Source organism: Melozone crissalis, unplaced genomic scaffold (assembly GCF_028551555.1).
Source record: "Melozone crissalis strain CALT ecotype California unplaced genomic scaffold, PUWL_Pcris_2 ptg000106l_1, whole genome shotgun sequence".
NCBI classification, from domain to species: Eukaryota; Metazoa; Chordata; class Aves; order Passeriformes; family Passerellidae; genus Melozone; species Melozone crissalis.
Window position 1 is genome coordinate 1430693 of NW_026535883.1, and position 70792 is coordinate 1501484.

Below are 70792 nucleotides of genomic sequence, written 5' to 3' on the forward strand. Positions count from 1 at the left end.
AGCAGTTGGATTTTGCTTAGCAGAGCTCTGGGAAAGGTTTTCCCCTCCCAGGAAATTGCTTTAATGTTCATCTTTGTCCTGAATGAAAATGATGACCTAAATACATCTATTTTTTTACTATGACTTCCCCCCCCCACCCCCCCTTGATTTATTTAAGCTCCTCTGAGTGTTTCCTGTGCCTTTAACAGAAGCATTTCAATATTTCAGTGTTCCTTTTTGGGCTGCTGAGTTAAAGGTTCCAGCTCACTGAGCTGTGTGCTCACAGGGGCCTGGGATATTTTACATGTCACATTTTCATGCTCTGGGCTCCTTCTCAAGAGCTTCCAGGGGACACTGGGCTGAGCTGGCTCCATGCAGGGGTATAAGAAGGACCAGGCAAAGGCACCAACACCTGCATGCTTGGTCTCCAGCATCCATAATCCATGGATATTAAAGCAGAAAATGTCTGGAATGGGACCAGAGCAGCCTGGTCTGATGGGAGGTGTCCCTGCCCATGGCAAGGGGTGGAACGAGGTGAGATTTAAGGTCCTTCCCAAGCCAAACCATTCTAGGGATTTCCCAGACTCCAGCAATTTCTGATTTTGATGTAAGACACAATTATTTAAGCAAAACCCCCTTTTTGTCCCCAAGGAATTTTTTTTTCTTTGCTGAGCTTGCTCTTTTTGCAGAGGGAAAATTCCCAGCCCGTGTGAGTTGGAAAGCTCTGGTTTTCAGCTCAAGCAGATGCTGATGTATGTTTATATCCTGCTGCAACCAAAACTGTGAATAAACTGGGAGCTGAAGGCAGGAGGCATTTCCCTTCCCATTCCAACAGTGCTCATGTTGCCAATGGGGGGTTGGTGGGTGAAAAAATGTCAATTACAGTTCAGTCTGCAGAAATATGACAGCAAAATTTAATAAAATAGAATTCCAGCTCGCTCACCTGTCCTACAGGGCACTTCCCTGTAAAATCAGGAAGAATTTTTTCATGGAAAGAGTGGTCAGGCACTGGAAGGAGCTGCCATGGGACGTTTGGAGTCTCCATCTATGGAGGTACCCAAGGAATGACTGGAGGTGGCCCTCAGTGCTCTGGGCTGGTGACAAGGTGGGGATTGGTCACAGGTTGGACTCAGTGGTCTCAGAGGCCTTTTCCTAAACCTAAATAATTCCACAAAATGAAGAAAGATCCAGAAAAGCTGACCTGCAGCACCCACTGCCTGAGAAATGTCGTGTGAGAAGGAGAAACAACCTGCCTTTATTTCAAGCAGACAACTCTTAAACTTCAAAGTCTGTAGCCTCATCACACTAAATTACAGTGATTATCCAATAACACCAGGTGGAAAATGGAATTCTCCAAAGCCTTTTTCTCTCCCTGGCTCGTAACATGATGCCTTAGTCCCTCCAGCAAAGGCAAGGAATTCTTAAGCTGATTTTTCAGCCCTTCTGTGGCTGCTCTGCTCCTGCACAGCTGTGAGAGGCTGGGAGGCTGTGGGAAAGGTGCTGCTGCTCCTGGAGGCATCCAGAATGCTCCCAGCACTTGAAAAATGACTTCACAGCTGTGCTAGTGGCTCTGTTTTGCAGAGGTGGCCAGTTTAGATTTAATTTTAAATGCATCTTAACTTCTCTGCCCCAAGTCTTACCCTGAGGTCTTCTGCTTTATTTTAGAGTGGTTTTTTGAGGTTAATTGAAAAAAGTATTTCAGGGATGAGAGACCATGTAGACTTCATGAAAATGTTTTTAGCAAGCTTTTCTCAGGTTGTGTCATTACATTCTTCAAGCCCAATGAAATCCAGTGTTTCTCCGGATTTTTAGGAATTACAGACTTCCAGTACCTGAAGGGGGTTCCAAGAGGCTGGAGAGGGATTTTCACAAGGACATGGAGTGATAGGACAAGGGGCAATGGCCTTAAAATGAAAGAAGGGAAACTTAGATGAGATATTGAGAGAAAATATCTTGGCTGTGAGGCCCTGGTAGAGGTTTCTCAGAGAAGCTGTGGCTGCCCCTGGGTCCCTGGAAATATTCAAGGCCAGGTTCAATGAGGCTTGGAGCAACCTGGGATAGTGGAAGGTGTCCCTGCTCATGGCAGGGGGTGGAATTGGATGAGGTTTAAGGTCTCTCCAAACCCCAATAATTCTGTGATTTCCCACTGAGCAGTTGTGTCTCTATCCCCACATTTCACCGGGACTGAGTCCCTGACAGGGAAGCTTTATGCAACATTATCAGATGAAACCTGAGCCCTCTTCATAAACTATTTATTCTCCAAAGTCTCATTAACAAATGTGCTCAGTAAAGGGAATTGGGAAAGGGGTTTTTCACTGGTCACAGGGTTTTTCTTCTCCACCTTGCTCTGGGCAGAAACTGACCCTGATGATCATCACCTCCATTTCCCAGTGAACTCTTTTATGAGTATTCAGCGTTTCAAGGCTGATTCCTGGTGTTCTATGGGTTTCCATCTCTTGGGCAGTTGGAGGTGAATCACAGAATATCCCACAAGGATCCCTGAAGCCCAATTCCAAAGGAGGGCGGTGATCTTGCACTGCTCTTTGTGGTGTGAGATAAATTTGGTGTGAGGCTTTGTCTGGATTTTTAAACAGCTTGGTTTTCACAGAGTACATTCCTTAACCCTTATTTTGCAACATCTGCTCACCTCAGAGCCCTGGATGAGCTTGTTTCCACATGGGTTTGTGTTGTTCAGAAGCACACAGAGCTTTGGGAAAGCAGGACAGGATTTTCAGGGCAGGGAAGGCTCACAGTGAGCAAACTCTCTCCTCCTGGCCTGGGAGTGTTTGATGTGCTGCTCCTACTTAGTCTGGTAATTCATCCTCGTCATTAGCTGCACTAATTATGCATCTTCTTTCCACAGCCTGCTTGAAATGAATCCCTGTGTGGAAACTTGCGCTGTTGGGGCCAGTGAGGAAGGAGGAAAAATGGATTCTGTTTACAGTCCATACTCCATTAGTGAATCCAGCTCTGCAATAGCAGCTGCTGAGGGTTTATAACATTTCCTTCTGCCTTTGTTTCTGCCTGTGGTTACTCATGTTTGTTTCAGGGTGAATGGTTTTGGCTTTTTATGGCCAAGCTGTGAAGGGCAGAAAGATTCCTTGTGTTGTTCCTGCTCAGAGACTTCCATGTGGTATTGCCAATGTTCTATAGGAGCAATGCTGGAAAACTGGGAAATCATCACAGCCTGGTTTGGGTTGGAAAGATCTTAAAGCTCATCCAGTTCCAGCCCCTGCCATGGGCAGGGACACCTTCCAGGTTCCTCAGAGCCCCATCCAACCTGGCCTTGCCAGCAAAAGAGAACTGAAAGTCATTTTAAATTACAGAACTGCCCCTTGTGAGCTCCCTGTATCCACTCTGAGCTATGAAATTCCTGCTTAAGGGCAAATGACAACTGCTGTGTTTTCTTTAGCAGCATCAGGGCCTCTCTGCAGGTAGATTTCATGAGGAGTAAGACCCAGAGCCTGATTTTATTCCTCAAAAATCCCTCCTTTCTGTCACTGAGCTCGAATCACAGTTATATTTGTGATGCACCTTTCATCCTTTCTGTTTGCTGACACGGGAGGCTGAGAGGCAGTGGATGAACAAGTAATACAGGAAAGCCTTCAGGGAACAAAGGAGCTATTTCCTTCCCCAAAATAACAATGTCTCTGTCGAACTCCTCCTGGCTGGTGGCACTGCAGGCTGGGGCTTCTTGAGGATTGAGTAACCTCAGAATTTGTATCCCTGACCTTTTTATAAATTCCTAGGATACACCACTCATTATTTTATGTCTTTACTGGAGAGGCAGCAAGCAAAGACGAGAGATTTCTGAAGATGGGAGGTTTGTGAGCCTCTCTCTCTGCCCTCAGACAAGATCCACTGAACACACATCTCTGCTGATGGTTCCTGCCTAACCTGCTCTTAAATTTCTCAGCAACACAAACTTCTCCCTCCCCAAGGGATCTTTTCCAGGACTTCCTAAAGCTACAGGTTTTCCTAAGGACTAATCTGGCTGCTGTTGGAGCAGCTGCCTTCAAGATTGATTTATTTGGATGTTTTTCTTGTTGTGATGATGGTGCTTCATGCTGTAAGATTGGCCCCTTGTCCCTCTCAGCTGCTTCTGTCCTTCACAGGTCTGTTTTCTTCTCCTTTCCCCTTTTTTCTTTTTCTTTTTCTTTTCTTTTTTTTTTTTCTTTTTTTTTTTTTTGATAACTCTTGTTGCTGTGAGCTGCCCTGAATTGTGTCTCATCTGTCTTTAACACCTGGATGTGACATGGTCTCATTGACAAGGTGGGGATTGGTCACAGGATGGACTCAGTGATCTTGAAGGTCTTTTCCAACCTTAATCCTTCTGTGAGTGTAAAACCAATCACCATGAGGGTGGAAATTTAAATTGTGGACATAAAGGAAACCAGATCCTTTATCTGCCATCAGTGCATGAGAAGTATTGGGGTCTCTGAGAGGAGAACCTTGCAGGATTGCTGCCCCGTGGTCACAGGAAAAAAAGTTGATTTTAAGAAAGCAGCAGCACAGGAGTATCTGGGGGGCACTGAGGGTTTGATCCTGGTCCATTATGGTGCATGATCCATGAGGTCCCTTTGCACAGGGAAATGTGGCTGCAGCCACTGCTGTCCCCAAGCTGTGAGCACCCAGTAGGAGTTAACCCTGCTGAGAGGCTCCTTTCAGGCAGGGATCTCAAACGTGGAACAGCCAGGTGGAAGATGCCACAAGCAAAGATTTACCTCCTTCCCAGCCTACCTGGAGGGGGAACACCTGTGTTTTCCCTCTGCAGGAACTCACAGGGAGGGGAATGAGGCCAGGAGAATGTGTTGAAAAACAAGGCATCTGTGGCTCACACAGTTCTTTCACCCCTCATTTAAAAATAAAAAAAAAAAAAAGACAAGGTAAATCTAATTGAAATTAAGATCATCAAGTGTGTCCTTTTAATTAAAAAGAATAAGTTATAAATAATATCTTCCCTTTTTTCCTTCTCCAAGCAGGCAGCAATGCAGCGTGACACGTTTGGGTGCAAAAGTGACGCTTTCACTCACAGAGGGAAGATGAGCCCTGGCTGTGATCAGTGTGAGGCTGTCCTGGGCTGCCAACACAATGTGACACCTCCCTGTGCCCAGGCACAGCCCGTGTCACATCTGCTGGCCATGACAAGTGTCAGGGTCAAAGCAGTTCAGCACCACAGGGAGAAGATGTTTCTTCTTTTCACATCCTGTGTGGCTGAGCTGTCACCGAGGCCCAGCTCAGCGTCTGTCCCTCCTTGGTGTCTCTTTGTGGCTGCTGTGGCACATGTGGGACACAGCGGGGGATCCTTTCAGGAGCTGAAACTTTGCTTGGGTCTGAGCGATGAGAACAACAAAATCCAGCCAAAATTCCATTTCCTTACTAATCTATCTCTGGACAGCAGCAAAGGCTTGTGGAAAAACCATAGGAAAAGGAGCTGCTATAGATTTGTAGGCTCCCCTTGCAATGGGGAAGCTGGAGAGGAGGGTTCTTTTTCAGGAGCTATAGTGATAAGACAAGGAGTAATGGAGGAGAAATTTAGGTGAGATGTATGAACAGAATTGTTCCCTGTGAGGGTGGGCAGGCCCTGGCACAGGGTGCCCAGAGACGCTGTGGCTGCTCCTGGATCCCTGGAAGTGTCCAAGGCCAGGCTGGCAGGGCTTGGAGCAGCCTGGGATAGTGGAAGGTGTCCCAGCCCGTGGAAGAGGTGGAACAAGATGAGCTTTAATGTCCCTTCCCACCTAAACCACTCCGTGATTCTAAGAACTGTGGTGGATCCCTGCCCTTCCCAAGTGACCACAGCTCAGTGGGGCTCTCTAGGTTCACCCAAGTGGGGGAGCTGCTCCAGGAATGATCTGCTGCCGCCTTTCCAGTGTGTCCTTGAAGCAGCTCCTGCAGGAAACCTCCAGCTGTTCTCTCTGCTTGCCATGTCTTGCTCAGTCCATGTGTTTGAGGCTGTTGTGCAGCATCCACATTCCTGGTCAGGACTGCAGCTTATCCCAGAATCCCAAGCCGGGTCAGGTTGGAAAGGATCACTGGAGGTCATCTGGTGCCACCTCCTTGCTCCAGCAGGGCCATCCCAGAGCACAGAGCACAGGGCTGTGTCCAGATCATTCTGGGATATCCCCAGTGAGGAGATTCCACCCCCTCTCTGGACAATCTATTCAGAGCTTGGTCACTGCAGAGGGAAAAAGTTCTTCCTCATGTCCAGGTGGAACTTCCTGGGCATCAGTTCCTGTTCTCCTGTTGCTGGCCCCCCCCAGAGCAGAGCTTGGTCCTTGCTCTGAGCCCTCCCTGCAGACATTGACAGGGAAGATATTCCTTCAGGAATAAATAAAGTATTGGATATTTGCCTTTTTACACAGAGGAAGATGAAAAAGCAAAAGCTGGAAGGTGTTTTAGCTCCTGTCTTTCCCACTGTGAACAGTTTAAGACCTGTTTATGGGCAGAAATTAGGCAAGATGGAAATACCATTATCTGCAGAACACTCTGAAATTCAACAGACTTCAAAAAAGATAGGCAGTGTTTCAAAAAAATATGTTTAAATGCGAGCTCCACGTCAAAGGAGGAGGTTGGTTTAACTTCAGCAGCACCTTCAAATACAAAGTACTTCTCAGAGGGAGGGTAAACATGATTCAAGCACAAGCAGTCTTTAAAATGGAGGCTGATAAGCTGAACACCACAGAAAAATGACTCCATTGTGTGAATATCAAGTGGGTCCAGCAAACAGAAATGACCCGTGCTTCACAAATATAATTACTGCACTTGGCTCTCTCATGGCTCAATGCCCTGCTTATAATAAATGGCCTTGAAAAGCAGCATTTTTATAGAGTGGTTGGTTTGCTGAGCTCTCTGCTCCTTGCTGTGCTGAGGCAGGAATTGCTCATCACTCAGGGAACCCAACTCAGAACATAAAAGCAACCCCAGCAAATCACGGCAAGATCCTCCTAATCCTGCTCCTTTGTTTCCAGCAGCAGCTTTGTCCCCACAGTGCTCTCACAGACTCTGGGATCTACAGCTGAACGACTTTCTGAACCAGACACTCTCACTGTACATCCAAGGGATTTACAGTCACTCACCATTAATGTTTTTCTCCTCCACAAACTCACCCATGTTCTTTAGAAACTCAGGGAAGCTTGTGCCATCCAATGATATCTCTGCTCCATCTATAATTTTGTGCCCTCTAATTACATGTAGCTAAGCTGTTACATAACAATCCCAACCTGCCTGCCAAGGGGTGGAATTTGTAAGCAGGAGGGAATGAGGGGGGGGAAAAAAGGCTTATAAACACCTCTGTGGCAAGATAATCTTATCTCAAAGCCTTTGTTCTTCAAGATTGCTCAGGGAGTTAATGTTTGTGGTTATGAAATATAGATGTGTTTGGAATAAGGGGGGGTAAAAAGTAATAATGTTGTTTGCTGGAGGTACAGCTCAGCAGAAGGAATCCAGAGGAGAAGGATCTGGAAGCTCTTTGTACAAGCGTTGCTCGGAATGAGAAGACTTGTCAGGATCAGCTCAGGGAAAGGAGGATTTGATCAGCTTCTGTCTGCAGAGTTGCTGGATCAAATTGAGACATCAAATCACTGGTCCATCAAACATGGAATTCTGCTTGCCAGCAGTTTGTCACTTGGTCCTTCAGAGGACATCCCACTGCCCCACAGCCTCCTGAGAAGGGCAGCAATGCACAAGCCTCCCCTGTGCTGTCAGAAATCACCCACTCCCTCGGCCAGAAACAGCAGGAGAACCTGGATGGCCCTCAAGGTCCCTTCCAACTATAACAATCCCAAGATTCTGTGGTTCTATCCTTGATTTAGGAGTGGGATTCCCACACCAAGCTCTGCTTCTAAGGCTGCAAAACCCCATCAGACCAGGACTCCGCTTGGAGATTTAGAAAGTGTGACATGGGATCAGATTTAACTCCAAATACTTTGCACAAACTACTCCAGGCCCTCTAATCCCTCCTGGCTGCTCATTAAGAGCTCCCTTAATAACTTCCTGCTCCATGCAGCTTTACTGGATCTTTAAGAAATCAGGCAGTGCCTGGACTGCACCAAACCATGACATGTTTCTGGATTTCAGTTTGGGCCAAGTAAGGCCCCTCTTTAGAAGGATTCTTGGGTGGGAAATTTGCAATTTTGTCCTTCCTGCCTCCATACAGTCTTGGGATGGAAGGGACATGAAAGCCCATCCAGTTCCAACCCCCTGCCATGGGAAGGGACACCTTCCACTACCCCAGGTTGCTCCAAGGCCTGTCCAGCCCAGCCTTGGACACTTCCAGGCATAGGGAAGTCACAGCTTTCCTGTCAGGCTGCCAGTTGGAGCTGCAGGGACTTCAAATGAAGAATAATTCCCCAGAAAGGAAAAATGAAAAGATAGAATTTGCAAGCAAGAAGCACAGCTCCAAAACCTGAGCAGAAATAGCTCTGAAGGCCATGGTAAAATGTAGGACTGCATTTGTCACCTCACAGGGCACATTCCTGTGCTTGAGATCCAAAAATGTTGAATGTGGGTTCATAAACCAGCAGACATTCAGCTTCTCTTCATTCAAGAAGAATGTGCTCATTCTAGCACTCTTGTCCTGTAGAGAGTTGTCAAGTTCCCAAAGAGCATAAAAAAAAATGTATCCAATGGAGAGTGCCATCCTATTCCAGTTCAATATACCTGATATCATGAGAATTTTCCCTTTCTAAGGCTATTTAAGTTTTCCCCTGTGGAGTCTAGAAGAATCTGGGTGTCAGCCTCACCCCAGTGGGCTCCTTGCTGTGGATATGCAGCTCCACCAACTTTATTCTCTTCATGGCCTCCTGCTTTAAAAAAAAAATATTGATAGGATGAGTTTTCTTCTGAGAACAGCTACACCCATCTCCTGCACACAACCAGCCAGCAGCTCTGTCCCGTGATACGATAAATGCTGCCCAGCGGTTCGATGAGCAGCTGTGAGTGTGGGTGCTGATAGGAGGGTGGATCTCCAGTTTTGGGGCACGGTGCCACAACTCAGCTGTGCAGAGAGCACAAACACGATGATTCTCACTGTCCCTGTCCCAACAAAAAACCTCTTGGCTGAGCAATTGCTGGTTTCAGCCCTAAGATCAACCAGGTGGCTCATTCTGCTGGGCTGAAGGCATTTGGGACATGGCCATACACATGAGGCGCTGACCTTGATGGGAAAGGGGGAAATACCTCCTTTTATTGAACTTTTAGGAAACAATGTAAAACCTAACAGGTCCTGCCCAGCCACTGTGACCTCAGTAAGAGCAGGAACACTAAAAAGCAGAGTCTAAGCAAGGGAGAGTGAGTTTTAGCAGCTGTTCATGTAGAACAGCCAGCAGAAGGATGCAAAGGCAGCATCTTTGGATGGAAATTTGAAATGCAGAGGTGATTTTTAGCAACAAAAAGATCATTTGGGTACTACATCCCTCTCGGATGTGGTACAACCTAGGAGAGACAATTGCACTGGTGTGTGGTATTTGCTGGGGCCCTAGGACGAAGGAGGAATTGAGAATCTGACTCCATGTTCTTAGAAGGCTAATTTATTATTTTATGATATTATATTAATGAAATGCTATACTAAAACTATACTAAAGAATAGAGAAAGGATACTTACCAAAGGCTTAACAAGATACTAAAAACTCATGACTGACTCCTCAGAGTCGTGACACAGCTGGATGGTGATTGGTCATTAAATAAAAACAATTCACGTTAAACAAATCAAACCTGTTGGATAAACAATCTCCAGACCACATTCCAAAACAGCAAAATGCAGGGGAGAAAAATGAGATAATATTGTTTTTTCCTTTTTATCTGAAGCTTCTCATCTTCCCAGGAGAAGAAATCCTGGTGAAGGGATTTTTCAGAAAATATGACAGTGACACTGGTGTGATGGAAAGATGATGACAGGAGCATCTCCCTGATGAGGAAAGGCCGAGGGAGCTGGGGCTGTTCAGCCTGGAGAGGAGGCACAGCTGAGAGGGGCCCTCAGCCCTGGGTGTCCCTGTGTGCAGGGAGGGGCAGAGCAGGGCCCAGGCTCTGCTCCAGGGCCCAGCAATGGCACCAGAGCCACGGGCAGGGACTGAGCCCAGCAAGTTCCGCCTGGACAGGAGGCAGAACTTCTTTCCTGTGCAGTGATCAAGCCCTGAACAGAGACCAGAGAGGCTGTGGAGTCTCCTCACTGGGGATATTTCAGAACTGTCTGGACATTGTGAAAAATGCATGTATTTTATGATTGGCTTTTTGCAAATATTAAAATGAATATTAGATGTGTTGTGTTAGAAAGTAATGCTGGATTAATTCTCTTAAGTTGTGTGTTAAGTATAGTTTTCGGTTATAAAAAATGTTAAAATAGAAACTATACTATGTAAGATACTATTTTTAAAGAAAGGACTCGCAGCAAGATAACAGCCACAGGACACCTGAATCTTTCAGAGAAAGAGAATTTATTGCCCTCTTATCAGAAGAAACGAACTTCTTCCCACCTCGAAGATGCTGTTAGGATTCAGAGGAAGAAGCTGAGGATGACCAGACAGAATCCTGTGTTTGAATGGAATTTGTGCATCATGGATGAGGTGTATGAATGTGCAACAGGCTGTTGTTTTTAAGGGTTAATCCTTTGTTAATGTGTGTCCTTTTTCAGCCTCTGCTGCCCAGAAAAAGTTACCTAGACGTCTGTAACTCTTTGTCTCTATTGTCTCATCTTGTGTTAATTCAAATTGTCCAAATTATTATTATTCTAATTGTATTACTATTTTATAACCATTTTATTACTATTAAACTTTTAAAATTTTAAAAACAAGTGATTGGCGTTTTTCACAGACATAACCCTCTGCTGTGGCATGACCCTTCTTGAGCAGGGAGGTGGCACCAGATGGCCTCCAGTGGTCCCTTCTAACCTGACCCATCTGGGGCTCTGGGAATTAGCGATTCTGGGATTTGGGAATCTGTGAGCAGCGCTGTGTTGTACAGAGGCTTGGCTGGTGAGTGCTGGTGAGAGATGGAGAGGGACTTGGGACAAGAGCATTGAGTGGCAAGAAGAGGGGGAACGGCTTCCCACTGCCAGAGGGCAGGGTTAAATGGGATATTGGGAAGAAATTGTTCCCTGTGAGGGTGGGGAGGCCCTGTGGCTGCCCCATCCCTTGCAGTGTTCCAGGCCAGGCTGGACAGGGCTCGGAGCAATCAAGGATAGTGGAAGGTGCCCCTGCCCACGGCAGGGCATGGGATGAGCTGTAATGTCCCTTGTCCCCGTGGCCGGGCACCGCCCGCCCGCCCTCAGCTCCCGAGGGGCCGCCGCGCCCCGCCCGCCACCGCCGCCCCTCACGGCGCGTGACATCACGCCCGTGTGACGTCACCGCCCAATCCCCTGGGCGGTCGCCGCTGATGTCAGGCCCCGGCCCCGGCGCGAGCGGACTGGGCTGAGGGAACGGGGCGGCGGCGGGAGCGCGGCAGGAGCGGGGTGAGCGCGGGCATGGACAGGGATGGACCGGACCGGACCCGACCGGACCGGGGGCTGAGGGGCTTTGGGGGATTTGGGATGGCGGGACCGCCCCGCTCCCGGCGCGACCGAATGAATGGGATGGGGGAGGGGCGGCTCTCCCCGGCACCGCGCTGTCCCCTCCTCTGGGGACACTCTGGGGACACTTCGGGGCCGGGACCGGCGGTTCGGTGCTCGTGGCGCTTTGGTGCCTCACCGCAGACTCGCTGCGGGCGGGCGGGTTTTGTTCGCGCTCGTCACCCGCCCCGACTCCGTGGTTTCATCAGCCGGGGCTGTGCCGGGTGTAGCGTCAGGGAATCGGGGAATGATTTGGGTGGAAGGGGCTTTAAACTTCCTCCCGTTCCAACCCGTGCTGCGAGCAGAAACACCTTCCACTGTCCCAGGCTGCTCCAAGTCCCGTCCAGCCTGGGCTTGGACACTTCCAGGGGTTGAGGGACATCCACAGCTGCTCTGCTATCTGTGCCAGCTCCTCTCCATGCTCATAGCCAAGAATTCCTTCTCAATAGTCCATCTAAACCTACTTTTTTATGTTTAATGTTGCTACTCCTTGTCCTGTCCCTCCATCCCTTGTCCCCAGTCCCTCTCCAGGTTTCCTGGAGCCCCTTTAGGTGCTGGAAGGGGCTCTGAGGTCCCTTTGGAGTCTTCTCCTCTCCAGGTGAACCCTCCCGGCTCTCCCAGCCTGGCTCCAGAGCAGAGGGGCTCCAGCCCTTGGAGCATCTCTGTGGCCTCCTCTGGACTCTCTCCAGCAGCTCCACGTCCTTCTGCCGTTGGCCCCAGGGCTGGGGCAGCTCTGCAGGTGGGGTCTCACCTGAGAAGGGCAGAGGGGCAGGATCCCCCCCCTTCCCCTGCTGCCCACTCAGCCCAGGACACACTGGACGTTCTGGACTTTCCTTACCTCTTCCAGGAGTTTCACGCTGTTCAGCAGCTGCGTAATCTCCCTTTTTTTTTTTTTTTTTTTTTTTTTGTTTATTTTTGGCGGCTGAGGTCAGGCTCCCAGCAGGTCCCTCACGGCTCGGGCTGACGTCTCCTCTTGCAGAGGGGCTCGGCCTCATCCCCGGCCGTGCGTCACCCCTGGGACAGCAGCCGGGCGTGTGTGTCAAGGTTATTCCAGCTGAGCTTGGCCAGCAGCTCCCTGCCAGAGGGAACAGCTCCAGCCTGGACACCCTGGCACATCCCCCCTGCCAGAGGACACCGGCAGGGACGCAGCGTCCCAGTCTGGGGGGGTCTCAGAAGCAGAGGAATTGCCAGCAGGGAATGTGAGATGCATTTGGGTCCAGCTATCCAGGCAGCAGTCCCTGGGGTTGAGCTGAGATTATCCCTAAGTTGTTGCAGCTTGAGTGCTCCCAAATGCAGGGATCTGATGGAGTTTCCACTTGGGCACCCCAGAGGCTTTCCTGTGGCTTGTGCTTCGTCTTCTGGATGCCCAAAGAAGGTGCTGTCTCACTCCTCAAGCTCTTCATACAGTTGGGAAAATTAGAGGAGCTTCCCAAGCAGAAGCAAATCTGCAGGTCTGGAGCAGAAGCTGTGGGGTTTGGAGCCAACTGGGAGCTGAGAATTTGGAGCTCAGTGAGTTGGTGTGGACCATGTTCCCGAGGATGTGGCTGGGAATCTGCAAGATCCTGTGCCCTGCACAGTCCCTTAATTTTCTTCGAAAGAAGAAAGTTCTGGATTCTTTGGTTTAGCTCCCTGGAGACTTATCCTGTGGCATCCCAGCAGCTGTGCAGCCCCAGAGATCCTGTGGGAGCTCTGGGGTTTGGTTTGGCCTCTCTTTCCCCCCTCTCTCCCATTTTCTTTGAAGCTTGCAGCAGGACTTTCCAGACAAAGCCCATGACTCTCTTATCTTTCTTGTCACCGTGAGTGACATTCTATTAATAACCAATTTACAAGAGGTGCTGGTTTCCATAAACATTTCTGACTTTTATGCGAGCAACAGGTGCTGCTGCTTATGTAACACCTTGGAAACCTCGCAGAGGATCAGCAGCTGGCAGTTCAGTCACTAAATGTCATTTTATGAATGTGTCTCTCTTTTTTTTTTTTTTCTTTATTCCCTCTTTTCCCTCTCCCAGTGCTTTAATCTTCTTACAAACCCCAGAAATTTCCTGCTATCCCAGGCAGATTATTGTTCACTGGAGCACATGTTTGCTCTCTGCTAATCTTTTTGCACTGCCACTAATTAATTTAAACTCTGTCCTTTGGCCATGACCTGAGGCTGGCTGGTTCTGGGACTTGGAAGAGCTGCTTGTGCACCTTCAGAGCCCTTTCCCTGCCTGTCCCAAACTTCCAGGCATTTCAAAATCCAGCAGGAGAGAGCAGTGAAATCCCTGGCTGCTGCTGCTGCTCTCACACGCACTTTTTTTTGGATTTTTTTTTTTTTCCTTAAGGTGTGGGACAACTCCTACTCTCTGCCAGGTTTTGATTGGCTTTCCAAAGAGGCAGTGTCCTATAAATTGCCTTCTCTGCTCTGCTTCTGCCTTATCACCAGCTGAGGCCCAGGTGAGTACAGGACAGGGAAAATTCCAGCTGCAATTCCATTGCCTAATCCTTGAAATTACCTTTGGTTATTGGTTTAAATTACTGGGGTGCGGGAAATAACGTTGATGTTTCAAGATAAAACTTCCTCATTTTGCTAACACTTTCTAATATCAGTTTGAGTTGATAAATGAGATCAGGGACTGAGAAACTATTCAGAAGGGGATGTGGGAGGGGGTTTGAAAATATATTGTGGAATTATGGAATGGTTTGGGTTGGAAGGGATCTTAAAGCTCATCCTGTTTCATGGGCAAGGACACCTTCCACTATAGATTTTATCGATATATTATATAGGTAAATTTTTGTCTTCAGTTCCCAACAGAACTGAAGTATTCCTCTTTGGGATAGTAAAAGGGGAAGCCTTTTAATATATATTATTTTAATAATAACTTATAAAAATATATGTTATTTTCCATCAGTTAAATTAATTTTTTTATGTGTTCAGAGCTGTTAATAACTCCTGGAAGTTAATTAAGGTGAAAAATTTTGATCTAGGAGAATGGGCTTTCCTGTATGAGTTGCTTTTGCAAGTCAATCACTGTGTAGAGCTGATTTCAGCTATTTGGGAAAGTGTTTTTAAGGCATAATATTGATTTCTTTATATATCTGTGCATTAATGGCAACTTTAGTAGCCAGTCACACCTGTTTTTTCCCCCTCTTTGTATTTGAAATAAAAATACATGCAATCAGTGGAGGTTTTTGCAGCAGCTCTGCTGCCTGGCTGTTTCAGTTCCTGGTATAAAATGCATTTACTGTTCTGAGTCAGACCTGGGAGTAAATTCTCAGCTTAAGCCTTTGTGGTTTCACTCTAAGTATGTTTGCAAAAACCAGTTCAGTCACTGGGAAACCAATTTTAGTCACAGCCAACTTTTGTTTGTACTTTTCAAAGCTCAAAATGCCTTTTCAGGTACTTGGAGTGGAAATTTTTTTGTCACACAGACCAGTGAGTCTCTCTCAGTGCTGGAAGATTTTATTCTTCAATGCTGAAATAGGGAGGGATAATCATGAGAGCTGGTGCCTGAGTCTGTGTCTGGATGGAATTTGGATATTTCCAAGGATGGGCACTCCCATCACCTCTCTGGGTATCTCAGACCAAGTCTTTTTGATCAGTTTAAATATATTTTTTTAATAATGCCATTTTATGGGGCTGTCTTACTAGACAATATTTAGCAAATCTGTATTTAAATGGCAGAACTCCCTCAAGTACCAGAACATTCTCTGCCAGGTGACTGAGAAGTGAAAGGAACACCCACATTAATCACTTGTTTGCTTTTCTCTGCAACTAGAATTCATCTGCAGTTTCTTGTGGAGAGCTTCCCTCTACCTGACTCTCCTTTTTAGAATATATGCCCCAAGAAAGGATCTGACAGGGTAACCCCATCAGGCAAGTTTGAAATATGCTTTCATCTGGGAATTTGCATATTCTAGATATTGGGAAATAAAAATTCTTCAGAGGGGATAAGGAAAAAAATGACTGGTTGTGCCTTGAGGATTTTATTTGAGAGAATTAAATTTGCACCACAGAAATGACCAGCTGTGGCTGCAGGCGTTATTTATTTGGGGTACTTTGCATTTCCTTCTGCAGTATGAAAGATTTGGAGAGCAGGAACCCAAACTTGAATGCAGCACAGGGTCAATTATAATTATGTGAAATAATTAGGACATTTTCCTGAGGCCTGGCTAAGCCCTACCACTCCTCTGTTTGCTTTCTGGGTACTGTCCATCCTGCGTGTTAAATCAGAGTAAATCTCCCTTTTTTTTTCAAGATATTTCCTGCTGCCTCCTTGGCTCAGCTGCTCTTGCTGATGCAATCCTGAGGAGTTTTGCTTATTCACAGCAGCCTGCAAAACTTCCACTCCAAACGTGGCATCACAGCAGCTTTGTTTTATTCTGTATTTATCCTTCAAATCACACTTCCAAGTGAAATTTTAAAAAAAGTTTAAACTTGAGCTTTACAGCGTTCTCCCTGCCCATTTTTCTGGACTGTGGATATTTTCCTGAACTCTCTCCAGGGAATACATTACCTCTGCTCATGTTACACCCCAGGCTGCTTTCAGCCCTTGCTTGGCACAATCCCCCAGCCCTGGGATGGCATCAAATTCCTCTGGATCTCTGCAGAGTTTTCCCTTTTAGCAGAGTGGGTTTTCCCTTTTAGCAGAGTGAGTTTTCCCTTTTAGCAGAGTTTTCTCTTTTAGCAGAGTTTTCAAAGCTGTTTAATGGGGTTGAATCACTCCTGACTCATCTTTTGTCTCTCTCCTCACAGCACACCTGAAAGGGGAAGATGCCAGTCATCAGGAACCTGGGCAGAGCTGCCAGCCAGCTGCTGCAGAGCTCTGGCTGTGGCTGTGGGGTGTCCCTGGTGCCTGTCAGGGCCATTGGGGTGTCCCCACGCCAGGTGGCCTCCGACGCCAGCTTCCACTCGGTGACGTTCTCCGAGTCGGATCATCCCCGGGTGTTAATCACAGGTCAGCACTCCTGGCGCAGCTGGGTTCCTGCTGCTCAGCTGAGCTTTCCCACTGCTCTCCTCCCTCCCCAAAGGGCACAGTTCTGGGAGCAGAAATACCCCAAATATCCTGGAATTGGGATGATCTTTGCCATCAGAGTCCTGTGTGAACTTTCCTACTTTAATTCCAGAACTCTTCTAAAACCAGTTCCTTGAGGAAAAAATGTAAAACTTCCTGACTCGCTGAGAAAATCATACTGATTCTTGATGTGATACAGATAATAATGGAATTCTGCATTGTGACCCCCACTTTTCCTCTGATTTTTGTCTCTTAGGTGGTCTTGGCCAGCTCGGGGTGGGACTTGCAAAGCTGCTGAGGTGGGTCACCATTCCCTGGCTTGCTGTGAGTGAGGAATTCCAGCTTTAGCCATCACTTCTAGGAGCAGTAGTTGTCTGGAAAGTTATTTATAAAAGAAATCCGATTTTTCAAATGCTGTTTTTGTCTCCTTGGCTTTGTAAATAACATTAATAGCTGGACTTGATGATCTTAAAGGTCTTTTCCTTAATGATTCTTAATGATTCTATAATTAAATTTTCACCATCATTTTATTTGTCCCTCCTGTGCTCGCTGTGGGTTCCTGACGTATTTTCTGCGTGTCCTTTGGTCACGATTCCCAAAATAGCAGGATTTTGTCTGAGGGACTGTCTGCTGAGTTGTTTGCTTCCTAAATGGGAGTATTCAGAGTCTGAACCCTCAGAGTTTTCTTTCTTTTTCCTTCTCCTTTTCCCTACCTCAAGCACAGTTACCTCCTTTTTTTTATGACATCTTTTCAAGAAGTGAAATGATGAATGAAATGTTCCAAGAGCTCTCCCTGATCCATGTCCTTGTCCATATCCAGCTCAGCTCCAGTTTATCATTTGCTCACAGTCTTTGCTGGAGGGAGTTTAGACCAAGATTAAAAGTGAGCAGACTCACTGCACTCAACACTGTAGCAGTTTGAACATTTTCTACCATTTCTGATATATTTTTAAATTATGCAAATAATGGGAGGCCAGAATGTGCTCCAATGCCCCCAGATCTGCTCTCTCCAACAGCCTTGTGATGATTAGCACAAGGTCACAATTTCTTTATTCTATTTGCTTAGTTGATATAAAAGTAACTGCAGCTGCAACAATCCCAGTGGCTTTTTGTTGTCTGCAGGGGAGTAAATTATCCCTGGGTAAAATTTTCAGTAAGAAAAGTGTAGGAAAGTCTCTTTTCCCAACATATTCTCACTTTCTAAAAAATTTCTCTATCCTTTTGCAGACCTTGACTGCTACTAGAAGTATTTTATCATTTTTAAGATGCTGGGTTGATATTTAAAGGATTGTTGGGGTGTTTTTTTGTTTAGTGCAGTAACTGATTTTATAGTGGAAAATATTGTTCCTCTGCTATCACTCCTGCAAAACAAAATAGCAACTGATGGATTATCTCAAAAAGCTGTGGACTCACTGTTCCCTGTGGGTATTTTTACACAGGAAACGCTTTGGAAAGAACAATGTGATCTTGTCTGACATTAGAAAGCCTGCAGATAATGTTTTTTATAGTGGTAAGTGACTGGGGAAGCACATGGTAAAAAAAAACAAAAACATTGACTTTACCTCTGATGTTCATAAACTAATTATCAAAGTGATAAGTGGATTACACTGACAAGCTGCTCAAACCTTCTGCATAATGCCTCTCTGCTTTCAAATCTTGCCAAGATGTTGGTTTCTTCTCTTATTCCCTTTTCCTAAATGTTTCTCTTTGCATTTTTTCACTGCAAAGAGAAATATATAGGAAAACATTTCTCTTTGCAGTGAGAAAAATGTGCCACTTTTCCAACTCAAATAACTTTTTGAGGCACCTTGTGCTCCTGCAAAGAGCAAAAAGAGGTGCTTTTATTCTTTTGGAGGGAGGAGGTTGGAAATGAAACTTGTGCTTTGTTTTTACATGCTCAGGGAATTTTTATAATGAGGTGGATATAGAGTAGGATTTAAGACACTTTGTGCTTCTGCTGAAAAAGAGATGCTTTTATTCTTATAGAGGAAGGAAGTGGAAATGAAACTTGTGCTGTGTTTTTTCATGCTCAAGGAATTTTTACTATGAGGTGGATATAGAGTAGGATTTAAGACACCTCCTGCTGTAAAAAGAGGAGCTTTTATTCTTTTGGAGGGAGGAGGTTGGAAATGAAACTTGTGCTTTGTTTTTTCATGCTCAAGGAATTTTTATAATGAGGTGGATGTAGAGTAGGATTTAAGACTCTTTGATTTTCACTGGGAACTTACGAAAACTTTTCCTCAACCTCACTGTTTAGTGATGTATTTAGGTGGTAGAAACAGCTGCCTGAGCTTCATGCAGAACCTTCCTTCCATCCATTCCTGACATCCAATTTCCCACTGCTTCCACCTCCTGCAGGTCCTTTCATCTTCGCGGATATCTTGGACTACAAGAACCTGCGGGAGATCGTGGTGAACAATCGCATCACGTGGCTGTTCCACTACAGCGCCCTGCTCAGCGCCGTGGGAGAGGCCAACGTGCCCTTGGCCAGGGCTGTCAACATCACTGGTGTGTGCTGGGTTTGAGGGCTTAAAGCTGTGTCAGGGCAGGTTTGGAAAGGTTCTTCCCCAGAGGGTGTCTGGCATTGGAACAGCTCCCCTATAGGAATGTGCTCCCTGTTGGCGGAGTGACAAAAGTGTCTTGTCCTCTCAAAAAGGAAAGAAGGCCAGAATTTTCTTGTAGCCATGATATTTTCTGAAAAATCCCTTTGCCAGGATTTTTTCTCCTGAGAAGCTTAGAGGCCTCAGGAACAGAATGTAAACAATGGTTATCTGCTGCTGTGGAATGCAACAGGTGGATCTGTGATTGGTCTCGTGTGATTGTTTCTAATTAATGGCCAATCACAGTCAGCTGCCTCAGACTGTCTGCTCAGTCACAAGATTTTCCTTTCTTCCTTTTCCTTTCTTCCTTTTCCTTTCTTTCTTCCCTTCTGATGAAATCCTTTCTTCTATTCTTTTAGTATAGTTTTAATATATCATTTACTTTTAATATAATATATAAATTGTATAAAATAATAAATCAGCCTTCTGAAACATGGACTCAACATTCTCTGCTCTCATGCTGGGACTCCTGTGAACACCACCACAGTTTCTCTCTTCAATGAGGTGAAAAAAAAACTTCATAGGACCTTAGGGACTTCACCTCAAACTTAAGGAGAGCTAATTGGACAGAAGCCAAAATGTCCCACTTGAGCAATTTACTAGAAAAAGAAGAGAACAAACTAATCACTTTTGTAAGGTGTTTTACTAAAAACAAGAACCTCTTGCCCTTGGCTTGGTTTTTCTCTGTTTGTTATTTTGCTTTTTATTAAACCTTTTTGTTTCCAACACTGCAACAGAAGGCATCCTGCTGATTTTTATGCCTCTAAGGGTAGCTGAGTGATCTTAGGTGTGTTATGGACCTCCAAGAGCTTATGAGACCTAGATCAAGGAGGCTCCTCTAACACTCCCCAGTGAATGGTGACATTTCCAAGGCTGCCAGAGCTCCAGGAGTGTTTGGACAATGCTCACAGGGTGGGATTATTGGGATGTCTGTGCAGGGCCATGGATGATCTTGATGGGTGCCTTCCAGCTGAGAATATCTTATAATTCTCATAATGGCTTGAGAAAGAAGAAATATTCTGATAAATCCTGTTTTGTGATTTTTTCCCCAGGTTTACACAATGTTCTGGACATTGCAGCTGAGCATAATTTGAGGCTCTTTGTTCCAAGCACCATTGGAGCCTTTGGACCCACCTCTCCTCGAGATCCAACTCCTGATCTCTGCATTCAGAGGCCGAGGACAATCTATGGAGTCTCCAAGGTCCATGCTGAGCTCATGGGAGAAGTGAGATTTTTTTTTTTTATTCATTTCCTAAAAGTTCTGGTAGAACTTCACTGAAACAAGTTTCCCAGAGAAGCTGTGGCTGCTTCTGGATCCCTGGAAGTGTCCAAGGCCAGGCTGGACAGGGCTTGGAGCAAACTGGGATAGTGAAAGGTGTCCCTGTCCTTGCCAGGGGTTGGAATGTTCTTTAAGTTCTCTTCCAACCCAAGCCATTTCATGATTCTATGATTGGAACATCATTGCTTTTGTCAGATTCCTCACTCATTCTTTCCCCCATTTTTCCTTAATTCAGGCTTTACTACTCAGCAATAGTCTGAGGCAGCTCTGAAGGTCAAATATCTTTTGGGTTTTGTTGGGAAAAGCACAAAGCATGAGAAGCTGGCAAAGAGCTGACTTTCAGTGTCATTTCTTTCCCTGTTTTTTATGGCTTTGGCCTCTGTGCCAGTGTGAATGGCACTGCAGAAAGGACAGTGCACAAAGCCTTGTGACAGCAGGTACACAGTGATGACTTTTTGCTCCTCCTCTACAAAAAAAGACCTTAAAGCCAAAGTCTTGGTAGTCTGCACATGCACATCTTCCTTTTCGGCTTTGTAGTTATTTATAAACAACATTTTTAAAGCTGATATTTTTATACAGTTTCCAGGTCTGAGGACTGTATTATCCTGGAAAGTCTCACAAATTTGGGAATGTTCAGTTTCTGAACATTGTACACCCTACATGAGTAGCATGACAATCCATGTTTACCGATGTGGATGTGAGCTGGAAAAGGACAAGCAGGGAGATCAGCTGCCAGGCAGGGAATGGGCATTGTTCAGTAATTCCTTTCCTTTCATCCCTGTCCTGGGACAGCTGAAGGTTCATCCTGTGTCAGATTTTTCCTGTGACACCAGTGGGTGTGTGACCAACCCTTGGTGTGTAACTCTGTGTTTCTGCTCCCTCCCCAGTACTACCACTACCGCTATGGCCTGGACTTCCGCTGCCTCAGGTATCCAGGGATTATCTCTGCTGATTCCCAGCCTGGGGGGGGAACAACTGGTGAGTGACTGGGGCATGACAAAAGGGCTGGGGAGGACTTTTCACAGGGACATGGAATGACAGGGTAAGGGGGAATGGCTTCCCACTGCCAGAGGGCAGGGATGGATGGGATATTGGGAAGGAATTCTTCCTTATGTGGGTGGTGAGGTTGCCCAGAGAAGCTGTGGCTGCCTCATCCCTGTAAATATTCAAGGCCAGGTTGGAGAGCTTGAAGCAACCTGGGATAGTGAGTGGCATCCCATCCCATGGGAGGGGATTGGAACTCAATGATCTTTAAGCTCCGTTCCAACCCAAACCACTCTGTGATTTCGTGATGAATATCTCACAGTCCTGCTGCCATATTTCAGACAGGTGACTTTGGGGTTGGTCTGAGGTTTGTTGACTGTCATGAAGTGCACAGCATAGATCATACACATCCATTATTCTCTTCCCCAGATTATGCTGTCAAGATTTTCCATGATGCCATAAAGACTGGCAAATTCAAGTGTTACCTGAGGCCAGACACCCGGCTGCCCATGATGTACATCGACGACTGCCTGAAGGCCACGCTGGAGATCATGGAGGCCCCTGCAGAAGCCCTGACCATGAGGACCTACAACATCAGTGCCATGAGCTTCACTCCTGAGGAGCTGGCCCAGGAGGTGCAGAAGTATGTCCCTGAGCTCCAGATGACCTACAACGTGGATCAAGTCAGGCAGGCCATAGGTTAGTATCCTCCCTGGCAGCAGGTAAGAAAAAACATCATCAGGGCTGAAATAGTCTCTTTCTTTTTAGGAACTGACAAATTGCTCCTGTGCAGTTCAAGCCTTATGGTTCAAAATTCAGCTTAATAATGATGTAACATCTCAAAGTTCAGAGAGATTTTCCCTAAACCTCACCTTTCTTGGTTCTTTTTCTTTTTTCTCCCTGCAGCTGACAGCTGGCCCATGAACTTCGACGACAGCAACGCCCGCAGGGACTGGGGTTGGAAACACGACTATGACCTCCCTGAGCTGGTGACCACCATGTTTAGCTACCTTGGGTCTGACTCTAGGGTTGCCCAAGCTAACTGAAATGCTTTCAGATGTTTCCAGATTTCCACAGAGGACCAGGAAGAAATGGCTGCATTTTAGTTTCTAATTTTCTGAGTCTTAGAGCGTGTCAGTTGCTAATTTTTGTAAGTAGTGGCAGAGTTGGGCAGAAATGTCCTGTAGCTGGAATGTCCTTTAGATAAACAGCAGCACTGGGTGCTGTCCCCAAACACAGCACTGCTGACAAACACAGAGTTCTTGAACTTTCACACTTAGGGAGAAACACCAAAGTAGCACTTACTCCTGGCTGATGGCTCTCCAATCATTCCTGCCTCTTCCTTGGCAAACAACGTGGGATAGCATTGTCCAACTTTCAGGCATATCCCAAAAAGCTAACAATAGGTTTTGCTTTTTCCTGGTGGAGGATGTTAGGTTGTAGCAAGAACCTTTTTACTCTTTGCTTACAAAAGAGACATCAGAAGAGCTGTTTCATGTTTCCAAATTGCAGGGGGATGTTGCAATTCTAGTTTGAAATCAAACTTTGCTCGATACCTCCTATTTATATCTCTCTTTATTGCTGTCTAAGCATACACTTTTCTATACTTAGGGCATACAGAGTAGCATTCTTATGATGCTGCTTATAAATGTGAAGTGGAATAGGACTTGAATTCTCATCATGCTTTAAAAGAAAAACAGGGTTTACAAGCAGAGCTTTTTCCTGTTCTCTGCAAGTGCCGCTGCTTTCAGCGCAGCCTCGGAGGGAGAGCTAAAATCTGAAGAGCTGTTCCATGGATGTGAGTCTGGGTGGGATTTTAGGGAGGCTGGGATTTTTAGCAGTACTTTTGGAGTTCCTGCACATTGTCACATTGCCTGGAACAAGTTTTAAAGGTGAGCTGAGGATAGAGCCTTACGGTAGAGTCAGGTCAGCCTTGGAAATCTTTCCCGTTCACCCCATTTTCCACATGCACTGTGTTTGTAGATGCTGTTTATATGTAACTCTTATAATACCCTTTTATTCTTCAGAGAGGGATCCAGAAGCTGAAACCATCTTCTAGCTACAGCTAAGGGCTGTTCTGCTTGTTGAGTTTCATGCACAGGAGATTCTGGGATGAACAAGGGAGTTTTAGATGTGTGAGAGGAAGAGGTGTCAGTTCAAAAGCTACTTAGGAGACTTCAGGAAATGACAGACTGGAGAGACAGGAAAGCCATTGTAGGTAAAGTACCAGTTTCCATGGATGTGAGTCTGAGCTGTTAGCTACTCCAGCTGAGAAACAGCCTCTGGGAGCTTTGGACTTTTATTTTTTTCAGAGAAAAAATACCTTTCATTTTCAAAATGACTGGAAATTCCCTACAGGAAGCTCTTTTTTTTTTTTTTTTTGGTGTTGTATACTCCAGTAGTGTGTGTAGGTAAAAACATTCAAGTTTTTGTTTTTTTTTTTTTTGCCTACAACTTGTTTGCTCTGTTTTCTGTGACGGTGCTTTGGTGGTTGTGAGTCTGTTGTGTTCTCTGTAACCCTGCCATGATCAGACTTGTGTCTCTTTGTGCAGGAGTTCTCCTGCAGGGAATATGTTGCCTCACAAAAGTAACCTTCCAATGAAGATTCTTTGGTGAAACCCAATTATTTGAAACCTTTGTTACACTTGTATCTTTTGGTTTTGTATGTATTTTACCCTTTCTTCTGTGGGCAAAGTAGGAATTTCCCAGGTATTTAAGCTCAAGGGTTGTGGCTGTTACTGAAATATTTTTTATATTGTTTACATTGCTGAAAAGACAAATTTTTTAAACTTTGGCCACTTTGTAACTCTCACATAGCTCAAGTGTAATTTTTGGCTCAATGGGAGGTGAAGTCAGCCCTCCCTTCCCATCCTCTGAGGAGAGACTGGCTGGGCTTTGTCCTCTGCCCAAAAGGATGGGATCCAGACTGGATTATCTCCCAGGGACCTGGAGCCAGCAGATGAAGGGCTGGAAAGGAGCTGAAGTATCTTGTCCACTCCTCAGTGCCTCTGTTCCACTTTTGGGAAGTGTAAAATAAAGAGTTTTTGATGATGGGTCTCACTCCATGTCCTTACATCACTCTGAGTCCTGGGGTCTGATCCCCTCACCCTCATTCCCAGCTCCAGTTTCATTGGAGTCAGCAAGAGTGAGGAGCAGGAATGTTCGTTCTTCTGAAACACTGTCCTTGGTGGTGGAATTACACAAAAGCCTTGGAACAGGTGTCATGGCAAAGCTGGAATTCAAACCTATGGCATTTTGCACAGTTTTGTTTTTCCTGCCAAGATGTTACCGGCCTCATTTAGGAGCAGCCATTTAAGCAACTTAATTTTTTTTATAATCTGAAATAAACCATGTTCCTATAGAGAGTGGTCTGGAGGAAACTGTTGTGACAATCAGGGAATATTATTAAATGTGCCTGCAATGTCTGCATCCTGTTTGAAATTCTCATTTTCAATCTCACCAATGATCTGTATTTTTTTCCTCCCATGTTTTCCACATTAACTTGTTATGATGTCACTTTTTTTTTTTTTCTGTATTAAACCAACTTGATGTGGTGCAAATATCTACCTTTTTCTACCAATTGGAAGTTTGACTTCTGGGCAGAGACTTCCCTCATGACACTTGAGCACTGTGGCTGTTAAGTTACTTATTCAGGACAAAAAAAATTTAAAAAAAAAGGTTGTTTAAAATATTTTTTCAACTATTGTTAGTTGTGGATGATGCCTACTTTAATAAAATCCTTTGCAATTGGATCCTGGGTTTGTCATTGGTTGGAGCAGGTGGGAAAAGTGACACAGGCAGGAGGGAAGAGCCCTGCAGGCTGAGTCAGCAGCTGGGGTGTTAAACGTGGCATCGATGCTTGGAGTAAATGAAGTCACAGAGAGGATTTGTAAAGTGAAAATCCATGTGGAACTGCTGGAATGAGTCTAGAAGAGGCCATGGAGATGCTCCAAGGGCTGGAGCCAGGCTGGGAGAGCTGGGAATGTTCACCTGGAGAAGAGAAGGATCCAGGGAGAGCTCAGAGCCCCTTCCAGGGCCTAAAGGGGCTCCAGGAGAGCTGGAGAGGGACTGGGGACAAGGGATGGAGGGACAGGACACAGAGAATGGCTTCCCACTGCCAGAGGGCAGGGATGGATGGGATATTGGGAAGGGATTCCTGGCTGTGAGGGTGGTGAGGCCCTGCTGGGTCCCTGTTTCTGTGTCTGAGCAGGTCCTGCCTCCAGACATTGCACAACCTGTGATGGGCCAGCAAGAGAAGCTTGGCTGAGGAGATGACACCCATAACTTCCCACAGCCCCACCCTGCCTCCCTAATCCATGGATAAACCCTCCCTGCAGGTGAAAGGAGGCCTTGCCCTCCTCCCACACCTCGGCTTTCCAACGATGGGAACACTTGATGGAGAAAGCATTCCTCCTGACAATGGGAACCTCTGGTGAAGGGAACATTTCTCCTGAAGATGGGAATCTCTGGTGGAGAGAACATTCCTCCTGACCACAGTACAATGACTAACGTGGCCGCGATGCTTCTGAGGGTGTTGCTCTTCCCAGCTGCTCCTCTTTGATCTTTGGCCTGGATCTTGTTGAGTTCTGTTTGAGACAAGCCCAGCCTTGCTTTTAGAGGTGCCAGAGGTGATGGTGCTGCCTCCAGAGCTGCTGCAGCTGGAGCCAGGCTGGGAGAGCTGGGGGTGCTCACCTGGAGAAGGGAAGGATCCAGGGAGAGCTCAGAGCCCCTTCCAGGGCCTAAAGGGGCTCCAGGAGAGCTGGAGAGGGACTGGGGACAAGGCATGGAGGGACAGGACAAAGAGGAATGGCCTTAAACTGAAGGATGGTGGGTTTAGATGGGATATTAGGAGGAAATTCTTGGCTGTGAGGGTGGTGAGGCCCAGACACAGGTTGCCCAGAGAATCTGTGGCTGCCCTTGGATTTCTGAAAGTGTCCAGGGCCAGGTTGGATGAAACTTGGAGCTGCTTTCTTCTTTTGGCTGTTTAAGATATCAGACAGGTGCAGGAAGAGGAGGAAGCTCCTTCCCTCAGTGGAAAGGCGTGAAGGATGTGAGGGATTAACCCCTGTGCTTTTGGAAAACCCCTCCTGCTGCTCCTCAGGTTGGAATCAAACTCCCATCTCTTTGTCAGGAGCTCTGCATTCCTGCAGGGAAGAGAAGTTGAGCCCAGGGAGGTGAAGAGAGGAGAGCATCTGGGTTATCCAGAGGGAAACCCAGGGGCTGGGGTCCCCACCTTGCAGCCCCCTCCCCACACTCAGTGTTTCAGGCAGGCCTGGTGGCTTTCCTGCCCTGCTGCAGGCAGGTTGTGTCTATTTTAGAGAACATCAGCTGACATTTGCCCTTCTCCTGGAGCCTCAGGCCAGACAAATGCTCTCCAGGCTATTTCTGGCTTCATACCATAACTGTATGTGATCCTAAATTCCCCGTGGGACTGAGCGCCTGTGGCATGCTGGGGCTGAGGGGCAGGGAGGGGGCAGCTCCTGGAACAAACCCAGGGATTTCAGGATGGCTGGGATGACACAGAGCAGCTTGGAGCTGGCACACACAGCTGTGGGGATGCAATTCAAAAGACATTTATGCCTCAGCAGCACCATTATGGAAGCTAAATCTGGACTGGGCATCGCTCAGTCAGGGGAAAAAGTTGTTTCCTGCCCTTGCTTCTGCAACTATGAGCAGTTCAGGAGGTTTTCCTGCCCCTAAAGTCATTGTGCAGCCTCCTGGAGCTCCTGAGAAGGTGCAGCACACAGGTTAATGTTCACTTTTGAGAGGATTTAAACTTTTTAACCAAAACTATAAACAGTCTTTTGCCCTCTCCCCCCATTTCATAAGGACTCCCAGAGCAAAAAAGACCTAGAGTACCAGATAATACTTCTGACCTCAAGCAGAGTTTTGATATCCCAGTTTGGAAAAGAGAAGGCTCCATAGAGACCTGAGAGCATCTTCCTGTGCCTAAAGGGACTCCAGGAGATCTGTAGAGGGACTTGGGACAAAGGATGGAAGGACAGGACACAGGGAATGGCTTCCCACTGCCAGAGGGCAGGGATGGATGGGATATTGGGAAGGAATTGTTCCCCAAGAAGGTGGGGAGGCCCTATTCAGGTTGCCCAGAGAAGCTGTGGCTGCCCCTGGATCCCTGGAAGTGTCCAAGGCCAGGCTGGACAGGGCTTGGAGCAACTTGGGATAGTGGAAGGTGGCCCTGCCCATGTCAGGGGATGGAACTGGATGCTCTCAAATTTCCCTTTCAACGCAAACCACTCCATGATTCCACAATTCTGTGAACCCTTCCACAGGTGAATGTGAAGCTGAATGGAAAATTGGGCTTGGAATGCATCCTCAGGAACTTCCCTGATGAGCTTTGGACCAATCCTAAAATAGAGGAGGTTCTTGGCAGGGCTCCAAGGACACCGATGGTTTTTGGGCACGGCGGGGGCGTTGTTGCCAGGGTGATGTCGCCTCACCTGTGTGGTGCAACAGGTCACACACCTCTCCAGCCTTTCCACTATTCCAGGTTAAAGATCTGTCACCAGCAGAGCTGTTGCAAAAAGGATGAGTCAGAGGACAGAAAGTAAAGTCCAGAGTTCATCCCCTTTGACCCAACCCAAAAGTTCCCAGATTTGGTGCATTTTTAAAGCTCTTCTTCCTGGACCCTTGTGATACTAAGAGACTCATGGGAGGTTTACCTTTACCTTTCTAGTCCTTGTAATTTTAAGGAAAAAAATTATCTTCTATGTGAGCTCCAAAATCCGTAATTAATTTTTCAGACAGTTGAGTTTTAATATTTTATCACTATTTTATTTATAATAATTATTTATCTTATCATGCTTACTTTAGTGGGATCAGTTTTTCACTATATCCACAGCAATATTCCTTTGGTAAATACAGGAATTACACCATGTCCTAATGTCCTAATTTATGATAAACTGCTAAAAAGACATTTTTTATAGGGAACCTATCACAGAGTGTCTGAGTGTGTTTGGCTGCATACAAACACCACCTTAAGGATGCTGTTTAATGGGATAAGTGATTTATTGAGCTCCAGCTCTAGGGCAACTTGGTTTGGTGTGGATTTATGATTGGTGTGGGTGTCTAATATTGAAATAAAATATGTTCCTTTGACCTGAGTCCAGCCCCCTCCTGGAGGGCACACATGTGCTTCCACACTTTTCCCAGCTGCACTTGCCTTTGGGGAAGGTAAAAGGAGGAAAGGTCAATAATTGGTCATTTGTTTTTTCATGTGTTTTTCCATGATTACGTGGGGTTTAAGCAGGTCTGCAGTTGAGGCAGGGATGAAGAGATGTCACACTTGGTCTTGTTGGAGGAAAAAAAGCTTTGGAAACCAGGGATAACTCAAATTCCTCCTGCAATCTTTCCCCCACCTCAAGGTAGCGTGGAAGCTGACACAAAAAACAAATAAAAGTAATTCCAAGTTGAGTCAGAGCAGAATTTGCCAGAACAGAAAGTGGCAGGAGGAGGAGGAGAAGGGGTCAGTGAGGTGCAGATCCTGCTCATCCAAGTTCAGGTCTGATCACAGAAACAGAGAATGGAATATCAGCATTAAGGTGGGAACAAACCTCTCCATCATCAAGTCCAGCCTTTGACTGGATCCCATAATTCCCACTGAACCACATTGGGAAGAATCTTCTGGTTCCCCTCACCACCTCTCCTCTCACTTCTCCAGGAATTTTACCACCTCCATGGAAAGCAGAGGACTTGCAAAACTCTAACTGGCACAGGGCCCACCTGGAAGTTTGTTGAGCTGCTTTTAATATGCTGTCTGGCTGAGGAGCTGTCAAGAAAACAGCAACACTTCTATCCATCCATCCATCCATCCATCCATCCATCCATCCATCCATCCATCCATCCATTTATATCCACTCACATTCATCCATCCATCCATCATCCATCCATCCATCCATCATCCATTCATCCATCCATCCATCCATCCATCCATCCATCCATCCATTGCCCTGTCCCTTGACCGGGAGCAGCAGGGTCCCTCTGGGCACCCATGGGTGACAGAGCAGATGTTTGGGTGCCGATGACCCCGTGGGTGTTTGCTCTGTTGGCAGTGTGTCCCAGGATCAGCGCCAGGAGCAGATTTCCCACCTCCAGCCTTCCTGCCTGGCAACAGTAGCCAGGGCCATTGACCTGAGATCATCCTGAGCCTCTGGGGGACATTTCCCACCCATCCCTGAGCACGTAGGCCTGGCATTGTCCCCAGGGCCTCAGCTGGCAGGAGACTGAGGCCATCAGGGTCAGCATTCCATGGGAATGGTGGCACCTCAGCCCCTGGGGATACCCCAGAGCCCTCTCCGGACAATGTCTCTGTGCAAGGGCCTGGGGAGCTTTGGGGAGGTTTTGTTTCTCCAGAGGTGACAGCCATGGTGTAATGGTTGTGATGGAGGAGGGCTTTGAAGAGGAGGAAAAAGGCATTGCTGGGCTGGGATCCGTGGAGGGACTGCAGTGCACAGCCCCCAAGCTGTTGGCTGGGGGCAAATAAAGTAAATTGTAATTTAATTATTAAAAATTAATAATTTTTAATTAAAATAGTAGAACTATTGAATGGTTTGTGTTGGAAGAGATCTTAAAGACCATCTCACTCCACCCTCTGACATGGGCAGGGACACTTTCCACTATTCTAGGTCACTCCAAGCTCCAAAGTCCAACTTGACCTTGGACACTTCCAGGGATCCAGGTGCAGCCACAGCTTCTGTGTGCCAGGGCCTCCCCACCCTCATAGCCAAGAATTCCTTCCCAATATCCCATCTATCTCTGCCCTCTGTCAGTTTGAAAGGCCTTATTTCAGTTTTCAGCCCTGATTCAGACTCTGAATGCAATGATGATGATGATGATGATGATGCAGTGACAACAGAGCCGCTCACACTGAGCTCAAAGCCTGGATGCTCTTCCAACACTTTTCCATTACTGCCAAGAAGATTCCACTCACAGCTCTGGCTGATGTTTTTTAGTGATGGCTTGTTTTCCATGGCTGGGGATCAGATACTGGCTGGGCTTGGAGCTTGTGCCTCTCTCCTGCCAGTTCCCAAATCCCTCCCCATGGCAGCCACCTGCCACTCCACCAGGAGCTGCCCCTCCATCTCTTCCAAGACACTTGGAGCCAGACACAGCTTTACTTGTCTGGCCAGGGCAGGGGTCTCCATCCTGCTGAGGTGCCTGTTGAACTGGAAAGTTTAATTTGAAGCTTAACTTGTCCTCTCCCGAGAAGCCATTAAATAACTGGTGCTGGTTTGGCCAGGAGGCTGGAGGGGAGGTGGAGGAACTTGCTGTGCTCTGGGAATTGAAGATGCAGCAGCTGAAGAAATTTGGGGTGTGCTTGGGGCAAGCAGCACTGCTGGGGCAGGAGAAGTCTTTGGAAAGAAGATGTTCCAAGGGCTGGAGCCCCTCTGCTCTGGAGCCAGGCTGGGAGAGCTGGGGGTGCTCACCTGGAGAGAAGGATCCAGGGAGAGCTCAGGGACCCTTCCAGTGCCTAAAGGTGCTCCAGGATAGTTGGAGAGGGATGGGGGACAAGGGATGGAGGGACAGGACAAGGAGGAATGGCTTCCCACTGCCAGAGGGTAGGAATGGATTGGATATTGGGAAGGAATTGCTCCCTGTGAAGGTGGTGAGGGGCTGGTACAGGTTTCCCAGAGAAGCTGTGGCTGCCCCTGGATCCCTGGAGGTGTCCAAGGCAAGGCTGGATGGGGTTTGGAGTAGCCTGGGATAGTGGAAGGTGTCCCTGCCCATGGCAGGGGGTGGAACGGTGTCATTTTTAAGTTCTCTTCCAACCCACCCTGTTATGGGATTCTATGAGAAGTTTTATCCACGTCCAAGCTTGGTGTCAGCAAAACATCTGACCCAGGATTCTTCTTCAAACTCAAAGAAGCTGCTCAAGGAATGATTTTGAAGAAGGGGGAAGGTGGAAGATTCTCCATCCTCACACATTGAGCCCAGGCCAAAAAGCTGCTTTGCCTTATCACATCCTCTCTCCCCTGCTTCCTAGATTTTGAGGGCCTTGTGCATTATGATATCAACAGGGGTTGAAGATTCAAAACTCTCCCAATACAGGATTTTGTTTGGATATTTGATTATTTTGTATTTTCAAAGGAAAATGATTGTTATGCACAATTGGGATACAATCATTTATGTGGAAACAGCTCTCCCTCCCCAAATGTGTTATTATTTTAATGGAATCACAGAATCATGGAATCATAGAATAAGCAGGAGGAATGGAAGACAGGAAAAGAGAGAGAGAGGAAAGAGTTTCTGGAAATAAATCTCAATTAATTCCCAATAATGGGAATGGGAAGTGGCGGGATGGAAACCAAATCTCTGCCAAGAAGGTCAAATTCAGGCAGGGACCACAGCCAGGTGTTCTGCTGGGACAGGATTCATGGGACCAGCATTGCTTTTTGATTTTTTTCCTACAGGTCTTGAAACCTGGCCATTCCCTTTTTTCTCCCCCAATCTCCCATGCTACAGGTATTTTACAGCCTTCTTCCATGGAAATGAATAAGTGCTATTCCATTTGCCCATCAGCCCCTCCCAGCAATATTGGCACCCCAGGATTTACTTCACTGAGAGTCAGAGAAACAAAAAAATGTCAAATATATGGAAAATTTGAGGCAGGAGCAGCTGGAAGGAAGGAGAGAGATGCCCTGGGGTGAGCTGAACCCCACATCAGACACAAGAGAAGCCCCACCCTGGCACAGGTGGCTCACAGGTCTCTCTCCCACTCGTGGTTACTCTCATCCCAAAATGTGGGCTCGTTTTGCCATCTGCTGGTGCAATCCTGAGCCTGGCAGAAGAGCAGGACTGGGGCACAGAGGACATCCAGGACAAGGACAAGGAGAGCACTGAGCCCTGTATTATTGTTTTCACCCCCAGAGAGGACAAGCCTGGTCAGGAAGAGACCAAGCACTGCCTTGCAAGGTCATTTTTTATTTTCCAGAAGGATTTCCTTGCTTCTGGAGCTACTAATTCCTCTTTAAATGTGTGTTTATCCCCATGATGCATGTTGCCCCTCCTAAATATCCTTCAGGGTGCCTTCTCTGCACACCCTCTGTTCCCTCCTCTGCCTCATCACTGCTGCTGCTCTCCTGGTTCCACCTTCCCAAGGATGAGCTGCAGGTGGCCTGGCATGGATTTTGGTGGAATTAGGAAGCCATGGAACCTGTCCCAGGATAATATGGGATGGACACCAGGGCTTGGAGAAGCAAAAAGGATCTGTCCCCATGTGAAAGCACAGATGCACTGGGAGGAGATGGACATGGGAGGTTCTCACTGTAGGTCTGGGGAATGTGTCCCAAAAATGCAAGGCCATGCTTGGCAATGTGCTGGTGGTGTTTTGATGTGGTCCAACAGGTTTAACAGGTTTTTTTGGAGGAGCTTTGGAAGCACACTGCACCCTGTTATTCCTTCAGAAGCTTCAGTGGGTGAACCATCTCCACAACTGGATTTTGGGGACACCTGAGCCACTCAGAGGTTTCGTTCATGCCCCTGGCCTGGATCTGATGGGTGAAGAGCAATCCCAGTGCCTTCCCCACCAGCTTTTAGAGGATGGCTGGACCAGTGAAAGGAGTCAGGAGAGGGAGCCAGAGCCTCAGCTGAGAGCTGGGAGAGCTGCAGGGAACGACTCTCACTGCAGCAGGGACACCCCAAATTACACAACCACCCCTTTGGAGCTGGTCCCAGCCACACTTGAGGGTGTTCAGAGCATGTCAGGGCCCTAATTTTTGGAGACTGTCCTTGTTTCATACAATCACAGCTTGGAAAAGCCCTAAGATCCTTGATTCCAGCTGTTTTGGCTGGGATGGAGTTAATTTTCTTCCTAGCAGCTGGCAGAGTGGCTAAATCAGGATGGAGACATGTCTCAGTGTAGTCAGGACAATAATTTTGAGCCCTGTGTGAGTTTTGACTGGAATTTTAACTGCACGGAGAGCTCTGTGCTGTGGCTGGAGTGTCCCCTTGTCCCTTTTCCGTGGCATGAGGAACCTACATCCCATTTTTACCTTTCTCAACAAATGCAATCCCTCTGTTTTGCTGCATCCACCCAGAAGCTCAGCCGATGGGAAATGCATCCAACGATGGGTTGAACTCCCAATTTAGCAAAATACACCCCATGTGGTGTTTTAACTTCAGCTTCAGATTTCTTCCTTCCAGTTTTCCTTCCCTCTGAATTTAAGGGACGCTCAGGAGAATGTGGCAGCCCCAGCCCAATGTCTCAAGGATGGGAAGACAGAAGCATTTCTGGCCATATGGATACTCCAACTCCAACCTCATGAGTAAAACACCATTCTAACAAATTCAAAATCTCACCCAGGGCAGAGGAAAGTGCAGGGCTGAGTGTAGGAAGAAGTGGTGGACGGGACTTGGGTTTTGTTTTTTGGAGGAAACCTGGAGTTTGGTGGCTTGAAACCCAGAGAGAGACAGGATCCTGACACCTTTACCTTCAGGAGGAAGGATGGGGAGCCTGAATTTGGTGTCTGGCCCTGGAAATGCAGAGGGGACAGAGCTGCATCCCAGTAATTCCCAGTGATTTGGCCACCCTGACCCCGGGTGCTTCAGGCACTGAACGGGCCCTGTCCTGCCATTCCTCTCCAGCTCCATTTCAGCTCCCTGAATTATTGATGGCTCTGATGCAGGAGTTTATAATTAGCTCCCCAGACCTTCTCCCTGTGGGCTGGAGCTGGGAACACGCTTTCCTTTTCAATGGTTTTGCTCAGAGTTGAGAAGATTGAGGAGGGAGGAGGGGAGAAAGGGATGGATGGGGACCTTGGGGGACATTGAGGGTGGCTTTGAGTGCATGGGGTGGTTTGAGAGTGGCCACCTTCAGGGAAAGGGCTCTAGGAAGAGCCTGGGCTGTCTGAGGGGTCTTAAACCCAACTTGAACAGTGTGGAAGCTGTGCCAGGGGCTGGGAGAAGGCAAAGGGTTCTTGTGTCACCTTGAGGGAACTTCCTCAGCCACAGTGCTCATGGATTTACAGGTCAGAGGGAGAAAAACACTGAGCCCCAGCTGCTCAGGGAAAGCCAGGCTTCATCTGGAGGGGACAAAGAGCTGTGTTTGTGTGTGTCTGGATATAGAAAATGATGGGTTAGAGGCACAGCTGGGCAGCAAAGGGGCAGGTCAGTATCTCAAAGCTCTTCTTTAAGAGCCATTCATAGCCTAAAAACGGCTCCAGCAATTTCTATGAGGTCTGGGTGCAGCAGCACTCATTTTCTGAAACCCCAATCCCAATCAAAAGAGGAGCACAAATTCCCTGGGGTTCTGAGGTCAGAGGCACCAGCCCTCAAATTTAAGTCTATGAATGGCTTTGTGAAAACCAGGCAGTTTGAGCTGAGTTTAACCCAGTCTGAGCTGCAGCAGAGAGTGGCACCTGCAGAGTGTCTTGGCTCCCAGAACTCTAATTCTGAATTAGTTATGCTGGGAATATTCTGTTTACACATTTATAACACTTCCCCGGAAGTGTCCAAGGCCAGGTTGGAGCAACCTGGAATGGTGGAAGGTGTCCCTCAGTATTAATATATATAATATAATATAATATAATATAATATAATATAATATAATATAATATAATATAATATAATATAATATAATATAATATAATATAATATAATATAATATAATATAATATAATATAATATGATATAATATAATACAACATAATACTATATTATATTATATTATATTATATTATATTATATTATATTATATTATACTATATTATATTATATTATATTATATTATATTATATTATATTATGCTATACCAAATCTATACTAAAGAATAGAGAAAGAATACTTACAGAAGGCTTAACAAGATACTAATGAAAAATCTGACTCTCTCCAGAGCCCTGACACAGCTGGACTGTGATTGCTTATTAAGTCAAAACAATTCACATGAAACCAATCAAACAACCACCTGTTAGATAAACAATCTCCAAACCACATTCCAAAGCAGCAAAACACAGGAGAAGCAAATGAGATAATATTGTTTTCCTTTTTCTCTGAGGTTTCCTAGCTTCCCAGGAGAAGATTCCTGAGCAAGGGGATTTTTCAGAAAATGTGATGGTGACATCCTTGCTCCAAGGTGGAATCACAAAATCACGGAACAGTTTGGGTTGGAAGAGATAAAAATTCATTCCAACCATGTGCCATGGGTAGAGGCACCTTCCACTACCCCGGGCTGGTCAAAGCTAACGGAATCTGGCAAATAATTCTCTGGGCTACTTTAAAAAATGGATGGAGATTATGGAATTCCCTTCTTGGATGAAACAGGCACTTCACCTTTCAGCAGGACTCCTCTTCCAAGGAGATGCAGCAAGTCAAAGGGAATAAAGACAGGGAATTATCACATCTCAACAAGGAGATGAGTTGTCTTCAATCCCAGAGCATCTTGGCCTTCCCCAGCACGGTGACAGGGGCTCTGCCGTGGGGAAAAGCTGGTGCTGGGCTCACCTGGGCAGCACTGAGGCCACTCTTGCCTGTTCCAGGTCATGCTCCACTTTCCTTGGGGACTCCAGCATCAAGATGTGGCTTGAAACAGCAGCAACCAGGCTCTAGCAGGAAACTGCATCTATTTATAGGGTATCTGCATAGTTTAGGGCAGAGCTGACCCGTGGCTGACCCTTGTATCCCATTCACAGCACAGGCTGAGCAGGGGAGAAGTCACTTTTCCCCCAGCACCACCAAGAGCCCATCCTGCCCCAATCCCAACCCCTTGGACACCCTCACTCTGCCCTCAGAGGCCTCACTATCCCCTGCTTGCTTCAAGATGTTCATTAAATATATATATATTTAAGCACATTTCCTAGAAATTGTCCCCTTTTTTTGAGAAACCTGGCATAATTAAAGAGTTGATTTGATTCCAGTGGCACAGGAAGGGCTGCAGGCAGGCTCAGGGCTGTGCTCCTGCTCTGCACCTGCTCACCCCAAGCTTTGGGCAGAGCTTTGGCCAGGATGAATCCCACTGACCCAAACACCCACTGTACCTGTGCACAAGGGGGTGGTGGACTGAAAATAATGGGGTTTTGGGGGGAAAAGGAGATTTTCCTGATGACACCTGCAAGGTTTGGACCCTTGTATACCATTCACAGCACAGGCTGAGCAGGGGACAAGTCACTTTTCCCCAGCACCATCAAGAGCCCATCCTACCCCAATCCCAACCCCTTGGACACCCTCACTCTGCCCTTGGATGTCTCCTCACTATCCCCTGCTTGCTTCAAGGTGTACATTAAATATATATATTTAAGTACATTCCCTAGAAATTGTCCCCTTTTTTTGAGAAACCTGGCATAATTAAAGAGTTGATTTAATTTCAGGCTGAGGGCTGTGCTCCTGCTCTGCACCTGCTCACCCTGAGCTTTGGGCAGAACTTTGGCCAGGATGAATCCCACTTACCCAAATACTCACTGTACCTGTGCACAAGGGGGTGATGGACTGAAAATAATGGGCTTTTTTGGGGGAAAAGGAGGATTTTCCTGATGACACCTGCAGGGTTTGAATGGAAATGGAGAATTCTGATAAAACCTGTGACTACCCCATCCCTGGAAGTGTCCAAGGCCAGGTTGGATGGAGCTTGGAGCAACCTGAGATAGAGGAAGGTGTCCTTGCCCATGGCAGGGGGTGGGATTGGATGATCTTTAAGGTCCCTTCCAACCCAAACCATTCTGGGATCCTTTCTCCACATCACAAGCATCATCCTGGGGTGAAAAGACAGAGATAAGGGTGTGCAGCCATGGGACCAAGCAGGGATAAAGAGGATTCTTCAGCCTTTGGCACAGGAACCCCAGGGCAGCTGGGGCAGAAGGCGATGGACACGATGTGGGTGTGGTACTTGAGACCCTCACAGGAAGCTGCCAGCTTGGATTTATGTGTAATTTCTGCTCCCTCAGGGAAGGGAAATAATTGGAAAAACCTCTCAAGGCACTTTGCAGATCCCCTTATCTGCATTTCTGAAGGGCCTGCCAACCCACAGCCTTCCACCCAGCCAGGCAAAAACCCAGAGATGAGTGGATAAGGGAGCAGAGGGGGAGAAGTTCAGGGCACAGGTCATGGGAGCCCATAATAAATAAACAAGGCTTGTTTAGGAGATGATTTATGCTGCACTAACGTTGTCCCCAGTCTCCCACTCATCACTGAAGCTAATTACCCTTCCTGGAGCCATCAGACTTCCCTTTGCATTTCCACACACTGGACATGACCTGGCAGCTGGGGGCTGGGGTTGACCTTTCTCTTTCGGTTCCTTTCAGCTTTCCTGCTGTAATTGCTCCTGCAATTCCACACTAATGAACTGTGACCTGCCCTCTGAGGAGCTCTGGGTCCCTGCCACGCTTCCTTCAGGGAATGTGGGGTTGATAGGAGGTGAAGTCCCATATAAATCTTATATAAAGCTCTGTGAAAATGGAGTGGGGGTCATTATTGTGTTTGCACCAGCAGAGAGGATCCTAAAGGCTGGGAGACGGGTGTGGCAGACCATGGACATCTCCAGCTGGGATTTTTCACCATCATTTTTTATGAAAAATCTCTTTGCCCAGCATTTCTTATCTTGGGAAGCCTCAGAGAAAAATGAAAACAATAATAATCTGATTTGCTTCTCCTGTGTTTTTCCATTTTGGAATGTGTTTGGATATTGTTTACCAACAGGTGATTGTTTCATTGGTTTCTGCTGTGAATTGTTTTGACTTAATGGCCAATCATGGCCAAGCTCTGTCAAGGCTCTGGAAAGAGTCAGGAGTTTTTCATTATTATCTTTCTAGCCTTCTGTCTGTGTTCTTTCTCTATTCTTTAGTATAGTTTAGTAAAGTATTCTTTAATATAATATAGTAACATAAAATAATAAATTAGCCTTCTGAGAACATGGAGTCAGATTCATCATTTCTTTCCTTCCTCTGGTGTTAGGAAGGATGAAAGTTTGACAATAAAGTCTCACAGATATGTGTGCTTAGCAGGAAGACTTTTAAATGTAGAGTCTGATGAAGGAATAGAGATGGAAGCAAGTTTTGATATAGAAGAAAAGAATTGCTGAGTCTTACTGGCTAACCAAGAAGGCAAAGGGTGTGTTAGTTAGAAGGGGGTTTTATGACTTAGAGCAAAGGATAAACCCACCCCAAACAAGAAGATATTTTTACCAAGCAGAAAAAGCACAGGCCAACAAGTCAGCAAATTCTGTAAGTAGAAAAAAGGTCTCAGAAATTTCCACTGCAAAAAAACTGAATAACAACTTCTAGCTTAAACTGTAATGTACTAACTTTAAGTGATTGAAGAACAGTAACATGAATATGGTAATTACAGTAGTTATGATAGGCTATAGATAATAGTTAAGGTATAGATTGGCTCTACTGTATTAAGATGCTCAGCAAAAAAAGTCTATAATGCATTGTAACCAAAACCAAAGGGTCTCCAGGCCTGCCTGCAGCTGGAGCTGACAGCTGTAGGCACAGGCTCTGTCACCCACCACCCTGGACTGCTGTAACCACATGGATGGAATAAATTGCATTTTGGAGAGCTGCCTAGGGTCCCACATCTCTCATTTAGGCTCTTACAGTCTGGGAACCTTGCAAATACAACAGGTTGTGACACTTCCTCACATGGTTTTGGTCCCACTGCTCGCAAAACAAAGGGGTTTTGCCTCAAACCTTGAAAGGAAGGATGATGTGGAGTCTGGGAACCAGGACTGCTTCCCCATGGCTGGTCTGTGTGGGCTCTCAGATGTGGAGCTCCCTTGGCCAAGCCAGGCGCTCACAGAGTCACAGCGTGGCTTGGGTTGGAAGGGACCTTTAAAGGTCATTTATTCCAACCCCCTGCCATGAGCAGGGACACCTTCAACGAGATCAGGACCTGCCTGAGGACACATTTCATGGTGGAGAGCAGCAACCCCTCCTCTCTTTGCCCTTTAACTTGGAGGGAGCCCAAGGCTTCTCGGGCCACCTTTGCTGTGTGGTGTCACAGTGGGAAGGTGGGTCCTTGAGCAGGGAAGGGTTTGCTTCATACAAACCTACATCAGATGGGATCAGTGGGCCAAATTCCCTGCCCAAAATCCATCCCATGGGAAAAAGTCCCCTTTTCTGACGTTAACAACACCCCATAGCTCCTAAAAGCTTAATTTCAATCCAACCCACTGCACTCCCAGGGCCAAAGACTCCTGAAAACTTGCAGGAAATACACATTCCAAGGATTTTTGTGCATGTCTGCATCTGGAAGGAGTTGATTTGGGGTTTTAGAGGCTGGGGCAGCCCTGACCCATCTCACTGATGTGGGTCTAGGGTCTGACTGGAGGAGAGGAGCCTGCACCAACCTGGAGGACATCCTTGCTAACCCCAGGGATTTATTTAGCCATCAGTAGAGGACATTTGGAGGTTGTAAATATAATCCCAACCTTGGTTTAGACCCAGGGCAAAGAGCTACTTAGAGCAGAACATGGGCAGATGGAAATCACGTGCATGGGGACAGGGATGGGACTGGTTTCCTTTGTGGTGGGAAACCAGGAGGAGGCACAGGAATCTCTGGAATTGCATGAACTGATCTCACCGCTCTCAAACCTGGAGCCAAGCACAGCTGAGAGCATTCAGATGTCTCATTTGGGAGAAATTATCCCTATAAAGGCAAACCACAAAGCCTTGTTAATAGAAACACACCAGGCAAGGCTTAAGGAGCTGGAGAATGGATTGCAGAGAATTATGGAATCATGGAATAGTTTGGATTTGAAGAGATGACCCTTTTAAAGGTGATCCAGCCCAAAAACCCTCCCAGGGTCAGGGACACCTTCCAGGTTGTTCTGAGCCCTGTCCAACCTGACCTTGGACAGTTCCAGGGATGGGGCAGCCACAGCTTCTCCCCTTTACCAGTGTTTTACAACCCTCATTGTGAAAAAATAGCTCTCTTAATCTAATCTAATCTAATCTAATCTAATCTAATCTAAATCAACCCTTCTTCAGTTTAAACCCATCACCCCTTGTTCTGTCACAACAGGAGGAGGCAAAGCTAAAATATCCTTCACCCAAAAGGATTTGGCTGTGCCTCAAAATATTCCTGAATTTATCTGCTGCTTCCTTCTGCTCATTCACCAACACTGAATTTCACTGCCACAGAATAATGCAGCATCCCAACAACTTCATATCAGCCTTTAGCAGGAGCAGCACCTTGCAGCAGGGAGTTGCTCCATTTCTGGGAAGTGAGTCCATTTTTAAGCACTTTCCCAGCTGAGTTGAGGCTGGGTGGAAAACAGGGTTCCAGTCAGTCTCTGGGAAATGCCAACACCTCCTCCAGCTCCTGGACACAGCCTTGGCTCCTGTCCCTCCAAAATGCTGCTGCCTCTGAAGCAAGGATGGGGACAAGGGGTCCTTTCATATTTCACAGGAGAAGGAAGCAGGGCCACAATGCAGAACATCCAGATTTTCCACATTTCTGGGCCAGACAGGTGGAAAACAGGACTGCCAGCAAAGCAAGGAGGGAAACCCAAACACCTTGGGTGCAGTGTTTCATGGTGCTCCAGCCAAATTTGAAATTCTTGCCCCTGAACGTTTTAAAGTTGCTCTTCCTGAGGCTGGAGATTGATGGGTTCATTCCTTCCTTCCCAAGTGTAATTTCTCTTATTCTGACCCTATTGTAGCAACTCCAATTGTTTAATGTCTGGGATATTTTAAACATCAGCCTCAGGGCCTGACTTAAAGCTTCAGTTCACGCTGCAGTGGGATGCAGGAATGGTTGCAGGTGATTTCTGTCTGGCTTTCTCCACAGTCCAAGAGGTTTCCATGGAAAGATGTGAATTTGCCCCTCCTCAGAATTCACTTTACCCTTTCCACCTGTAACACCTGCTTTGCTTTTGAAAAATTGCTGCAGTATGAAAATTGCTGAATCTGAGCAGCTCCCAAGAGATCCCATTCCCACCTTTGAAGAGCCTCCTGCAAGGCTTTGCCAGGACCCTTCTGCATGAGCGGTTCCCATTTATTCCAGGTATTGGTGTCACTGATGTTCAAAAATGATCTGGAAAAGTTTATCTTAAAAAAGAAACCAACCACCAGATGCAGCCCCCAGGGAGAGAGTTTGTTCCTGGCCTGCTGGCTGGCAGTAGTTATTTTATTAATACAAACCACAGCAGCAATTTAAAATCGTGGAATAATTCAGGTTGGAAGGAATTCATGGAGCTCATCTCATCCCATGCCTTGATCAGTGCAGGTCTAATTAAAATCAGGTGTTCCAGATTGCAAGGCAAGATGTTTTCTATTACCATCTGTATGGCAGATTATCTTTTGTCAAGTAGGCAGTTTGCCTTATCTCTCTCTCTGAGTGACCACAATCACACCTCCCTCTGGAGGGGACATCTGCTGATAACAGCTATTGAATGTCACTGCATGATTGATAAGAACTACAGCATCCCATTGGGAGATGTGAGGCCAGAGGGAGGAGCCAAGCATTCCTACCCAGATATAATCTGGAGATCCTGGAATACCTGCATGGCTTCTCCACTGGATTTCCCAGTGGAACAGCAACTGCCTCTTCTTCCACTGGATTTTCAGAGGAAGACTGCACCCTTTTCTACAGAATGCCTGCTCCAACAGAACCAGCCCCCTGACACTGCAGGAGGGCTGCAGGCACATTTCCAATTGGACTGCTACCAACACCCTGACCCAAAGGGGGTCAGGTTGTGTTCTGACTCTGTCAGAGTTGTTCTGGCGTACTGCATTGTTTATTTTCTCCTTTTATTTTTTTCTCTCCTCTATTAAAGAAGTGTTATTTCCTGCTCCCATATTTTTGCCTGAGAGCCTCTTTATTTCAAATTTACAGCAATTCAGAGGGGTGGGGAGGGTTTACATTGTCCATTTCAGAGGAGGCTCCTGCCTTCCTTAGCAGACACCTGTCTTTCCAAACCAAGACATCAGGTCACTGAGGGCCATGTCCAGGTGGGTTTTAAACACCTGCAAGGCCATGAAGGAGGATGAACAAGGGCCTGGCCATGTTGTGTGAGGTTTTGGGGAAGGATAGATGCCTGTTCCCCAGGTCTAGCATATTCTCTCTGGTCTACCATGGAGCCAGGCAGGGGCAGTGATGAATACTCCTGGACTGGGTGGGGAAATGGTCATTTCCATGCTCTTCACAGTCCTGAGCTTTGGAAACTCATCCACAGAGATCTGAGGGTGTTCACTAGGAAAGGAGAATGCTCCAGAGAGACCTCAAGCTCATTGCAGAGCCTAAAGGGGCTCCAGGAGAGCTGGAGAGGGACTGGGGACAAGGGATGGAGGGACAGGACACAGGGAATGGCTTCCCACTGCTATAGGGCAGGGTTAAATGGGATATTGGGAAGGAATTGTTCCCTGTGAGGGTGGTGAGTCCCTGGCACAGGGTGCCCAGAGAAGCTGTGGCTGCAACCTGGAAGTCTCCAAGGCCAGGCTGGAACAGCCTGGGATAGTGGGAAGTGCCCCTGCCCATGGCAGGGAGTGAAATGGGATGAGCTTTAAGGTCCTTCCCTGTTGGAACTCAGGGCATCCCTCCGGGTGTCCAGAGTTGCCAAGGACCCCGCCGGAGGGCTCAGAGACCCTGGCATGCTGCCCAGAACACCTGGGGATTTGATTTTGACCCCTGGAGCGAGTTGCCAACTTTGTATGAGGACGTGAAAGTCACACAGGTTTGAATGGTGTAGTAATAAAATTATCACAGGGTGAAAATGTAGATTTTAGGATTTTTGGTATGGAGGATATGAGGACTAGATGGAGGAACTTGCGTGTGTCTAGCCTTTCTTCTTCTTCTTCTTCTTCTTCTTCTTCTTCTTCTTCTTCTCCATTTTCTGCAGTGATGTTGGCACTTTGGGATTGGTTTAGAATAGAAGTGCACTGTCTAACATAGGTGATAGGTATTGAAAATTAAGTGTAAATATGGTATACCCAGTTTGTAGTATAAAAGGACAACACCACCTTGGGGGTGATCAGAGTGTCTGTGGCTGCCTTGCTGAGCAGATCTCAGCTGGGCAGAAAGAAAATTTTATAGATAAGAATTAATAAACAACCTCAAGACTGATAAGTGAAGAGTCCAGACTCGTTGCTCAGTTGCGCGGGCCAAAGCAGAGACATCCTGCACATCTTGGGGCAGCAATTATCAGCAGCAACCTGAGACTTCCCAACCCAAAACATGCTGGAGTCAGACTGCGAGGGACTCATATCCCTGACAGGAAATATCCCCTGGTATTTGTCCATCCAGGCTCCTGGGGCTGGACAAGCTGTCCCAGAGCTCTCTCCCTGCAGGGTTGGTTTCCAAGGGCTGTGGCAGAACAAGGGATCTGAGTGGCATGTGCTGGATGGGAGCCATCAACCTCCAGCCAAGGCACACGTTCTGCTCCACCAATCTGTTCCCTCTTTTTCCTCATTAACGCTCCTTCCACCCTCCACAGTTGTGATTTGAATAATTTGGACTGATCGGTGTTTACACAGCAACACTGGGAGGAAATGAAACCACACCAGAGCCAGCAGCCAGCTACAGGCTCTGGGACACCATTTTTGGGGGAATTTCTAAAGAAAAGGGACCACATGACCTGCAGATCTTTGTCACTTGCTTGCCTGCAGGTTTGGTCACCTGAAATAGGTGACAAATCACAGCCATGTCTGAGCTGGGGGTGCAGCTCTCAAAGAGAGGTGGTTTTTGAAGGTTTTAAATAAAACTGGTTGCTGGCTGAAGGGCAGGAGATGTTTCAGTGTTGGCACTGAAGGAAGGGCAGGGATGGCAGTGCCTGAGATTGTTTGTGTTCCTTAAAGCACAGATCCAGCCTCTGCCCTCTTGCTCAGCACCTGGAACATTCCAAACCAGGCCAGGATGGGGGCTATCCACAGCAGACAGGGTTAGAGGAGAGAAAGCAGTGAAAAATTGCACCTGGGAGATAAAAGGGACTGAAGCAGGAAAGATAAGGGTTGTGGGAATATCTTGGAGTCTTGTGTGAATGGGTAAAAGCAGTCTTGGAGCTGTGGGACACAAATGTGAGCTCTGAAGAGATTCACCCATTTCATGGAGCCTCTTTGCCTTTTTTCCTGATCAGAGGTGATTTTTCAAAGGTTCTGGGGATGCAGAAACCCTTTCAGAGAATCCTCTGCCTTCCTTCATCTCTGCAAGCTGAGAGGCCTTATCAGACCTTTCTTTGGAAATGGATATCCTGCCCCCACCTCCAAAGGTGCTGCTGGAAACTGTGATCCTTGAAAATGTTGTGTGCAAAGCCAGGAAGGTTCCTCCTCCTCTCTTTGCTTGGATACTGAAACAGCTCATGCTTTTTCCTGGTCTTGCACTTTGTTTGAGGTGACTCAGGTGATCCCAGAAATGTCCTTGTAGATCCAAATTGGGGGTGGCCATTTGGAGAAGGCTCCAGGGAGAACTCAGAGCCCCTTCCAGGGCCTAAAGGGGCTCCAGGAGAGCTGGAGAGGGACTGGGGGCAAGGCATGGAGGGGACAGGACACAGGGAATGGCTTCCCACTGCCAGAGGGCAGGGATGGATGGGATATTGGGAAGGAATTCTTGGTTGTGAGAGTAGTGAGGTCCTGTTTGAAGTTTCCCAGAGGAGCTGTGGCTGCCCATGGATCCCTGGAAGTGTCCAAGGCCAGGTTGGATGGGGCTTGGAGCACCCTGAGATAGTGGAAGGTGTCTCTGCCCATGGCTGGGGGTGGCACTGGAGGAGATTTAAGGTCATTTCCAACACAAACCATTCCATGGGTCTGTGAAACTCCCTCAAGGAACACTTGCAGGGAGGGATATTTCAATGCAGGGGGAGAATCTGAATAACCTCAATGGAGCTTTGGAGCTCCACCAGTTCACTCAGTTTGAGCTCTGGGTGCAGCAGCACTGGTGAGATTCCCTGCACGGGATTCCCCAACCCAGGGATGGGGTGAACACAAATATTTGGGGATCCTTTTGTGCTTTGATTCCTCTTGTATTTTCCCCTCTCCTCCAAATCCACCCTGTAACCACTGACATTCACCTGATGAGAGCATTTCCCACCACCCTCCCTCCCCTGTAAGCTCCAAGCAACCAGGAAAACAAGGAGAGGATTTAATAGAAACTGAAATAATCAAACCCAAAGCCCTCCAAAGCTGATATTTCATCTGAGGAAAGGAGCAGCTCCCAAGCAGGAGCTGCTGGGAATGTGATCCAAGCGCTGACATTATCCTGGGGATGCTCTGATCTCTGTCAGTGAGCTGAGGGCAAAACCCTGTGAGAACTAAAGAAACCTCCCTGTATTTATTTATTTATCTGGCACCGTGTGCGTGGGCAGGTTTGTTTGTGTGTGTAGGGATTTCTGAGGGAACACAGCCTTGGATTTCCTTGCTGGCTGGGTTGTTTTTTGTTGTTTTTATTATTTTTTTCCTGAAAAGATCAGACTTCACCCCTCTAATTTAGGAAGATCTGAGTGCTGGCAGTGTCCAGACCCCCCCAGCTGCTTCCTCAGCATCCCTGAGGATGGTTGAGCAGCCTCTGGCTATGGCTGCATGTCCAACTTCTCTCTAAACGAGGGGAGAGCCCACATTCCTGCCTTTTCTTCTCCTGCCAGCACTCCATAGTGCCGAGGAAATGCAAAATCATCCCCTTCTGGCTGCAAGGATTAATAACCAGCTCATGGAGACAAACAACACCGAGCTCTGCCTGTTCATGGCTCAGCGAATGCTGTGATGCACACGGAGCTGGAATGCTGCTCCTGGGGGAAATTCTGATCCCATGTACTCCCATCCTCCTCAGTTTTCCAAGGTCTCCCTCCCTGCAGGATTTCTGGGCACTGTGAGGTGTCCTTGCCTTCCCCCATCTGCCTCCCTGCTCCCCAGATGGGCTGTGGGGTTGATGCCTCGGGTTTGACCTTTTGTGTTTTTCAGATTCTGTGTTGCTTCAGTGTGTAGTTCTGAGCTTCATATTAGGGGAGCTCTCTGTACAGAGTAGGGAGACAAAACAATTCCTTCTCTGGCTGGGGACCATGGAGAAATGATCCAAATTTCAGGCCCAAGAGCATAAACAACAGTGGACTGAAGAGAGAAAAACAAGAAGGATGGGGCTGAATAACAAAGCTGTAATTGGACAATAAACTCCAATATGCAAATGGGCCAGAAATTATAAAAATGAGACACCCTGTGACTGGTCATCCATTTTGTGACTATTTTGGGTTCATCTTGGGTGCAGGCCTGGCTGGGCTCTTGTGCTGTCCAAGGTGGATCCATTGAGGCCTTTTCATAAATCCCTACTTTATTCTTTAACTCCATCTAGTCTTAGTTCTAGCTCAGCTTTCTCAAAGCATCAGAGTCCCTCAGGATGTGATTCCACACAATTTAGGAGGAGGAGCATCAGCCCCAGGAGGGACCGTGAGGATCAGAGTGCTACAGGCAGGAGTGGATGTAGGAAACCTCTCCAGAGTCACAGCATAGTCCCTCGAGCCCACACTGGCCAAAAAGATGCTTTTTAGGGAGATCTTGTTAATCCATGGGCAGGAGCTCTCCACAGACCCATCTTTGAGTGCTTCCGTAGCATCCTCATCCCTGGAAAGGATGATTCCAGGAGCTAGGGATGCCAAAGAGGACACCCCAGCCTAGTCTTTAACAAACATTTATGGCCTTACTGTATTTCTCACCCTTTCCCCTGTGGTAATCACACATCCTCTGAACAGAGAGAGACATAGCTCCCTCCCAGGATTTCCTGGGAAACTGTGAGAAAGCTCAGAGAAAAGAATGAGAAACAATCCTTATCTCCACTTGCTGCACCTGCTGTTGTGCACATGTAGAATGTGTTGTGGAGATTTGTTTACCAAAGGGTGATTTCTTAATTAGACACTGGTGATGGTGTTTAGGTTTCAATTGACCAATTGGATCTGTCTGTCTGTATCACACTGTCTGCAAGGCCAATGTTCTTTTCTTAATAGTATAGTATAGTAAAATAAAGCAATTAATCAACCTTCTGCAATTATAGAGTCAATGCTCATTATTCCCCATTCAGAAGCCCACTGCTACAATATTCCCCAACATCCTGATATTTTCTGATGCCCACTGTGCCAAGAGCTAATTCATGTTACTTGCCAAGAGCCAATTCATGTTACTTATTAACAGCTAATTCATGGTTTTAAACTGATTTCCTGAGGGTTTCATCCCTTGCTCCACAGGATTTGGGGGAAGATGGGTCTGTAGTTGTTATACCCAGCTCCTCTGTGGCCACTTGACACATCCAGGGGTGTCCTGGGCCAGGGGATAGGGCCAGGCACTGCTCATTTCACTGCTGTGGATGTAGTCAGTGTTCAGCATGTGTTAGATCCTGGAAATATGGAATATTTTGGGTTGGAAGGGAAAGTAAAGATTATCTCTATATAACCAGCAGGGACAACTTCCACTATCCGATGCTGCTCCAAGCCCCATCCAGCCTGGCCTTGGACACTTCCAGGGATCCAGAAGCAATCACAGCTTCTCTGGGCAACTTGTGCCAGGGCCTCACCACCCTCACAGGGAACAATTCCTTCCCAATATCCCACCCAAATTTTCCCCTTTTCACTTTGAACCCATCCCCGCTTGTCCTGCCCCTCTATCCCTTGTCCCAAGTCCCTCTCCAGCTCTCCTGGAGCCTCTTTAGGCTCTGGAAGGAGCTCTGAGATATCCTTGGAGCTTTCTCCTCCCCAGGCTGAACAGCCCAACCCTCTCAAGTCTCCTCTGGAAAACTGCACTGATGGAAAAGCACTTGAGAAACATTTATGGGAATATGACATATCTGAGGTTCACTGCTCCATCAAGTCTGGCCAGGGTGAGGAGGATCCAGAGTGGTTTGGGGGGAAGAGGGGGTGAGTAACAGCAGGATACACAATCAGCATCATTCTCAAGTGCTGTAGGAATAAAACAAACACTCCAAAAGCAGCTTGTGCATCAGCAATCCCAACTGACACCAGGAGAAGGGAAACCAGGACAACTGGGAAATTTCTACAAGGCGCAATTAATCAGACCCAAAAAGCAAACCACAGCTCTGCCTCTGAGGCAGCAGGAGAAGCAGAGAAGCGGAAAACGAGGCTGAGCCTCTCCCTCTCCCCACACCCAGCATGCAAATCCATCCTGAGCAATTTCTGGAGCAGCAGAAGGTCAGTAATTGATTTGGAGACCCGAATTTCTGACTGCATCACCATGCAGATGTGCTTCCCAGCCTGGCTGGCGGCTGTGCAGCTCCCACTGCAGCAAATGAGCTCAGAATACCAATGGAGAGGGGAAGGAGCACTCCCTTCCCTTGATGGAGGAGCAGTGGGGAGATGCTGGGGAAGATGAAACAGGAAAGCCTTATAAATATGATTGTCTGGCAAAAGATTTTGAGAATATGGAAAGCATAAACGAGATTGAAATGAAAGCAAGCTTTGAGATACCTCAGTTACTGAACAACTGGAAAACAATGGCATGGCCAGTGAAGGTAATCCCCTTTTAATGGAACAACACCCTCTGCTTGCAGGCAGGCCCAAGGGGCAGAGCAGACCCCACTAGCTCAGCAGAAGGGGCCCAAAGAGGAGTTTGTAGGGTTTAAAATGTAACACAGTATGGTAATGTAATGGTTCTTACAGGGAGTATGTAAATGCTATAGGATTTGTATATTGTGCTAGATTGGTTAGTAAAAATTAGAATATTCAACACAGAAGAAGATTTACTGTATTGTAATGAGAACCTTGTTCTCTTACCTTTTTTACTCCATAATCTCTTACCCTCTCATCCTCTCTCCCCCTCTCTTCTTTCTTTACTGCTCTGAGCTGTGTCTGGCAGCTCCCAGCAGGGCCCTGCACCCAGGCCCTTTGCAATAAACCACAAGTTCCACCACCTGGCTTCAGAGATCTCTCCTCTCCATCTGTCCTGACTGTCCTACCCCACAATGCTCCTACAGGGAGACAAAAGCCTTTCCCAGCTGAATTAACCCAGTTTTGTCTGGGGTTGCAACCCCCCTTCCCTGCCTCCCTTCACTCTTCAGGGCAAAATGATTATTCAGGGTTCCCTTGCTGGAGTAAAAGGGAACTGGGAATGCTGGAGGAGAATGAGAGGAGCAGGACATTCACCTGGGGTTGTTTTTAACTTGGTTTGGAAGCTGCTGGCCTTGGAAATGATGCTGCTGTTTCAAAAACCGGAGTGGCTCTGGTCCTTCCCACTTCTCAGGCATCCCTTGGGAAGCTCTAGGAGAACAGTGAGCATCATTCCAGGGATAAATCTATGGTGCTGTGGTGGGGAATGGCTGCTCCTGGCTGGGGAGGCTGAGCACTGGCCCAAGCACCTCATCTCCAAGTCTGGATTTGAGCAAAAACCTCAAAAACCTCCTGACTCCTGGAGTGCTGCATCCTCCCCAGGGATTGTGGAGATTCAAGGAAGGGATGAGAGAAATTCATGCAGGGTTGGTCTATCCATAGGAATTGGACAAAATCTCACTCAGGAAAACCTCACACTGATGTCAGAAGCTTAAAAGGGAAGATGAGGTCCTCCAAAACGAGATCCTGAAGAGGTAGGATGCCTTCATCCCTTCCCACTGAAATCCTTGGCTGTTGCCATGATGAGGATTATCCCAGTGGAAGGGCCAGGAAAGGCTTTGGGGTGCTGCCACTCATCCTGCAGGACCTGGATGAAGAAACATGGGATTGTGCAGGGTGATCCAAACCTCTGGAATTTGGGCTTTGGCACCTGAACTCCACAACTGTGACCATGTTCACAGGGGTCCAAGGATGAGGGAAGAGACGAGGATCTGACTCCTCGTTTCAGAAGGCTTGATTTATTATTTTATGATATATATTACATTAAAACTATACTAAAAGAATAGAAGAAAAGGATTTCATCAGAAGGCTGGCTAAGAATAGAATAGAAAGGAATGATAATAAAGATTTGTGGGTCGGACAGAGAACCTGAGCCAGCTGAACTGTGATTGGCCATTAATTACAAACAACTCTATGAGATCAGTCACAGATGCACCTGTTGCATTCCACAGCAGCAGATAATCAATGTTTACATTTTGTTCCTGAGGCTTCTCAGGAGGAAAAATCCTAAGGAAAGGATTTTTCATAAAAAGATGTCTGCAACACACTACCTCGGAGTGCAAAGCAACAGCCCATGGAAGTGATGGTATTGGGAGATTTTGGTGTGGTTTTAAAAAGTTCAGGGGCCTCTAAGCACAGTTTTGTGGGTTTTAAGCCCAGCCTGGCTCCTTAGCAATTCTAGATTTTGCAGCAGCAGAATTGGAGGAGTATCTCATAAGCTATTATGGAAAATCCAGGAATAAAAAGGAATGTGGTGCCCAGAAGAGCTTTGGGCAGTGGGGTTTCCAACCCTAATCAGCCTTGTAGTGCCAGAATCAGCTCCTGCCCTGCTGCAGGCTTGGAATTTACATGTCTGTGGTGCTCCAAACTCCCCAGCAGCCAAGAGGGATTTCCTGGGATACAGCCAGTGCAGAATGAGCATTAAATGAAGCAGAGAAATACCTGGGAACGCCACTCAACAGCAGAGCAAGACCAGCACAGCCATTCTTTATTTCTTCTTTAATTATGTCCTTTCTTTTAAAGAGATCCACAGTGGCCAGATGGGCTGGGCAAGTTGAGACGATTCCCCACTCCCCCTCATCCCTGTCTGTACAAAGAGATGCTGCAGGGAAAAGCAAATATTTGACTGTTTGGGATGCTGGGGAAAGAGAAACTGGAACGTGAGTCAGCAAGCAGCTCCTTACTCAAGCAGAGCTTTCTGTGGCAGGGATTCAGCCCTCCAGAGGGGCTGGAGCAGGGGGTCCTGGAGGCAGCTGGAAGGCAGGATGGAGGAAAAACATCTGAATCCTTTTCAAGCCTGTGCCCTTATCTTAGTCCCACAGCTGAGGGTGTTTCAGAGGAAAAATGGTGTTGGAGGGGATGCTTAGGAGGGGAGAGGAGTGTGTTGCAGACATGTTTTATGAAAAATCCTTTCCTTAGGATTTTTCCTCCTGAGAAGCTGAAAGGCCTCAGGAACCAAATGTAAATATTGATTATCTGCTGCTGTGGAATGCAGCAGCTGGATCTGTGATTGGCCCATGTTGGATGTTTCTAATTAATGGCCAATCACATCCCAGCTGGCTCGGACACAGAGCTGAGCCACAAAACTTTGTTATCATTCTTTCTTTTTCTATTCTTAGCCAGCCTTCTGATGAAACCTTTTCTTCTACTCTTTTAGTATAGTTTACTGTAATATATATCATAAAATAATAAATCAAGCCTTCTGAAACATGGAGTCAGATCCTCGTCTCTTCCCTCATCCAAGAACCCCTGTGAACACAGTCACAGAGGAGGAATCCTCCCTGGGAGAAAAGAGAGCAAGGACTAGGCTTGGAATGCTGGTTAAAGGAGGAATTAAAGGAGGAAAAGGGGATTTGGGAATGAAATACGCCATGAGGATCCATGTTCTGGCAGTGGCTCTGGAGGTGTTGTCTCAGTTCCAAGGAGATGCCCTTCACCTGCTGTCCCCAAGGGCAGCCAGCACAGATCTCCTCCCTGCAGCCTGCCTGTGCTGGCACGGGACACTTTTCCCACATTTCTGGTCTGCTGCAGTTCATCACAGCCTTTTCCCATCCTTACATCCCTAGAGGACACTTTCCATCGTGTTCCAACAGAGATCAAAACACCACCAGCCCCTGCTTGTGTACAGAGCACCCTGCAAATGTGGCTGTGCCATTTTCAGGCCTGATATTAAAATACAATCCCTTTTTCTGGATAATAGAGTTTTATTTATTTTTTTTTCTATGTGGTTTAAGAATACTTGATCATTATTTAATTTGTTTGTTGGGTGATTCAGAGGCAAAGTGATTTAAATTTAAGCCTGCAGGGTTTAGTGGGACAGCAGGACTATCCCCTGTCCCTGGGCATCCCCTGTGGCCACAGAGGCTTCAGGAGGTGGGGACAAAGTGGCTGAAAGTCACAGAAACTTGGGACAGACCATGGGGGACAGGTGCTGAGGGCTGGTGTGCAGCCCCACCCCAGGGAATGGGCATAAAATCATAGAATCTTTGGGTAATTTAGGGTGGAAAAGACCTTTGAGATCATGGAGCCCAGCAGTTCCCCCAGCACTACCAAACCCACGTTCCCAAATGTCACATCCACAGGGGTTTTGAACCCATCCAGGGGTGGTGATTCCCCCCTTTCCCTGGGAAGTCTGTATAATAAAATATTTTATAATATTTTTATTTTATTTTAATTTTATTTTATAATATTCTTATTTCATAAAATATTTTATAATATTTAAATTTTATTTTAATTTAATTTTATAATATTTTTATTTTATTATTTTAATAAAGTTTTATATTTTTAAATAAAATTTTATTATTAAAAATATAAAATTTTATTATTTAAAATAAAAAAATTGAAAATCATAGAGCCCAACAGTTCCCCCAGCACTACCAAACCCACCACTAACCCACGTCCCCAAATGTCACATCCATGTGGTTTTTGAACACATCCAGGGGTAATGATTCCACCCTTTCCCTGGGAAGTCTGTATAATAAAATATTTTATAATATTTTTACTTTATAAATAATAAAATTTTATTTAAAATGTTAAAATTTTGTTATTAAAAAGATAAAATTTTATTTCATAATAATAAAATAGTTTATATTATTTTAATTTTATTTATATTTTATTATATTTTATATTTTTCAGGCTACTGAGTAGCTTGTCTATTTGATGTTTTTAATGTTATTTGAATTTTAAGGGTTTGCTTGTTATTTAGTTTTTTTTTAAATATATAAATCTAGGTTTAAAAGACTGCAAATATGAAAAGCAGAGGAATATTGGAAATAATTTATGTTGAAAAAGAGCTTTAAAATCCTTGAGTCCAACCATTCCTCCAGCACTGCCAAGCCCACCACTGACCCATGTCCCCAAGTGCCGCATCCATCTTTAAGTCCTTCCAGGGCTGGGGACATCAGCACTGCCCTGGGCAGCCTGTTCCAATGTCTGACCACCATTTCAGGGATTAAATTGTTCCTAATATTCAATATTAACCTGCCCTGTCTCATTTCAGCTCCACAGCCTGGCTCTGCCCCTCTGGTCTGTTCAAGGAAACATCCTGAAAATGACAATGAAATGTTGGGGAGCCCCAGGCACAGTGAGACACACACACAGGTTTCCACACTGATTTGTACCCTTACAGGAGGGTTTTGGAGGCTTTTCTGGTCTCTGCAGATGTCCCACGGCTCTCACAGACTCCCCAAAATCTCCAAATTTCCCCTTTCCAGCACCCACACCCCAAATGTGGCAGGATCTGGGCAGGACAGCATGGCCAGGAATGAGGCACAGGGACATCATTTCCCAAAATATCCTGTACCAGCCAATTTTGGCCCTTTGCTCTGGGCAGATGGTCACAGGACAGGGCTCAGGTAGGGAGGCAGCTCCTGCACGCTCCAAATCCTCCTTGTTCCCTCTGTTTCCCGGCAAGGAAGGGGCTGATTAGCACAAAATCCATGGCAACCCGGCCAGCAGCCTCGGAGCCAGCTCCTCGCTCCCTCCCCTGCTCGGGGAGCCTTTGTTTGCTGCTGGCACCTCCCTCCAACCCTCACTTTTTGCTCTCCTGGATTTTGGGGAGGGCAGATTTGCTCCTCTCTGCCCCTCTGGGACAGAAGATTCAGGTTTCTCCCTTAACTGTAAGGGACAATTTTACTCCTTTTCCTATTCCTAGGGAGTTTCTGGAGAAGCCTCAGGATTCAGGTTTGTCCTAGAGATGGGTAAATATCCTGAACTAATTCCCCTAAGGACTTGATTTCCACCTACAAACAGCACAGGGGAAAAAAAGAATCAGCCTGTGGCTGCAAAAATCTTTGCAACAACCACCTGGTAATTACTGGTCAGGGTGTTCCCCTGAGGAAAAACCCTACAATAACAGCCAGGTGTGGTGTCCTTTGGGGTTAAGGGCATTTCTGGAGTAATGAAGCAGCATTTTTTCCCTCTGCGACTCACAGAGCATCCTGGCTAAAACCAGCCTGGAGTCCAGTCTGTGCCTTGCCTGAAATATGGAAGTGTTTGCTGAGGATAAATCAGTAGGAAGAGGGGAATTTTCCTTTCAAAGCAAAGCCAGGCTAGAGGGAATCCCCCCAGAACCTCTGATCCCTCTCACCAAGCTGACTCCACACAGGAAAACCATTTTAAAAGCAGCTCTTGGATCCACCCATGAGGATTTCCTTTCCTTCCCTGAGGGAATCAGCCCCTGCAGGCCATGGAACCCTCCAGGTACCTGCACAGGGGTGAATTGAACTTTTACATCTCATAATGTCAGAAATTCCCGCCATTCCCTCTGAAACTTTACATCCCATAGTGGCACAGATTCCTGCCATTCCCCTGAACCTTTGCATTCCCCCCTAAACCTTTACATCCCATATTGGCAGAAATTCCTGCCATCCCCCTGAACATTTCCATCTCATATTGGCAGAGATTCCTGCCATTCCCCTGAACCTTCACATCCCATTTTGACAGAAATTCCTGCCATTCCCCTGAACCTTTACATCCCACACTGGCAGAAATTCCTGCCTTTCTCCCTGAACCTTTATGTCCCATATTGACACAGATTCCTGCAATTCCTCTGAATCTTTACATCTCATTTTGACAGAGATTCCTGCCATCCCCTTGAACATTTACACTCCATTTTGGCAGAAATTCCTTCCATTCACCTTGAACCTTTACATCCCATGTTAAAAATAGGTCAGAAACTGTTGTAAAATAGTTGATAGATGGTTAAACATGTACTGTTAGTTTGGTTATTATATTTTAAAAGGGGTTTAAAAGGGTAGTTATAAGAAATAGGGTACTCAATGTACCATAATACACTTAAGTAAAGTGCACCATGAGCCCGCCTGCACAGAACTATAATGGGCCAATCAAGCGCCTTAAACCTTCCTGCAAATGAAGGATCCAAAAAGAAACCAATCCAAAGGGACAAAAAACAGGATAAAAAGGGGATTCTGACCCAGGGAAGCTGTGTCACTCCATCTCCTGCTTGGCCCACATGTCCCCTTGCTTAAGGCCTTTCTTTTTCTTATAATAAATGCTGGAATCACTTGAGAGGAATAGTGGATTTGTCTTTACAAACAAGTTGTGGGTCTGCTGGCAGATAAAACTAGCACTGGGAGATAAAAGAAACAATGGGAAATATTCCACTGATTGATGAATGGAAAAAGATATTTGCTTTTACAAATAAACTTTAGGTTTGCTGATAAATGAAATTGGATATTGAAAGATGAAAGAGACAGTGGGGAAAACCCATAAATTCAGTAAGAATTAAAAATTAAAAGGGAGGGTTATACATTAGAGGGAAATCTTTATTATCAGGTGTATCGGGAGGTTTGTATCTCTCAAGTACCTCAGCCAATGGGGAAAGAGAGAAGGGAAATGTGGCCGGGAAATTGGTATAAAAAGGAGGCTGTGTCCTCCACAAATTTGAGCCATCCAAGGGAATGCCCCATAGCCTCTCCCTTTATTCAAATAAAGCCAGAAAGGACTACTCTGTCTCCTTTTTGGACATAAACCGCTGGTGTTTGTAGATTAATTTTCCTAGCACGCTTTAGTACCAGGAGTCTGCTCTTATTTTTATCACCCCATACTGGCAGAAATTCCTGCCATTCCCCCCGCTCCCCTTGGCAATCACTCTGGGATACCAGGATGAGCCCCTGAGGAATTCTGAGCTGGCCAGACCTTCCCAAATCCTGCCCAGGCAGCCCAACATCCTCGGGCTGGTGCCAGTGAGGGGTGGCAGAGTACCACGGCAGCAGGAGCATCTTTGAGTGAAAATGTGAAAAAACGGGCAATTCTCAGCAGTGAGGGCTGGGGCAGGGAATTTTTTGAGTGATGTAAAGCCGGCACTGGGGCTGCTCAGCAGCGATGGCCCCGATGGAGTGGCACAGGTTCAGTGGGTCAGAATCCCCTTTTTGTCCTGTTTTTTGTCCCTTTGGATTGGTTTCTCTTCGGATCCTTTATTTGCATGAAGGTTTAAGGCGCTTGATTGGCCCATTACAGTTCTGTCCAGGCTGGCTCGTTTCTCTGGAGGTGATGCGCTTTACTTAGGGGTATTATGGTACTTTGAGTACCGTACTTCTTACATAAAATATATTTTATTTCTTATAACTACCCTTTTAACCCCCTTTTAAAATATAATCGCCAAACTAACAGCACATGCTTAACGATCTATCAACTATTCTACAACAGTTTCTAACCTATTTTTAACGTGGGATGTAAAGGTTCAGGGGGAATGGCAGGAATCTCTACAAATATGGGATGTAAAGGTTCAGGGGGGGGATGTAAAGGTTCAGGGGGAATGGCAAGAATTTCTGCCAAAATGGGATGCAAAGGTTCAGGGGAATTGCAGGAATCTGTGCCAGTATGAGATGTAAATGTTCAGGGAAATGGCAGGAATCTCTACCAATATGGGATGTAAAGGTTCAGGGAAATGGCAGGAATCTCTGCCAATATGGGATGTAAAGGTTCCAGAGGGGATGTAAAGGATCTCTAGGACAAGCCTGAATCCTGAGGGCATATCCCTTGCCTGGCTTCTTCAGAAATTCCCTAGGAATAGGAAAAGGAGTAAAATTATCCCTTACAGGTAAGGTGGAAACCTGAATCTTCTGTCCCAGAGGGGCAGAGAAGAACAAATCTGCTCTCCCCAAAATCCAGGAGAGCAAAAAGTGAGGGTTTGAGGGAGGTGCCAGCAGCAGACAAAGGCTCCCCGAGCGATGCCATGATCCACTCCGTGGTTCTGCAGGAGGCTGTAAAGCTGGCTCTGCCTAAGGATAAGCTGAGCCTGCAGGCCGGGCTGGCCGGAGCCCAGACCAGCACAAAGAGCGCTTTGTGCGAGCGGGATGCTCAAGGGGATGGGGCAGAGCTGCTCCAGGCGGGTATTGAGAGCCCGGAGACAAAACGGGGAGAAGCTGAAAGGGGACTTTTCTTTCTTTGCTGTCCGGGAGATGGAAGGGAGCTGCGAATGGGGATGGAAAAGCCGCAGGTGATCAAAGCCCCGCGGTGCGAGGGGAACAAAGCGGAGCGGGGGAGGCAGAGTCAACATTGCACTGATGGGATCTGATGGGAAAGGAAGGAGCTGCGATGTGACTGCGTTCACAGGGGTCTCAGGATGAGGGAAGAGACGAGGATCTGACTCCATGTTTCAGAAGGCTTGATTTATTATTTTATGATATATATTATATTAAAACTATACTAAAAGAATAGAAGAAAATATTTCATCAGAAGGCCAGCTAAGAATAGCAAAAGAAAGAATGATAACAAAGGTTTGTGGCTCTGACAGAGAGTCCGAGCCAGCTGACTGTGATTGGCCATTAATTAGAAAAAACCACATGAGACCAATCCCAGATCCACCTGTTGCGTTCCACAGCAGCAGATAATCAATGTCTACATTTTGTTCCTGAGGCCTCCCAGCTTCTCAGGAGGAAAAATCTTAAGGAAAGGATTTTTTCATAAAATATGTCTGTGACAATGCGAGGCTGAGCTGGATCCACCAGGCTGGAGACCATTAAAAGCTCTGTTTCCTCCTGGCTGTGATGAAGGGTGGGAGGAAGGCAGGGTGACATCCAGGAAAAGCACATCCCTGTGTCCTGTACAGGATGGGCACACTCAGGGGGATCTGGGGTGTGCACAGGGCCCACCTGAAATCCCCATGAGCAGCAGCTGAAGGATTGCAACTGAACTTCTGGCAAGGGCGAGAGCTTGGCTTCGGGTCAGAGTCAGGTTTGGGTCGGAAGGGACACTGGAGGTCACCTAGTCTGAGGTTTCACTAGAGCAGGTTACTCAGGGTTGTGTCCAGATGGCTTTTAAAAATCTCCAGGGAAGGATAAATCCAGAAGCACGGAATGGTTTGGGTTGGAAGGCAGATTAAAGTTCATCCCATTCCATCCCAGGAACTTCCACTATCCCAGGTTGCTCCAAGCCCCATCCAACATGGCCTTGGACACTTCCAGGGATTCAAGGGCAGCCACAGCTTCTCTGGGCAGCCTCACCAATCTCACACTGAAGAATTTATTGCTATGATATAATCTAAGTAACCCCTCTTCTAGTTTAAAACTGTTCCTGTTGTCCTGTTACTCTCTGCCCATGTAAAAAGTTGTTCATCTTTTTTATAATTCCCTTTAGGCCCTGGAAGGGGCTCTGAGCTCTCTCTGGATCCTTCTCTCCTCCAGGTGAGCACCCCCAGCTCTCCCAGCCTGGCTCCAGAGCAGAGGGGCTCCAGCCTTTGGAGCATCTTCTTGGCCCCTTCTGGACCTGCTCCAATGATTCCATGTCCTTATCTGATACTCCAGGGGTGGATTCAGTGCTCCAGACTGGATGTCACAAGGGCAGAGTAGATGGAGGGAGCCCTTGGTCAGTCCTGTCCACCCCACCAGAGTGTTTGCCCTGCTGCTCATAAAGGAGAAGGAGCAGAAGAAAATTGGGGTCAGGGGTGGCAGGTGGGGCTCTCAGAGCTGTGAAATAACTGGACTTGCACCAGGAGAGAAGCTTGAGAAGCTCTAGGTTGAGGACTTTGGATTTCAGGAGAGTTTACTGCAGCTTTTGGGGGAACTGAGGTTGCCATGAAGGGGAGAAGATGTCCAAGACAGCTGGCTGATTTATTTTTAAAGAAAACTCATTCAGAGCTTGGGAACAAACCCTGCCTTTGCTCATGAAAATCAGGAATTTCAGCACAAAAGCCTCCTTGGCTAATTAAGACACTTCTTAGCGAGCTGAGCTGTTAAAAGGGAGCATACAAGAAATGGAAATAAGGAGGCGAAATGAAAGAAGAGTGCGAATGCAAGGCTGGGGTACTTAGGGATGAAAGCTGGAGGGCTGAGGACCAGCTGGAGCAGAGAGTGGCCAGGGATGCTGAGAGTGACAAAAAAAGGGGGTTGTGAGTGTTTTAACAGCACACTTCAGGGGAAATGTGTGTGGGTTGTTGGATGGGAGACAGCCTCACAAAGGGTGGTTATGGCAGAGGTTGAATTCCCTTCTTTGCCTCAGTTTCTATAGGCCAGACTTGCTCCAAGCTTCTGCACAGAACAGCAATGTTTGGGAGGGAGAATAAGCAGCAGCCAGGGAAATAAAATTTTAGGGGCTGTTTAGTGAAATTAAATGTATTTACATGCATGAGACTGGATGAGAGTGCTCTAATGGAACTCTGTGGTGGAATTGTGCTGCCTGTCATCTACAAAAAACTCCTGCTGTCTGATCTCTGCCCATCCTCAGGTGACTCCAAGATTTATACAAGCCTTAAAAAAGGAATAAAGGAGGATTTGGAGAGCTCTGGAGGTCAGCCCCACCTTAGAGTCTGGAAAAATCATGGAGCATGTCCTGTGGGAATTAATTTCTGGACATGAGAGGACCAGAACTCACAGACTCCAAAATTAGTTCTCTGGAGGCTGGTGCATAAAGTGCTCTGCAGAAATGGACTTCCAGGTGAGAGGAAGCACACAAAGCAATCAGTCTTTCTTCTTCTGTGCCAATAGCTTTGAACTGGGCTCAGGAGGAAGGCTGGCATTTTGAGGATGTGAAGAAATCCCTCAGGAATCTGTGGCAGACATCTTTTATGAAAAATCCTTTCCTTAGGATTTTTCCTTCTGAGAAGCTGTGAGGCCTCAGGAACAAAATGCAAACATTGATTATCTGCTGCTGTGGAATGCAACAGGTGGATCTGTGATTGGCCTGTGTTGGATGTTTCTAATTAATGGCCAATCACAGTCAGCTGGCTCAGACAGAGAGTTTGAGCCACAAACCTTTGTTATCATTCTTTGCTGTTCTATTCTTAGCCAGCCTTCTGATGAAATCCTTTCTTCTATTCTTTTAGTATAGTTTTAATATTATATATATAATAAAATAATAAATCAGCCTTCTGAAACATGGAGTCAGATCCTCATCTCTTCCCTCATCCTCGGACCCCTGTGAACACCATCACAGGAATCAAATCCTGGTGCTAAATCCTTTCTATCCCTGCTAGAACTGGGAAGAAATCATGAACAACGAGGCAAATTTCACCTCACCCTGTGGCACATGGCAAATCTCAAGATTTTTGCACCAAGATCAGTCCCTGCCCTCGCTTGTCCTGAAGGTGGGATAGGAAAATGGTGAAAAACTCCAAAAAAGGCTTTTCCCAGGAAATATGGCTGGGTTTATACAGCCAGCCCCAAGCTTGAAATGTTCCTTTTAGCTCAGGGCAGGGGTTCAGCCTGGCTCTTGTGTGACATCCTTTTCCCACCCAGGAAGATTTTTTTTTTTGGTGGTTTATTTTTTGCCCAAAGGAAGGATTTCCAGGAGCACCACAACCTCTCATCCTTCACAGAGGTGCTGGAAAGTGCAGCTCCTCCCTGCAGAGCCCCTGGGACATCCTTCCCCTGCCACCCTCTCCTCCTGCATGGCAAGGAGCTCTCTGATAAATAATTCCCCTTTTTTTTTTGGCTGATTGCAAGCTGTTACTAGGAAACCTCCTGGCATCCCTGGGACTGAAACTCTGGGCAGGCTGGCAGCTAATGGAGATAATTAAGATTTTATAGGCACCTTTCTGAACGAGCTGGCCAATGGGGGTCTCAGAGGACTGGGGTCCTCTGTCTGTGCTGAGTGGGCTTGGAAGAGACCCAGGGAAAGGAAAATAACTTCTTCAGGACTTTGCTGGAGCTGTATTGGGGTGGAAGCAAACTAAAAACTGAGGAGCATCTCCAGGTGCTGGATTTCAATGGTCATCTCCGTTCCTGGCATGGGACAGCAACTCCCAGGCAAAATTTGGGAGCTTTCATGGATCAGGAACATTCCTAAGATGTGGTTTGGTGTGGCTGCTGTTTTGTAATTAATAATATGGGCTTGATCAGACTGGGGACTTGGCCTTAGGCCAGAGGTTCGTTCCTGGTTGCTGGTGAAGACACAGCTCCTGCTGTTCCCATCCAAATGAGTGATTCCACTGCTGGGGGAGAGGTTTGTGTGTCACAAGTCAAGAAAACTTCTCCTCTACAGCCTTGGCTTTAAAATGCACTGGGGAATTGTCCCTTTGCACTGGAATTGTCCCTTTGCAAGATCCCTGAGAGGTTTGTGTGTCACAAGTCAAGAAAACCTCGCCTCTACAGCCTTGGCTTAAAAATGCACTGGAATTGCCCCTTTGCACTGGAATTGTCCCTTTGCAAGATCTCTGAGTCCTCGGTGATTGCTCGCTGTAGGAAAGGACTCTTGCACTCTGTCCTGGCTGGGTTTCCTTGGCTCTGTGGGTGAACTGAACAGCACCAAGGTCACTCCTGTGCCCAGGATTCCAGCTGGTACAGCCCACACAGGTTGGTATTGTGATAGATGAGCAATGTGGTGATTGACTCTCACAATTAATGGGTAAATATCATGTATATAGATTAAGAAAAGTTATATAGAGACATAGTTACGTTGTACCCCCTGGTGTGGTTATCAAGGGACAGCTGGGTTGGGACATCTGGGAGGGCTGGCTTGTCACTGTGGTGACATCTGAGCTCCAACCAGGATTTGAGGAAGAGATCTCCACCCCTGGACAGTGAAGAAGGATTGATGGACAGAACTTTGGGAGGGGTTAAAGGGTTAAAGAGGGAAAACCTCCATTGTGAGGAGGCTGAGCACATGGCAGGGAAAATCTTTTGCTCCCAGCACCATAACCTTTTTTCTTTATTCAGTCTTCTGTTGTATTTTTGATAAGGTTTAATAAACCTTCCTAAACTATGAAAAATGAGTAGCTATTTCTCACAATATGGTTAAACCCTCACGCCCCAAAGAGGGTAACAGCATACCAGGCTGGCAGTTTGGGATGATTCTTGGTTCCTACAACTCCTGAACCCAACCTGCTGGTTGGGCTGGACCCACACCATGCCAGGAACCTCATGGAGCAGGCAGAGTCCACCCTTGGCAGGGCATTCGAGGCACCAAAGCTTGGGCTGGAATTGGCAGCCAGGGAAAGGAGCAGCACACTCTGAAACGCTGCTGCCTTCCCAGGATGAGTCTGAGAGAATTGAGAACTTGATCCCTCTGATCTGGTTAGGAGCCTTGCAACAGGATTTCAGTTGTAATTCGCCTGCAGGACAAGATTTCCTCTAAAATCGCAGTCCCAGCAGCTCCCAGGGTGGTGAAGGATGCGCTGAACCTGCCAAGGTGCTCACACCTGAGCCAGGAGGGGCTCAGCTGCATCTCCAGCTGAGCACCCACAGCAGGGACCACCCCATGTCAGCACCCAGGACATCCCTCTGGCTGTCCTGAGCAGCCAACACCCCTGCCAGGGGGCTCAGAGACCCTGGCACAGAGCCCAAAAATGCCTCTGGTTTTGACCATGACCCATGGAGAAAGTGACCAACCTTAGATGAAGGTTGCAAGCCACAAAAAATTAAGTAGAATGATAGTGAATTTATCACAAGGTGAAAAAGCAGATTTTGGGGTTTTAGAATGGAGATTCAGGGGAGTAAGATGGAGGAATCTGGGCATGTCCAGCCTTCCTCCTTCTTCTCAGCCTCCATCTTCTGCTGTGATGTTGGCACTTTTGGATTGGCTTAGAGTAGAAGCTCACTGTCTAACACAGGTGATAGGTATTGGGAAGTAATTGTAAACATTGTATACATAGTTTTTAGTATAAAACTATATATATGTAGTTTATATATACTATATACTACATATACGTACTATATATATGTATATATATATATACATAGTTTTCAGTATAAAGAAATAACACCACCCCGAGGGCAGGCAGGGTGCCGGGAACTGTCCTGCTGAGCAGACCTCAGCTGGACAGGAGAAAGAATTTTATAGACAAGATACAATAAGCAACCTTGAAAACAAGAAATGAAGAGCCCTGACTCCTTCTTCAAGCACCAGGCTGGGAAAAGAGACTTTGGAACTCTTCTTGGGGTCACTCTGACCAGCTAGAGACCCTGACAATCCCACATCTCATTTCCCACCTTATATTCACAGGATAATCCCTCCAGTCCTCTCCCTGGAGTGGCAGGAAGGAGCTGACCTTTGCAGATCTCCACGGGGCACTGTCAGCAGCATTCCTGCTTCCCCCTGAGCTGCCTCCTTGGCTACCCAGGCTGGGAGCTGAAACAACTCCCCCTGTTCCCCCCTGAGCCATCCCCATCCAGGAGAGATCCCCCCAGAGCACATGGCATTTCTGGAGCAGCTCCTTCCTGCCCCCATTGTTGCTGGGAAAGGCAGACAATGATCTAAGAATGCAAAACTCCTGAAACCCCTCCAGAAAGCTGAAATTTATGAGCAGCCTGTTCCAACTGGCAGAGGGAAGCTGTCAGTGGAACAAAAACATTGTGTAATAACCTCCCTCTCCTCCCCCTCATCCCCCTCTGGGGGGAGCTGAGACAGCCACAAGGGAGAGGGGGGCTCAGGGAAGGAGCAGCGGTGAAGCTCTGATCATTCCTCACTGAGAATGGACTGGGTTGGGAGGGAAAATAAAGATTATCTCATTCCAACCTCCACCTTCCACCATCCCAGTCTGGTCCAAGCCCTGTCCAGCCTGGCCTTGGACATTTCCAGGGATGGGACAGCCACAACTTGGGCACTGCAGGCCCCTCTCAGTGGCTGCCCCGGAGCATTTTAAAACACATTTAGGTGCTGATGGCAACAGTGACCAGAATGGTTGGTCTGACCACAGGAGCTCTGTAATATCCACTTTTTGCAAGGATGGGGCCAGTCCAGGTCTTGGCTGCTCTGAATGATGGGTGAATGAAGATGGTTTCTTGATCCTTCTTCATAAAATAGATTGAAAATATGAAAGGCTGAAAGCAGGAGTTTGGCCCAAATTCAGTTGTTGCTTACCTTGAATTCCACATCTACATTTCACCTTAACATTCCAACCACTGGAACCTGGGGCTCCCAGGAGTGAGTGTGACCATCCAGGACTCAGGAGTGTCCTGAGCCTGCAGAGGGGAGGGAAGTGCTGCCCTCAGCTTCCCAGTTTTCCCATGTCACATTGAGATGAGAGAGGATTTTTGGAGTGGTTTGCACATCTTTGGGTGCTGCATCTGGTTTGTGAGTGCTGCCAGAGGGGTGGTTCCTGCTGGGTTTTGGGATGTCTCACTCCCATCCCCTCAGACACAACACTTGGTTGTAAAACGTGCAGCGGGGGAAGCGAGCCTGGCTCCGGTCCTGGTGTGGAGCCTGCCGCCTCCTCCTTACAATCCCTTGGTTTTTTTCCTTCCCCCTCCTCCTGTCTGCCTTGATCTAAAGGAAAACCCACTCAGCAGAGAGTACCAGGCTGTGAAATAAACCCACGAGCTGCTGGGAATACTCCAACTGGGATTTGTTCCCATATGTATCCATATCTATATCATCTACATCTATAAAAAAGGTTAAACTGTGACAGTTGAAATCCTGTGTAGCAGAGCCAACCCGAAAATTCTGTCATTAAATCCTTAAATGTGTCATTCCTTGGCTTTCCTGGTGCAAGGGGACCCAGTATGGCTTTCTGTGACAGAGTCTCCACTGAATTTAATTAAGGTTTTATGGAGGTGATTGTGAGAGACCTTGGATCACTCACTGATTATGGGATATCACATCCCGTGCCAAAAGAGTGAGGAATGAGACACTTTCCTGGGAACAATGATCCTTTTCATCATTTCTGCTGTGGGGCTGTGGCAGAGGAGCAAGGTCCTGTCCATTACCAGGTTGTGGCAGCTCATGCCAGGGAGAGAAGCCAGCTGAGAGTGAAGTAAAATGTGTAAAATTGCTTTGTGCTTCCTCTTAATTGACCCAAAGGAAGTAAAAAGAAAAAAGAAACCCAGGCCAATTAATTTTTAACTGATTTTTTCATGGTAAGAAGTACAGAGCTTTGGACTGACTAAAACTTCAGGGATTTGGTCTAGCTGAAAAAAAGAAACTGAAAAAGTTTCATTAAGGCTCCTTCAAGGAAAATTTTTTACAGTTAACAGCAAGACAATGCTTGATTGAAAATGAAGTGTTAATGTCTCAGCTGTAATTTAAAATTTTTAGAACTATTTTTGCAGAATCCCAGAATGGTTTGGGTTGGAAGGGACCTTAAAGTTCATCCAATTCCAATACCCAGCCATAGGCAGGGACACCTTCCACTATTCCAGAGTGTTCCAAGCCTCATCCAGCCTGGCCTTGGACACTTCCAGGGATCCAGGGGCAGCCACAGCTTCTATGGGCACCCTGTGACCTGGCCTCACCCCCCTCACAGGGAACAACTTCCTCCTAAGTGATGCATTTAGGTTTTGAGTAAAAGCAAAGTTTATCCCATTAAAATGCTAGAGTGATTTCCCCCCCTCCCCCTTTAAAATTTACATTGAGCTTTTAGGGGCAAGCACAAATAATTTGAAATTTATTTTCCAGTTATTCTGGAGAAATCCATGGTCCTCCAGCCTGACCACCTAAATTAAAACTGCAGTTAATTATTCCCATGGATTAGTCTCAGACTGGCTCTTCCATTTCATAAGCAATGTGTCTCACTGCTGGGTGGCTGAGGACAGCACTGGAATCTGTGCCCAGAAGATTCTTGCTTCCAAGAGATGGAGGATTCCTGCTTCCAAGAGATGGTGCTCCAGATGGAGATGCAGCTTTGATTTGTTGGTCTACAAAGGAAGCATTTTTTGGATGGACTTCAGCAGAACCAACCTTGATTTCCAGCAGCTTTTCTCTCCAGGCATCTGGGAGAGGGAATGTGGCTCTAAGCCACAGGAGAGGAACCAACACTTGAGGGTTTGAATCATCTCATTGTGGACAGCTGAGACCTGCAGGCTCCTGTCTGGGAATTTTGTGGTGGGAGCAATGACCTGTCCTCATGTTTCTCAAATCTGACCCAAAAATTGGGTGACTTTTCATTTTAAATGAAATTCAGCAAAAATCAGACCTATTTCTATTTATTTTTTCCTCCCTAGCCTGATATAGTTGAAGTGCCTGGACCCGCTTTTCACTCACTGGCTAACTAACTTTTTTTTTTTTTGCTTTCTTTCCCATAGGTTTTTGTCCAAACACACCATATGTGCTCCAACCTCATTTTCCTCCCATCTCTTCTGGACTGCCAGGTGGAGCTGATGGGCTTGAGCAGATACAAAAACCTGCCAGGAAAAAACCTGGCACACCTGTGATCCTGGAACACACCATCCTGGTGCTTCCCCAAGACACTGAGAGACCAGAGGCAGAAATCAATACAGAGGCTTTATAATTAAAAAATTGTGCATTTTGACAAACAGCTGGCAGTTACACTCATCCCTCTTCCCCCTTAATGCAGAAAATAAATGTCTGGAACCCAGACGTCTGATTTTCTACTGCCGCGTGTAATGATCCACTTAGACTGTGCTTGAATTAACCCCTGCTTTTGGCCACCAGACAAGAGCCCAAAGGCAGGCCCACCCTGTACTCCACTCCATTTGACCCTAGAGAGAACCAATCCCCCTTTCCAAGGCATTATTTTCATGGAAAAACCATCATTTCTATCTTCTGATTGAAAACATGTCTAAAAATCCACATGTGGGACACAAAACCGATTTATTTTTATGAAAAAAGTAAACAAAGAAGAATTTTAATGAGTGAGTTTTTTGTTTTTTTTTTTTCTCCAAGATGTCCATGGGGAAGTAAGGCTGTTCCTAGTAAACTGAACGGCACCATGGCTGGTTGTCTTGTCCAGAGGTCAAGTGACAGTCTGGTCACAACCCAAAATAAACCTTCCTCACCTGGAGAGCACAAGATTCAGCACCCAGGCGTGGTGCTGATGGTATAGATAAAGCTCTGGTGCCTAAAATTCCTCCTTCCTTAGCAGAAAGAAGAGATACTCAGGGAGCTTTAGGGTGGATGGTTGTCTTGTCCAGAGGCCAAGTGACAATCTGGTCACAACCCAAAATAAACCTTCCTCACCTGGGGAGCACAAGAATCAGCACCTAGGTGTGGTGCTGATGGTATAGATAAAGCTCCTCCTTGCTTAGCAGAAAGAAAAGATACTCAGGGAGCTTTGGGGTGGATTGGGAGGCATCACCCAGGGGTTGTGGGGATGAAGGACTCATCTCATCTCACAGCCCGCAGCCCCACATGTCTGTGAACCCCTTAATTCATCCCTACTGTGCAGACCTGTGGAGGAACACAAATTATTTGTCCTCTCTGCATTAATCTAAAGCTCTCTGTGGAGCCCCAGGTGTGAAAACCTCCTTGCATCCCCCCAGGCACGTCGGATCCTCGCCGGATCGTGGTTCCCATCACGTTTCAGAACAAAGGCAAGAACCCAACCTGGAGCCTCATGGGAGAGGCATCCTGTGGGCTCAGATGGACACACAGCGACTCACACACACACACACAGAGCTCACAGACAGCTACAGGCACATCGACACAGGCACAGCTTCCAGAGCACTGGGGTGGCTCCTCCTGCTCCTCCCCAGGCCTTGGGCACAGCCAGGTCTTCTCAGCCAAGAGCTGCTCCTGCTCGGGCACGTGGGGAGGAGCTGAGCTGAGCTGAGATCCTAAAATGGGTTGGGTTGGACACCTGATTCCAACCCTCCTGCCGTGGGTATGGGCACCATGAGCAGGATTGTTCCACTCTGACAGGGTCAGCAGCGGGGTGGGCACAGGAGGGAGAGCTTGAAGGCATCCACGCTTGATCTGCACTGTCTTGGGTGCCAGGTGTCCCAAAATTGCCATGGCAAGACTTCTGGAGTCCCTTGTTGGGCAGCACCAGAGGTCTCTGCCCCCCGTGCCAGGTACAGGCAGCTGTGTGCACTGAAAGGCAAGAAAACACAGCATCCATCTCACATTCTGCTGGGCAGGGAGGGAATCCCCCGTGTTGCTGCAGGTCCAAAGCTCATCACAGCAATTTCTCCCTTTAATTTTAAGTCTCATTTTGAGTTTGTAACCCAAAAATCCCCTTTCTCCTCTTGAAGTCCCTCTCTCTGATGGATGTGTGCTGCTACAGAGGATCCGATCCAGGGTTTGCTGGTGCTGCTGTTGTGGGGTGTCAGCCTGGGGATTTCTCTGACAGGAAACAACATTTCCTTGTTTGCAGGGTGAACCACAGGCGGTCTTGGGGCTGACAACAGGATCCAACAGGATCAGAAACGTGTATTGCTCTGGGTATGACTTCCAGGGCACACAGGAGACTTCTGGTCAGCTGGAATCTCTGAATGTGCCCATGGTGAGTCCATCATCTATACCACAGGCAAAATGAAGCTCCAGTGCCCTGGACTCTACGGAGCAATCCAACAAACACATCTTCTCACCACTTCCTGGGGCTGGTACCATTTAACCCACAGTCCTCTGCTTGATGGGAGGGCTCCTTCCCACTGGAAATCAACTTCCTACTGAAACAGCCCCATGGATCCCACACTTGGAGCAGCAGAGGCTGAAGGTTGGTGCCCAGGGGGACATCCATGGAGGAAAGCGATGTTGCTCCAGCCTGGGAAGAGGGGAAGGGGAAGGGAAGAGGGATTTTGCTTTGTGGCTGATTTTTGACCCCTCCTTTGATTTTTGAGCACAACCACCCACACCGAGCTGCGTCCTGTGGGAGGAAGAGGAGGAGAAGGGACTTGGCAAAGGAGCTGAGTGCGTGTGCTGGGTCTGGAAGCTCTCCAGGCTTCTTCCACGCAGGTCCTGCCTTCCCCCATGAGCATCCCCAGGCCGTTCCAGTGCCAACCTCCACTCTGCCACCATGACCAGCTGCAGCTTCCCAGGGAAGCTCTCTCCTCGCTGGCCTCTCGAGGCAGAGAGAGCCCTCTCCCCTTTCCTCCCCCATCCTTCCCTGTCCTTCCCCTCCCCATTCAGCACAGCGAGAACCGGCGGGAGTTGATGTTCATCTTGGTGACCCCAATGAGCTTGAGGGGCGTGGAGAGGCTGAAGGAGCTGACCAGGGGGAAGTCACAGAAGAGGTCGGCGAGCTCGTCCCTCTCCTCCAGCTCGAAGGTGGCGTCGTTGAGCATGCGCTGGTGCAGGTGGCACGTCTGCTCGATCTTCAGCTTGTTGATGTCGCTGCGCAGCCGCATCAGCTGCCTGGCCAGCTGCTGGTCCTGCAGGCGCATTTCTGCCTGGAAAAGGGGAGGGGAGAGAGGTTTTAGTGGTGAATTTGCTGCCTCCCTGCTGGAGGCTTGTACCAGATTGCAAGGCAATGTTCGAATATTACCAATATAGCTGGATGAGACATGTTTGAGCTTGTCTGGCCCTTGCTGCTGAACCAAATAGTGGCAACTGTGGTGTTTCACCCCAGATACTTTTCTAGCTGGATGTTGCAGCTGGGTGCATGGAGACAAGTCTAGGCGTGCAAGAGCTCTGGTGGTGGCAGAATGGAACTTCCTCCCCTTAAGAGGGGCCACTCCTCAGGTTTCCCTGTGGTGGAGAAGCTTTAAGGTGATGGTGAAGGGTCGGTTCTGATGGAGGGTTTGGATCCGGAGCTTTATTCTGGCCCACAGGTCTCTGAATCCAACAACAGCTCCAACAGAACTCCCTGAACTGTGTGGTTGCTGTTCCTTTTAACCCTGGGAAGAGGGGCAGGGAAGGGGTAGGGAGCCCCCAATCAGGTACAGGAGGGGAGATCTTAAGGGGCAAAGGACACCTGGATGGCCCAATGTCCCCCAGGGGTAGAGGGCATCCATTGAATCTGCCCAATCACTCAAGGCCCTTCTTTAACTCCAGGACTGACAGACAGTGCTGGGAAGGGTCAGGGAAGGGAAAGAGAGGTGATTGACACACCTGGGAAGGAATGATCAGTGGAAGGACCCAAGGTTCTGAGGTAAATCCTGAAATCACACTGCAACAAGGCAAGATGTATTCTATTGGCCATCTGTATGGCAGTTGTCTTTTGTCAAGTGGGCAGTTTGCCTTATCTCTTCCACACCCACTCCTCCCTCTGGGGGGGAACATCTGCTGACAACAGGCTATGGAATGTCACTGCATGACTGATAAGAACTGCAGCATCCCATTGGGAGATGCTCCACCCAGAGGGAGAAGCCAAGCATTGCTACCCAGATATAATCTGGAGATCCTGGAATACCAACACAGCTTCTCCACAGGATTTCCCAGAGGAACAGCAGCTGCTTCTTCCACTGGATTTTTGGAAGACAACTACACCCTTTTCTACAGGATCCCTGCTCCAGGAGATCCACACCTGACAATCCAGAAGGACTGTAGCCACAATTCTAATTGGATTGCCACCAACACTCTGACCCACAGGGTGTCAGGTTGTATTCTGACTCTGTCAGTGTTGGTTTAATTTACTGCATTGTTTATTTATCTTTTCATTTTCTTTCCTATTAAAGAACTGTTAATCCTGCTCCCATATTTTTTGCCTGAGAGCCCCTTAATTTAAAATTTATAGCAATTTGGAGGGGGAGGAGGGTTTACATTCTCCATTTCAGGGGAGGCTCCTGCCTTCCTTAGCAGACACTTGTCTTTCCAAACCAAGACAAGTCTGAGGTGTTTTAAAAAAATATGTCATGGTTGACAAGGTGGTGTCGAGTCATAGGTTGGACTCAGTCTCAAAAATCTTTTCCAACCTATCTGGTTCTGTGA

The 70792-nt window shown here is 47.0% G+C and overlaps 2 protein-coding genes across 2 annotated transcripts in view; one reads left to right on the forward strand and one right to left on the reverse strand.

The window, feature by feature from the left end:
- The first annotated feature begins 11341 nt into the window (after positions 1-11341).
- Positions 11342-23180, forward strand: LOC128947443 (L-threonine 3-dehydrogenase, mitochondrial-like). Its single transcript, XM_054291703.1, has 10 exons — positions 11342-11422; positions 13843-13954; positions 16254-16455; positions 16769-16811; positions 17952-18022; positions 18871-19020; positions 20165-20337; positions 21279-21369; positions 21805-22074; positions 22282-23180. The coding sequence occupies exons 3-10, from the start codon at positions 16272-16274 to the stop codon at positions 22419-22421; spliced, it is 1122 nt and encodes a 373-aa protein (XP_054147678.1). The 5' UTR covers positions 11342-11422; positions 13843-13954; positions 16254-16271; the 3' UTR covers positions 22422-23180.
- Positions 23181-68980: 45800 nt separating this feature from the next.
- Positions 68981-70792, reverse strand: part of FAM167A (family with sequence similarity 167 member A) — an 11162-nt gene continuing 9350 nt past the window's right edge. The window contains exon 2 of the mRNA XM_054291752.1: positions 68981-69312. Coding sequence (XP_054147727.1) covers positions 69049-69312 — 264 coding nt within the window. The 3' untranslated portion in view covers positions 68981-69048. The remainder of the gene's footprint in view (positions 69313-70792) is intronic.

What these genes read in the sequence shown, in the direction of transcription:
- LOC128947443 (XM_054291703.1), top strand. Translation starts at nt 16,272, where the DNA reads ATGCCAGTCATCAGGAACCTGGGCAGAGCTGCCAGCCAGCTGCTGCAG. An exon ending in AGATAATGTTTTTTATAGTG is followed by an intron (nt 18,023 to 18,870) that starts GTAAGTGACTGG and finishes CACCTCCTGCAG; the next exon opens with GTCCTTTCATCTTCGCGGAT. An exon ending in ATGCTGAGCTCATGGGAGAA is followed by an intron (nt 20,338 to 21,278) that starts GTGAGATTTTTT and finishes CTCCCTCCCCAG; the next exon opens with TACTACCACTACCGCTATGG.